A 71,753-nucleotide genomic window follows, 5' to 3' on the forward strand; every position below is an offset into this window, starting at 1 on the left:
TTATGGATCAACATGACTGACCCATCTCGTTTTGCCTTCTATGATGATATATGATAAGTAGTGATGTTGATTGTTGGTTGGATATTGATATGATATTTTAAGTTGAATGATTTTATGTAATTGAGAAACAAATTTAGTATAGACATATTACCTTAGTTAAATTTCCTCATTAATTTTGAAACTAAAAGTTATCTATTGTATTTTGTAAAAGAGATAAAAAAAACTAGTTAAAACTATTAAATCAAATTAATATATATGTCAAATTTTTTGAAATTATTAGTTTTAAATGAAAATATTAATTAAATATTCCACAACCACATGCTTCGTCACCATCATTTGTCTAAATGATTATGTATTTTTAAAAGAAAATTTCACACCATTCAATTCATTTAATTTTTTATTTAGTTTTCTTCTCTTAGTTTAAATAATTTTACTTGTTATTCTATTTATATTATATTCATTTCTTCACTTCTTAATCTAAACAAAGACTAAACATGAAATATTCCCTTAACTCTATCTGAATTTGTAGATGAAAACTTAGGTATAAATTCGTTATAAATGAAACACAAAATTTAAAACAAAAACATCAGCCTATTATACAACTTAAAAAAATATAAAAGTCATACATCACACGAATAAATAAACACAACCCAGGATTAACTGCTACCATTCGGAAGATATCTTCTCCTCTATGGCACCAAGCACTACGTCCACCTGTTCATAATTTAAAACATGCAAACAATGAGACTTAAAGTCTTACTATAAGTTCTCTAAAGACTCTAGGCTCATTCTACTAAAATATTATATATATAATTTTTAAAGAAGATGATGGGAACACATTTAAAGTACGAGGAACCTTCATTTCAACTTATATTTTGGATTCCTCTATTTTAAACAAATATCTGACTCTCTTTCTTAACAATACCTCAATCAAGTGACTTTAATATTTTTAAAACATTCCATTTTAATGATAATTTTAATAGAATACTAATTCCTTTTAATTTTTTCTCCTACTATATTGTATTAACTTTTACTTTTGAAAAAAAAAAAAAAAAGAGTATACAATCAATGAAAGAGTGATATTATTCAAAAAGTTGTCGTTAGCTCAAGATATATTTGTTGTGTCATTAAATAGTTTAAAAAACTTTAACCCACAATCATTAGTTTCCAAAAAATAACACAAACAACCCAATTATTGCAAAATGTGACAAAGTTATGAAAAGAAGAACTGCCCCTACCACAACGATGATAATAAATAATTTAGTTTAATATTAAAGATTCAATGTTTTTAATATTACATTTCAAAATGTGTATAGTAAAAAAAGAATACCTTCATATAATTGTATAAATAGTATATATTATACTAGGTAAAACATGTGGACGTGTGTTCATTTTTATCTTATGACTATCAAAAATAAAAATTAATTATTTTAATTATTAAAAATGTTTTAGAACTTATAAAAAGTATATTCTTAAAATATAATTATAGAAAATAAATACAAATAAAAAATAATATAGTTAATAAAATAATTTATATTAATAGTAAAATTGGTTTAAAGGGTACACTAACAAAGCAGTTACCAAAAGTAGTTTTAGGTATAGATTTATCTTTGAATTAAGTTTTCTAATTTTGCCTGGCTTTCATAAAATACAAAAATACATATTTTAATTATTTACAGTTACGCTCACTAGCATGGTTCCTATTGAAAATAAAAATATTTTTGAAATAATAACTTGAATTTTTAATAGCTGGTAAAAGTTGAAGTTTCCATAGATTAAGTCTTTAAATATAATTATTTTTTAATATTTGAATATAAAGAAAGTTATATTTAGATATTAGAATAATCATGGTCATTTAAATCAGTTTTATATTTCATTTTTATTTTTATTTTCATTTTCAATTCACTTAAATTATTTTATTTTATATTATAGCTATTATTATTTATTATTTAGTTAGAATTTAAAATAAAAATTATATAAAATCTTGTAAAAGAACAATTGGCATTTTCCATTTTCCAACTAGCTTGGAAATTTCTTCATTTTTTTCCACTAACTAGATGATCAAAGCTTTCTGGATCACATTTATTAACTTTCAAGTCATTGTTATCGAACATCAACCAATTAGTAAATATTATTTTCTGCTGCTATTATATATATATATATATATATATATATATATATCACCAATTTTTATTTCACAAATTTTTATCAATTTATATAATATAAATATTTAAAATAATATTAATGTTTTTTTGTTAATTATATCGTAAATATTAATTAATTTACATTTTATATATTTATTATGGAGTAGAAATAAAAAATAAAAGGAGAATGTCATTTATTAGAAGTATGACAGACAAAATTATAACCTCATAAGTGTCTTTTATATATAGAAACATCAAAAGTGAGAGATAAAAAATGGAAAAGTGTATTTTCTTTTTTCATGAATAAACAAAGGACGCAATTGAAAGCTTCCCAGAAAAAATAGTACAAGGTATCCCTCTCCTATGGCCAGATCCAGACTCCACTGGCCATGGCATTCATTGCAGTGAGATATCACATTCTCTACAAAATCATTTTTTATTGTTTGATCAGGCCACTCAGAATATACAAAAATCTCCTTCAATAATTCAACTTATTTGAACCTACACTGTGCAATTTTACCATTTAAAATAATCTCATGTTTTCATTTTACCAAAAACAAAACATATAGGTGGTGACAATTTTTTAATTTTTACAAATTTGTAAACTTCAGTTCTTCATAAATCAATATATGGTATTTATCTTTCAGCAAAAATTAATTATTAAATATTTGGGACTTATGATAGGGATTCCTCGTCTAACAAATTATATTATGGGCAAATTTACGAGTTTGAATCTTCTTAAAAATCATGTACTTATAGAAAAGTGGTATTACAAATAACATCCTAAGAAGGCTGAGAAAGACAAGAAGCCAAATAAAAAAGTTGTTCGTTATATAGTGCTTTATCGTGTAAAGAAAACATAGACAGAGCGACCAAAGACGTAAAAGGAAGACTGAGTAGAAGCTATATAACTACTGTGTTCGAGAGTGCATTTCAACTTTGTAAGAACAGTGTTCAAAACTAGTTATATAACAAGATATGTTATTTCACTCAAGAACATTGCTAAACGAATAGCGTGCCATATCGTTTTGTTCATTTCTTTTGATTATGATATATGTAAATTAATTTTCCAACCCCTCAACTTTTTAATTCTAATCTCATACATTTTTCTCATAAAAAAATAACATCTTTTATTCTCATAAAATTCTTTTAATCTAGATTTCTCCAAAATAAAATAAAATCTTATAAGAATTATGTAAGAAACAAGCAAATAGCATTCTCAGACCTAAATAATTAAAAAAGAAAGTTAACAAATATTCCACAAGTATTTAAAAGGGTAGTTGTCAAATCTATTTGTCCAAAGATGCTTTTGGAAATTAAAGATATATACCTTCCTCGTCCAACAACTTATAGTTTTGCTACTGGAGAATCGAAAAAATTAAACTCTACGTGAAAAGTTCGAATAAGAAAAAAAGATTAATAGAGTGTGTTTAAATAATTAAAATTGATTTTCAGTTATGATACAGTTAGTTTATTGACTGAAAAGACTGATCGACTTTAGAAGTAGAAATTAGTTTAGGAATAATTATATATATATGTAAGAGTATGGAAAGAAATATTCTTCAAGAATATATAGAACAATTCTTGTTTATATAATTAAAGATTATGATATATTTTCAATATATATATATATATATATATATATATTTATATATATTACTATATAGTATTGTGATAATGAAAAAAAAATTGTATATGTTTTACTTATGGAAATAAAATTGTCAATAAATTCAAATTTATTAACGAATTTTATCGATAAATCTCATAATTTCAATTAACGATGGATATTTTTGTTCCTAACAAATTTATTAATAAAATTCATCAATAAATTAAGTTTTGTATGATCTATGGGTATTTTCGTAATATGGTCAATTCAATTGGTAATTTGTAATTTCTACTAATGGAATGCTTTTTGTATATTAGGAAGTGAATGAAAATAAGAAGAGAAGAAAAGGAGAAATAAGGGGAAGAGGAGGAAGAGATGGAGAATAATGAGAAAGAGTAAAAGGAAGAGGAAGTGTGGGAGAAGGAAGCACAATAGTAGAGTTGGCACAGTGGTGGCACAGTTTGGAGGTGGCGAGATAGTGTAGTGACAACTTGTTGAAAATGGAAACCAGAGTTGGAGAAGGAAGAGGAAGAGGAGGAGAAAGAAGAAGAAGAATAGAAGAAGGTTATGGAGGTTGGAACCTTGGGAAACAAAATGCTTCATTATTAAGGATGTTACATCCGATGAGATTCAAATGGCTATGGTGTGCACACAAAGCTAGTGTTAAGGTGGAGTCTTATGATTTTGGATTAAATTATTAAAGGGGTTTGATATTGAAGCATCACACATGACGAGAATTATTCGTTTACTTCTCACTTAAGAAGTTAAGAGGTCCATATTCAATCTCTAGCTATTAGCAAAAGTGTGATAAGGAGACGAGGACGGTTAGATCAACACAAAGGTTTGAGTATGTTAATCTTATTTGTTATACGGGTATTGCAGTTGAAGAGATAAAAGATTCATAACGTAGAATCTTCAAAGAGGAAATAAAAGGCATAGAATGTTAATAATGGTGGTATGTCATGGAATAGGAGATTGAATCTTTCAAGGGAAAACGCACATATATGCTTATGGATCTACTTAGAGATCAGAAGGTGGTCAGATATGATGGGGACATTCAAAAAGAAAGAATGAATACCAAATGTGGAAAAAGAAATATTCAAAGCTAAACTAGTGGCGAAAAGGCTTATGCAAGTAGAGATGATACATTATACACTAAAGTAGGCAAGATATAAAGTAAGGGTTGTTTTCAACAATTGAAACCGAATTTCCAACCGAGGTATATTAAGATAAGGTAAAAAAAAAGGTAAAAAAAAAAGGTTTTTGGTCTTAGTTATGAACTGAATTAAAAAGGTCCACATTTTGCTTCGGTTAAAAAAACCCAAAGCACTAAACTAAAAATAAAAATAAAAAAATATAAAAATGAGTTTTTGGCAACGGTTCTAAAAATAATCGAAGTCATAGACTCGTCTAATTTAAAATAATTGGATTTTTGCAACAGTTCTGAAAATAACCGAGGCCATAAACCCCTTTGATTTAAAATAATTGGGTTTGTGGCAATGATTATGAAAATAACCAATGTCAAAAGTTTTTTTTTTAAAATATTTTTTTTCTTCTGAAATGATATTTAGCTTCAACAATAGCATAAATGGAAGCCAAATATCCTTTTATGTTTCAGTTTCAACTATAACCAAAGCCTGTTGGTGTTTTCTTTTATATATTTTTCTTATTTTTGTTTCATCCTACATTTACAACCTATATATAAAATCCAGCACAAAAGTATAAATAGAATATGATTTCTAATGGAGAAGAATGAGCAACAAATATTAATAATGGAGAAATATGGACACCACGTGTTGGAAATAATAATAAGAAATTGAGAGCATGAAAGGTGAGCAACATTGGAGAAAGATGGACGCCATGTTTGAAGAAATATTAACAATTCCACCACAATGCTACAATACTTGGACATAAATATTGACAACATATTAATTTGAGGAACAAACACAAGAACAAAAATACAAAAAAGAAAAACGACGACAATCGTGCTAACCTCGACGACAAAAACGAACGAAGAGTGACATCGACGAACGAGCAACGAACGCAACATGACAGCAATAGCAAGGTTCAGAGTAGTGATGGCGACCTAACAATAATAGTGGCCTTCGAGTTCAGAGACAAACTGAGTAAAGCAGTGGACGGTGACATTGGTTCGCAAAGGTAGGAAGAAAAAAATTGTGAAGTGGTATCCTATGTTTCTTTCGCTAATGCAGACATATGACAACGATGCCTAAAGGTTTTTAATAAAATGCAAAATTATAATTATAAATTTTACCGTCAATTTTGAAATTTTCATCAACATTTTGGCCTCGAATGCCCAAAAATTAAAGCAGAAAGCCTATGGCCTCAGTTATTTTAACAACCGATGTCATATGGCCTTTTCAAAAAAAACAAAAGAAAAAACAAGTGGTAATTTTAAAATTTTGATCTACCTTTTTACCTTGGTTGTTCAAGGAATTGTTGTAGAAAGTGAATATGATATTGGTTATTTGAACAACTATTGTCACAAGTCCTATTAAAAAAACAAATAGTGGGAATTTTGAAAATTTTAAACTTTTGGTGCACCATTTGGCAACGATTATTTTTAACAACCACTGCCATATGTCCTGTTCAGAAAAAACAAATAAAAAATAATAAGAATTTTGAAAAAAATTTAAAATTTTCATGCACCTATTGACAACGATTATTTGAACAACTGTCGTCATATGTCTTGTTTAGAAAAAAAAAATTTGGTAGCATTTATTTGAATAATCGTTGCGATAGGTCCTGTTAAAAAAATAGCAAGAATTTTGAAAAAAATTAGCGCACCTTTATGTCTCGATCCTTGATTAACTGATTTTGAAAGTGGTATATGCTTCGGTTATTTTGCAATCAAGGCCTACAAGTTCACGAAATTTTCAAAAATGTCACAACGCCATTATATGTTTCGGTTTTTTCAAAATCGAGGCATATTACGAGAGTTAATACACCAAATAGGTACTAGTGATGATCAAATCTTCTCAATTGTTGAAAAATACTCTTTAAACAATATAATTTGGTGTTGATAAAGTCCAAGATTGTAGTAAAAGATATTTTATCATTTCCTGAGGTATATAGAGTCAGGTTACTAATTATGACAATTGTGTTTACATCTTAAAAAGAGAATGAATGAGTATGTTCTTATTGTTGTTATATGTTGAAGATATCCTTATAGCAAGTTAGTATAAAAAAGAGATCAAAGATCTCAAAGAAGAATTAAGCTTAGAGTTTGAAATAAGAGATCATGATTTCATGAGAAAAATACTTAGGATAAATATACAAAGGAATTAAATTGTCAAGGTGTTTCATCTCTCATTAAATATATTTGAAGAATGTTGTTGAGAGGTTTAAGATGCATGTATCTATGTATACACTTTTAGATCACCACAGAAAGCTCTTGGTTACCCAGGTTCCTAATTTTGAGGAAGATGAAAACTATTCCATAATGTTAATGGAGTAGGGAGCATCATATATGGAATGGTATGTAGCACATCAGAATTTGTGCATGTTAGCAAGTTCATGGAAGATCCTATATGTGCTCAATGGGAGGCTTTGAATGAAATAATATTGTTTGGAATAGAGCATAAATGTTCACTACAATTAAACTATTAATTAGTGGAGGTAATCTTTTTTTTTTTTTTTGTAATTTGTGGAGGTTTTTACCAATTTCCAAAGGTTTTCCAAATTTCTACACTTAGAGAATCAATTTTTGAAAGTTTTTTATGACCCCTGGTATCAAAATTATATTGTAGAGATTTTTTGTAGAGGGTGTTAACCTCTTTTATTAGTGACTATTATTTTGTGAAGATTTGAAACCTCCTTTATTTATAATAACCCACCTACATTCATAATTTCTTAATTTAATGAAATCTGCTTTTTATAATAAGAATTAACTAAAATATAAAATTACAAAATACACAAAAGTTAATTTTATTGATGATTTAAGATTAAGTACATTCATTAACCATTACAATATAAATATAACAAAAGTACATAATGTTTAAGAAAAATTAATGTTTACATTCACTGTAGCACTTGGTAAAATCTCCTTTCTAAAACTTTCATGCTTGGTACTTCTTGATTTGGTGTTCCAAGTGGTTTCTTTACTTCCTTCTACTCTTGTAGTAACAAGTCTTTTAATCTACTTAGTATCGAATCCTCTGTTAGACCCATAAATTCTAGAACCAAATAGTCTTATGCTAGATTTGTTTCCATAAATCTTGATAAAATCGTATAATGTTTCATCTTCTCTACATTTGGCTAAGCTATGTATGCATCTGGGTACTTGCAATAAGGAAAAAATAGAAGACTATGTCCTCATCTGAATTCAATAAATGTTGAGTTATCAAACACTACTTATACAGTGAGCAGGTAGTTACATAGTTAAACAACAAAAAAATATACATGTATAAATAAATTATATGATGAAAAGTCTCTCCAAAAAATTAACATAGCATGGTAAATTATTAACTATAATATGTTAAATCTACGATGACAAATAACTAGAAAGAAATATAAATAAATTCAAGAAAATTAATAAAGTGCTCAAATAAAAAAGAAAAGTGGGGTTGGATAGAAAGAATCATTTGATTCATAAGTTAAAGAGTATAGAATTTGCTACAACATAAACATCAAGGCAGAACAAGTTCTCCAGATAAACCAATAAAAGGTCATTAAAATTAAGCAAACTACAACATGTATTTTTTTAATCAAACAGAAGAAAAATGACAGCATATACCATAAAAATCTTACTTGCCACTAGCCAAGCCCTCACACTATGAATTACAATAAGAAAATGCATGAAGAGAGAAAATATAATCAATCTTGACTAACTATATCAATATTGACTCTACTCATTTAGTAGCTTACAATTCAAAAACATCAAAAGCTCCTTATTCTATCATAAACATGTTTTCACAAAAATTAGGAAACATCTAAAATGAGTCCTGCATAATTCAAGAAGTGATCATGCTCATTTAGAAACAACTTATAGATATTGAAGCAAATGCAGAAGGATAGGTCATGAAAGTACATCCACAAATTATATTAAGTTTTTCTTTAACTGAATGAATGAGCTATGCCTGCAATCTTGGATTGCTTCCCCAAGAGTAGGACACAAACTAACCAAATAACAATTATAAAAAAAAATATCAGAGTGCATCAAAGAAATTGCAAATATAAGTTTCGGAAACAATAATGAAGTGCACCAAAAGATTATATGCTTTAGAGACATTTCCACAATTAATGCATGCTTCAATTTCCAGAATTTGTATTTGCCTACAAAATTTTGGACATATATTAGTCTGTCTTTGTCATAAACACAACATTACTACACTTTCTCATTCCCAAATAAAGAAAGTATAGGTCAATTACAAAAGATTAAACTTGTATTAATACTTCATTGAAGCATAGTCAAATGAATGAAATCTACAGAGGAACGAGAATCCATATCAAGTTGTAACCTATAAATTGTCAAGATCCATGAATTATAAAGAAAATACAAGGAAAGAGAAGATATTAAAATTATGGATCAAAACTAGTATTTGTAACTTGTAAGTTTATATTCCAGGATAACAAATTCAATCCGGATTAGATCAATGAATTGGTAACAAAGGGATGTTTCTCACATAACATCCTTAGAGGAAGAAACTTACCTTGCCTCCTGTATAGGTATTACATTGGCTAAGACAACTTCAGAAACTGCATTAGGACCTGGTTTAGCAAACTCACTACCATTAACCTTAAGGATCACATCTCCAGCAAACAACCTAATCACACAAATTTCTTCTAATTTTAGTTCACTCCATAAATGAATAGTCCAAAAAAATTTGGCTTAACAAATTAGAAAATGATAAAATTAAACAATAAAACAAAATTTCAACAAATTAACCTAACCAAAAGCATAATCATAAATTATGTAGATGAAAAAGATACTAACCTTTGTTCAGAACCACAATTGTGGAGATGAATGGAGCAACACGTTTGAGAAAATAAAGCAACTTGTACTAGGGCAACCCATGACCGAGAGAAGGTGTGAGAGATGAAGAATACTAAACAATCAAAATTGCTAAAATGAGAAAGATGACCAATGAACTTACTAAAGTTCAACCCAACGATGGGGAAAGGTCAAATTGTAGCCACGGTGGAATTGAGGATATAAATAGCAAGGAGAAGGTGGAAATGGAAGAAACAAGAAAGGAACACAATGAAATATTTGAGAAACACAGTGACAAATGAAAGGAGGAAGAAAAACCAGAGTCTTCGAACTCACAATGCAGTGACGAGATTGGAAAATTTGGGAGGGATGAAGGGAGGGAGAAATTGGTGTGATGAATGGAGGAAGGAAGAAAATGGATAATATACAAACCCCAAATACACAGATTATGAGGATTTTTATAACTTCCACAAAATAACCTCCACTATATAACAATATTTTTTAGTGACTCAAAGTGGATAAACTACAAAAGACTTTATAGATCGAGACTATGCAAGTAATGTTGATACTAGAATGTCAATTTTTGGGTATGCCTTCTCACTATACAACAATTGGTAGAAAACTTAGTTTGCAAGTAGTGATGACTTTTCTACTATCCAAAACGCTCACAAAATGGGTGAAAAAGGCTATGTTGTTGAAGGAAATGATAATATAATATTTTGTATACTGTGTAATTATCCCTTGTGATAGTCAAAGTATTTAGCTGATCAAATTTATCAAAGAAAACTAAACACGTTGATGATAAATTGCACTTTGTAAGAGACATTGTTAAATCTAAGAAGATCAAAACTACTAAAGATGACTTCAAACTGTGTCTAAAGTCTTTGTCAATATCAATATTCAAATATTGTTTGGAATGAATTAAGTTTATCTTTAATAATAAAATAAGATTATGTGGAACTCTTTTATTATTTAGAGTTAAAAGAAAGAATTATAATATATTGATTCTAATGATGGTCCTCTTGTTAAAAATACAAACATCTAAGTTTATTTGAACAAGTTTACATCTAATATATATTATTAGATGTACTTTATCTTTAACTATTTTAGTAGTCTTTTATTATTATATTTATTAGTTATATGTAGAAAGAAAATTTTATGAATATTTAATGCGTACTTTATATACAGAGCGTATAACTATTTTATTATTATTATTATTCTTGTATTTTTTTATTGCTATTAATGAATGAGTCCGACAACATCTAAGTTTTTCTTTAATGCATATGCATCCCTTCAACTAATTTATTGAAACAGAAAATCGTTTATAAGGGCATACGTTTTATTAATGCATATGCATTCTTTAGAGTGACATTAGAAGTTTCCTTATCCAACCATCAAGATACTTTCAATTTCATTTCACCATTCAAACAATTTAAAGAGGCGGAACAAAGAAATAATAAAACACAACGTGGACCTGAAAGCAAGGGTAGACACAAGGATGCAATGTTGGTAGTGGTGGTTGTTTATATAAATTTATTTCTTACAAACTTGTTTAATTCTCATCATTGCTCCTAATTTGTAATACTAATTTTAGGTTTCAACCATGTCATATAATGATGTTGATAATTAAAATAAGGTAACTAACTATGTTTATAATAACATATAATTTTACATCTTGTTATTTCGGAACTAAGCAATAATGCGAGAAAAGCATTCAATTCGGCTTTTAATGATTTGAACTTAATTTTTTACTCATAATTGTTGACAAGTTAATTGTTACATTTTGAAAAAATAAACCTATGTTAATATCATCATTCAATCATTGCCAACTTTTTTACTTTGTGTCCAGATGAAAGGAGCAACAATTTTCCACACTCTTCAAGCAATTTTTATATTATATTTATATATTCTAATTACAAAAATAATTATTCAACAAACCTTCGTATCTATCAATCTTTGACAGAATACAGTACACACGATAGATTATTGAAAATAAAAAGGGTCCCAGAATTAAAATACTGTCGGCTCTTTAGAATTATTGAACTCAAACTCGTCCACCACTACTAAAATAAAATTTGATATTCATGTTGCCTACCTAATTATACCTTAATCCAAAACACATATTTTACATTTGTCATGTTTCCTAAATAAAATATTATTTGCTCTTATAAAATGTCAACGTATATACTTTACCGAAATTTAATATTGGTGTTGCTACATAGTCATATCTTAGTCTAAAACAAAATCTATTACATTAGTTATGTTTCTTAAAAATTAGTAAAGCAAGATTGAATTATTTTCTCAAAAAAATAATTACACACATATACTTTATGACTTGAAGGTCTATGATCAAGACAAGGAAAAAAAGAAAGTAGATAGGAATGAAACTCTTATTTATTTTTGTGTCACCTAATTTAATATTGAGTTATTATTTAAGTTTTCTAACATTATTTGCACTTATAATTTCATTTTATTACTTTTATCGTTGTAATCGTATCACTTAGGTTCTATTTGTTTAAAAGTAATTTACTGTTGAAAAGAATTAACGAAAACAGATTGACAATTCAAAGTATTTGCAAGTAAAAGAAGGCAACAATTTAAAGTGATTTGCGAGACATCTATTTTTTTGAATCCCGGATGGTATGCAAATATTTGAACTGATTTTAATTAAATCTCATTTTTACTTTTTCACAATTTTAATAATTTCAACTTTCATACATAAAACATTATAATAAGTATATAGTGGAATTCAGTTTTAGTTTCGTTAATAATAATAATAATAATATTGGAATAAAAATAATCATAGATAATAAAATAATAATTTTGAATTTTTGACATTTCAGTTTTTGATTTTAATTGTTTATATTTTGATATTTTGTATGTTTCAAACACTACAAAAAATATTAATATTACCGACGGATCAATATCCGTCGATATATCTTAATTTCCGACGAAATTATCGACGGTGTTTTTTATGTTTTTTTACCGACGGTCAAAACCCTTCGGTAAGTGACATGCACATTATCGACGAATTTACCGAAGGCATTCGGCCGTCAGTAAGTGACATGCACATTACCGACGGATTTACCGAAGGCTTTGGGCCATCGGTAAAAAGAGCGGGATTTTTCCCGCTCATTATTTCGCGGACGACATTACCGACGGATTTACCGAAGGCTTTTGGCCGTCGGTAAAAAGAGCGGGAATTTTCCCGCCCATTATTTCGTTGGACGACATTACCGACTGATTTACCGAAGGCCTCTGACCGTCGGTAAAAAAGCAGAATTTTTCGAGACCAGCTTCGCATCCAGTGCCAATATATGTGGCAAACACTCATTTCTCCTCTCATTTCTCTCTATCTCAGTTTAATACTTCTTCCTATCGTTGCTCTCCACCGTCACTGCTCTCCACCGCCGCTGCCCTCTACCACCGTTGCCCTCCACCACCGCTGCTCTCCACCACCGCTGCTCTCCACCACCGCTGCTTTCCACCGCTGTTCTCCATCGCCGTTGCTCTCCACCGCCGCTGCCCTCCCGCCGCTGCCCTCCACCACCGCTGCCCTCCACCACCGCTGTCCTCTACCACCGTTCTCTCCACCACCGCTACCCTCTACCACCGTTCTCTCCATCACATTTTTACGATTAGGAACATTTCTCTTACAAATCTGAGAATTGTAGAAAAACTCTCCATGATTCCCTATAATTTTAACTATTAAAAATAAATTGGTTGTTTGATACTTTGGAAACTAGTTTGTTACTCGCGTGATGCCGTTTTGGTGGTGGAGTTAGTGTAAATGAAAAAAAAAATTGACACAACGACGAAGGAAGAGGAAGAAGATGAACCAGGTTGCGACATTTACCGACGGATTTACCGAAGGCCTAGATCCTTCGGTAATTACCGAAGGCTTTACCGACGGCCAGAAGCCTTCGGTAATTACCGACGGACGAAAAATCTGTCGGTAAAATTTACCGACAACGTTTTTACCGACGGTATGTTGGCCGTCGGTAAATGCTAATTACCGACGAATTTTATACATTACCGACGACTTATGACCGTCGGTAATTTCAATCATTCTTGTAGTGAACAATATCTAAGGAAATATTTTTTTATTAGATATGAATTATGTTTAAAAAGATATAATTTAAACATTATTATTTGATTTTACTTAAATATAAATTTATTTTATTTTCAAAATTAATTTAAATTTTTTTCTTCTTTATAATATTTTTTACAAAATAAATATATTATTAATAAATATCACTTATATTACTTTTATTACTAAGAGTATTTTGATAATGTTTATTCCAGTTCACTCTTAATCAGTTCCAAATCCTTTAAAAAAACAACATTAAATTTGCTCTCAAATCCACATGCTTTCTCCCCCTCGTATCCATCTCTTAAACACTGTCAGGCCTCAGAAAACGTGCGTCCATGTGGCGGCAGGAGAGCGCGCCACATCAGCAGCGCATGTGGAGGCTGCAGCGTCTGACGCCTCACTGACGGACGCCAGACTGTCGCACGTGGAGGAGGAGTCAGCAGCGTTAGTGGAAAGCCGGCTGTCAGCCTGTGAACGTGCGCCCGGCGGAAGTGAAATACACGTGGCGATCGTAGAGTGGACGTCCGGTAGTGGAGAGCAGCGTGTTGGCCAGACTGAACGTGCGTTCAGCGGTAGTGGAAGACGCGTGGCAACTGCAGAGTGGTCGACCGTCTGGTATGGGCTGTCAGAAGCGGAAGTGGAGTGCGCTGGCGGAGTGGGGACGTGCACTGGCAGAGTGGAAAGCAGAATCTGAGAACTTCTGAAATATTCTCCACCCTCTACACGCACCACCATTTTCCATTTCTGAGAATTCTTTCTCCTTACTCTCCCTCTCTGCATTCTCTCCTCCCTCTCTCTTCACTCTCCGAACCTTCTCTCTAAGAGCCACCGTCCATCTCCTCCGTTCAGCATTCCAACACCGTTGAAGGACGCTCGACGTCAAGGTCTTCCAGAGAAGAACGTTCGGTTCGTGAAAACTGAGCCGGTAAGTCCTTCCCTTCATTTCTGACGTTCGTTCCCCGTGCATGCAAACTCAGTTTTGAGTTGTGCGTTCGTTATTTTCTTAGAGTGGGATAATTCTGACTTTGGTGTTGGGGTTCGTTCGTATAGTTGGAGTGACGAGCGTTGACAGTAGGAAAACCAGTGTTTGAGAGGTCGTGTCTCTGCGTTTGTGGACGTTCGGTCATTCCAGGTAAGGGAAGCTTATTTAATTTAACTGTTTTTGAAGCATGTTGTGTTTGAACGTTCGTTATTTTACTGTATGGAAATAATGCATGATGGATGATGTGAATGAATGGTATGAACGTTCGTTTTTTTTAAGTGTATGATGTTGCTATGATTTATGTGGACGTCCGTTCTTTATTGAATGGAAATGAAACATGATTAAGTTATTTATGATGCATGAGATATTGGATGAAATGAGATATATGAATGAGATGGTTTTGGGTATGAATGAATGAAGATATGAAAGTATGTAATGAGAAATAAACTGGAATTGAAAATGAACTCCTCATGAAATTGTACGTTCGTACTGAACGGTCATTGACCGTTCGGTTTTACTTAAGTAACCTGGTTGAAATGTTAATTCTTTCATTTGAATAAAACTCGGGTTGAGGACGAGCGTCCTCGGCTAAAATACTTTGCCTGTGCGTTCGTTACTAAACGGTCCTTGACCGTTCGGTTTTCTTGATGAAAATAGTTGAAGTGGGATTCCTTCATTTGGTTAGATCCCTTGTTGAGGACGAGCGTCCTCGTCATTAAAATGCTATGCTTGAGCGTTCGGCCAAGCACTGTTTGTATCTGAGTATTCTTTGATAAATTTCTATTCTTTTAAATCCCATAATATTATACGCTCGTTACTGAAACGGTCACTGACCGTTCGGTTTTCTTGGTGAACAAAATGGAAATGGGATTCTATCATCCGGATGGAATCCTAGTCGAGGACGAGCGTCCCCCTGTTAAAATACTTCGCTTGAGCGTTCGGCCAAGAACTGTGCATCTGGTATTTTTGATACACACCTAACGTTCGTACTTTTTGACGTTCGGTCTCCAATCTAACGTTTGTCCAGAATAGCGTTCGGTCTCACACCAGCGCTTGTCCAAAAGGATGTTCGGTTTATACTGAACGCTCGTCCTTAATGGTGCTCGGTCATATATTGATCGCTCGCTTTAAATGATGTTCGGTCTTATACTGAGCGCTCGTCCTAAATGGTACTCTGTAAGATTCTGAGTGCTCGTACTCTTATCACAAATTAGCGTACGTCCAACTTCATATTTGCTACGTTCGGTCATTGACTGGAAGTGGATTCCAGATTGAGAAGTCTTATAAACGTTCCCTTGAAGTCTTGAAACGTTCGCGTTTGATGTATTCGGCCTAGGGTCTCTACACTTAAATTATTGCTGGAATATTCACGAGCGTCACTTCCTTAAACTGATTCTCAAGGTAAATAACATTCGTCCAATGAACAGTACCATACTTGGCCATTCCCGAAACGTAACTGTAACTCTGCCGTTCGTACTCTGATTCGAACGAGCGTCTTTTGGTCTCACTTGCAGCGTTCGTCCTCGGTCTTTGGGGACAGAACGATTTGTTTTGGTGATTTTCTTATGAATGATGAAAATGATTATGGAATGATATATGGTGAATGATGAACAGTATATGAGATGAAATGAAAGTATGAATGTATGATGAATAGTGAATGATGAACAGTATATGAGATGAAATGAAAGTATGAATATATGATGAATAGTGAATGATGAACAGTATATGAGATGAAATGAAAGTATGAATGTATGATGAATAGTGAATGATGAACAGTATATGAGATGAAATGAAAGTATGAATGTTGAACGAGTGTTCCGGGGAGGAACGACTCTTATGATTATGAGAAATTGTAAAGTATGACCGTGGCCAGACTTAGCAGGCGATTCGATCCTGATGTTCCGTGAGTACTTATCCTCACATAGAGAGGGTACGTCATGCGTGGGAACGGCAGGAGGTCCTAGTCCATAAGTGTAACTTGGACGTAACGAATTAACCTCGAGTGGCAGCTGATGAAAATTCCAGCTACTCCACCTGGGTGCACGAACGTCGTAGCTACACGGAATTCATACAGTCCGGACAGTCAGTCGTGTGTTGAGTCTATTTAGTATGTACGTTAAAGTGTGTTGATATGTGATGAATGCGTGCGTTGATATGTATGTGTGCAACGAACTGTTTACTTGAATTTGTATGTTGATGTATGAGTTAAATTACATAAGCTTACCCTGCGTTTTCCTTGTGTTGTCTCGTTTTTGTACGTTCGTCTTGTCATTGCAATGATCATCCGTGTGGATGTGAGCAGAGGGAGACGAGCGTTTGGAAGAGGCGCTGAATGAAGAGAACTTGGTTGAAGTCGAAGTGAAGACCGAGCAGTGAGACGCTCGGCCAGTAGTGTAGTTTGTGTTAGAGTGGTCGTTCGACCATCTCCTCCTCTTATTTTAGTCTGTTATGACCGTTCGGTAATTGTCTTGTGTAAACCGTTCGGTCAGATTTTCTTGTACGTTTGGTTTTGAATTGTAACTTTTGTATGGACGTGCGGCTTTGCGCGTTCGCCCTTTGAAATTGTAAGACAGTGCTCAAGGATGTTCGTCCTTGAGCGTTCGTTCGTTCGTTCTGGAAATTTTTTTTTTTAGTGTAAAAAACTGTTTGAATTATTATTAAATGTGATTTTTCTAAAATTATAGTTATGACTGTATTTTTGGGATGTCACAAACACCCTTAATGATATTTGTGTTGTCTTAAACATGCTTTTTTTTTATATAAATTTAAAACCAACAATTAAAATATATTTAAAAGTTAACTTTATTATTGAAGTGTGTTTTAGTAATAAATTTACTAAATTATTAATTTCAACACTAAACTAGCATTTATCTTATTAAATTCAATCGCTAATTTAATTTTATTAGTTAACTTTATAAATTTATTTATAAGTAGTTATTCTAATAATCATTTAGGTTGATAATACTTATTCTAACTATTATATGTTAATAAATTAATTTTCAAATATTACATTTAAATTTATTGTTCATTTTATTTAAATAATTAATAATCTACTAATATTACAAAAAAAACTAAAACTCTTTCTAATAAAATAAATCAAATTTCAATTCATTCAAAAAAAACAAGTCAATATAATTAATTTTTAAACAATAATATACATACATACATCTTGATTTCACGTATATTTATTACACGTTATTTTTTTTTTCTTCTTATCACATCAGATATATATATCTCTATTATATTTATAAAGTATATCAGCCTTTTTATATACACATAAATATATTTTTATAACTTTTCAGACAACTTTCAAAAAGAAAAGAAAAAAGAAGAAGTACATACTTCGATTATTGGATAACCAACTTTTAAGGCTTTTTTGGGTCCTGTAGCTAAAAGGCAAAAGATTTTGTTTCTGGAATTCTTTTTCGAATGGATTATTGAGGGAAAAATTAATAAAATAAAAATATTTTAAAATTAATGATAGAATTACTCATTTGACTTTTAAAACATTGTAATTATTTCTAAAAAAAACGTTTTATAGGACAAGAAAAATAGAATTGGAATTTGATAGGAATAGAAAAAGAATTGCAACGTTACAAATTCATGTCCCTTCTCATAAAATTCTGGCACCACTTTGGTTTGGAATCTTTTATTAGGTTTTATTTGGATAGTATTTTATCTCTGTTTATATTTACGTTAAAAATTGTCAGTGAATATTCTTAAAAACGTGGGAAGAAATTTATATTTAGGGCTAAATTGTGGGTTCATTTTGTCGCATGGTGATTTTGAAGTTATATTTTCCAATTTCTTTTGTCCGTTTCCTTCTTCTCCCCTCTTCCGCAGTGACGAGGGAGGGTGATACTATCAACTAAAAGGTAAGATGTGTTTTAATGGCCCCAACCTCTCTTTATAAACCTTCCCACAACGCTCACTTCTCTCTATGGGAGATCATATCACCATGGGGGACAACGACCGCCAGACACAACCACTTCTCACGCCGCTACCAGACACAGCAGTCTTTACGGCGGAATCCGATGACATCGCTCCGATCGCCGGCGCCTCCGACTTCGCCAGAGAGTTCCTCGTCGAATCCAAAAAGCTCTGGTACCTCGGCGCCCCCGCCATCTTCACCTCCGTCTGCCAGTACTCCCTCGGCGCCATCACACAAGTTTTCTCCGGCCACGTCAGCACCATCGCCCTCGCCGCCGTCTCCGTCGAAAACTCAGTCATCGCCGGCTTCTCCCTAGGCATCACGGTACCTAACAAAAACAGAAAATCTCACCGTCTCATTTACATACTGATTTGCTCCTAAAGTTACCACTCAGTATTCATCTTCTTTTTTATTTTATGGATACAACTTTTATATTAATTTCTTTACCATCTTTTCACTTCTTTCAATTTTTATGTAAACACTAAAATAGATTAAGAACACTGAAGATCCTTTACCCTAAATGATGTTGAATCCAATCTTTGTACTTTCCACTGCGAAAATGGAAAAAAAAAATTAGTAATAGATTCATCAACAGTATAAGATCATGGTTTTACATACGTATACAACAAAAACAATTCTTTTATAATAATATGAAAAATAAACTATCTATATCTGTATAATTAATCTTTTAGTTTCAATTTTTATTAACTTTCTATATTTTGTAATAATATTTTACTGAATTTATTTTTAAATGATTAATAGAATTAAATCATATAAACTAATTTTATTTATAATCTAATAGGAAAAGAGTACAAATATAATTAGCATATTATTGATTGATTGATCGATTAATTAATGATGGAGTTTGGCACAGTTTGGAATGGGAAGCGCGTTGGAAACGCTGTGCGGGCAAGCATACGGGGCGGGGCAAGTGCACATGCTGGGGGTGTACATGCAGCGCTCGTGGGTGATTCTGAACGCCACGGCCATTCTGCTGACTCTGCTCTACGTCTTCGCGGCGCCGCTGCTGAGAGCGATAGGTCAGACGGCGGCGATTTCGGCGGCCGCAGGGGAGTTCGCGGTGTGGATGATTCCGCAGCTGTTCGCCTACGCCATGAACTACCCCATGCAGAAATTTCTGCAGGCGCAGAGCAGGATCATGGTGATGGCGTGGATCGCCGCGGCGGCGCTGGTGCTGCACATCGTGTTCAGCTGGCTTCTCATGCTGAAGCTCGGGTGGGGCATGGTGGGCGCCGCCGTGGTGCTGAACGCCTCGTGGTGGTTCATCGACGTAGGTCAGTTGGCGTACATACTGAGTGGGACCTGCGGGGAAGCGTGGTCTGGCTTCTCCCTTAAAGCCTTTCACAACCTTTGGGGTTTCGTTCGCCTCTCTCTTGCTTCTGCTGTCATGCTCTGGTTTCTCCTTCTCCTTTTTTTTTTTCTTTTTCAGTAACATATTAACCTAACAGATATAAAAATACTCTTTTTTTAAAAGCAATTCCAAGTTATATTTATTTTTTATTAAAAAACTGCTCAATCATTCAAATATATATATATATATATATATATATATATATATATATATATATATATAACTGTGGTTGAAAAGTTACATAATTAAGGGGTTATCACAGTTACACTGTTTTATTTAAAATTTTAAAATTTAAAGCAATTAATATTTTTAGTGGAGAACTTTTTAATATTTCCATTTTCCTGACAGATGTTGTAAGAAAATAAATTGAAGGGAGTGCTGTAAATATCAACTTTACAGCTTGTTAAGGGTTGGTGAAGTTGTAATTACCAAATGAGTGCCATCAAAAAGAAAACAAAAGTTAAAATATATATTATTAAAACACTAGTATATAAGTAATATTTTGAGATACACAATTTTTTTTACATTCATTCAATATTATTGCTTTTTTATTTTATTTTTAAAAAAAATATAAAAAATTACTTTTTTATTACTGTTATCCTTTCGTGTATTAAGTAAATATAAATGTATTTTCTCTCTTTCTTTACGAAACAGATATTTTGTTGAAGAATTTTTTTGATCCGATCCAAATGACCGCTGTTTTTTTATTTGTGTCTGTAATATTCTGCATGAAAAACTTATCATTCATGTTCCTTATCATGTTATTGTGGTCTCCTTCACACCTCAACCAGCCATCCTAGATTGTCTTCCTCGTTTTCTACGTCGACAATAGCGTCTTTGGATTTTCTGTTTCTCTGTCGTACTTGTTCTCAGTTTTTGATTTTTCTATTTACAAAAATTTAAAATTAGATTGAATAAAAATAAAAAATGAAAACATGTGGATCTCGCCTATATTAAATAAACTTAATTTTTTAACTCCCGTCTGTTGTTTTCCTTTCGGCTTTTTCATTTGTACTAGATAGCAGTGAGTGTGTGGAAGAATCAATTAACGAAAATAATTTGCATAAAAATAAATTAATTTTGTAGAAAATAAGTGTTTAATTAAATAACGTGAAGTAATTAAAAGGACATATTAATGTTTTATTAAATCATAAATAGGTGTTAAATAAACTATTTTTGGTTTTTAATAAGTTAATTTGGTTGAATGTGCAGCCTGGAAGTGTGGTACTTTATGGCCCTGATTCTCTTCGCCGGATATCTGAAAAATGCGGAAGTTTCGGTTGATGCGCTGTCCATCTGGTGAGTAATTCACGAATGATGCTGCTTGTGAAATTTAAAATGGAGAAAAATATTAGCTTTTTTAAGAAAAACATGCAAGTGTATTTTAGCAGTGGTAATAATTATTTATTAATATAATATATTTGTTTAGCATATATTGGATGAAAACCAATCTGAACAGCAATACCATATATGTTGTCATTAATAACATGGTGCTATTAATTAGCGGAATGTGTACAGGCTGTGCATCTTGTGTCCAGTAAATATATGGGAAAGTTTTCTTTTTCATCGAGATGTGTAGATAGCTGGATCACACGAATATGAATCCACATAAAAGAAATGGCAGCCGGCGGCGCTGTTCAAAATGATGACTTCCACTGATGATATTTTTTTATTTAATAATTAAAAGTTGAAGTTGCATGGAATTTAAAAATGAATGTGCAGTGGATCTGAATCCAATCCATATGCACATTCATCGAGTGCCACTTTCACAAGTTTAATTTGACTTGTACTCCTCCTTAAATGGTTTGTCTTACTCCTGTTTCGGACAAAGGATTAGTTGTACGTGCTTTTCCCTCATGTTTGTGGAAATAATTTATTAGATTTTTATGGTAGGTACACCAAAAATATTAACATAAAACTGCTTAATTTAATTTTGTATTTAGTAAATCGTTATTGACATCTGTAAGTAGGTGTGTATATTCAGAAGATGTGTTAATAACTTTTATCCGACCGCTGTGTCACTGTCATCTTCAATTAAGACTTTGGAAAGCCATCTTTGAAAACGTATTAAGTTTGTCTTCTGCTTCAGTTTCATGGAATATTGACGTGGCGTTTACTGAATTTGCAGCATGAACATATTGGGATGGACCATCATGGTGTCCTTTGGATTGAACGCAGCTGTAAGGTTTGTTGCTTCCCTTTTCCTACCTACCTAACCATTTTCACCACTGCAATTTAATGATATTTATTTATTTTATGTATTTATAACTAATTAATTTATTCAAAAACTAAAAGAATAAGGTAGTATTGTTGGAATGACACCTCCTTTACAAACAGTCAAACCTTGGAATATAAAAAAAATAAAAGCATCAAATTCAAAACAAAGTCATTAACTTAATGACAACTTAACTAAATTCCTAATCAGTAAATGGATTATAAAAGTACATGATTTTAGTTTAAAAAATATATAACTAGAGTAAGAGAGAGAAAGTTTGGAAAAAGTGCGAAACTTTGGGGTAACTGGTTGACATAAACTTGCAGTGTGAGAGTGTCAAATGAATTAGGTGCATCTCACCCTCGAACAGCAAAGTTTTCACTTCTTGTGGCTGTGATTACTTCGACTCTGATCGGTGTGACGCTGTCGCTGGTTCTGATAATATTCCGGAATGAGTATCCATTTTTGTTCTCGAACGATTCGGCAGTGAGAGAGATGGTGGTGGAGCTGACACCCATGTTGGCCATTTGCATTGTGATCAACAACGTGCAGCCAGTTCTCTCAGGGGTTGCTGTCGGTGCAGGATGGCAGGCTGCGGTTGCGTACGTAAATATAGCTTGTTACTACCTCTTCGGCATTCCTCTAGGTCTTCTTTTGGGCTACAAGCTTGAAATGGGTGTCACCGTGAGCCTTCTTCTTCACCTTCCCTTTATTATTTACTTTTTCTTTTCATCTTTTTTCATGCAGTAATGGATTTCTTTATGGGTTGTTTCAGGGGATTTGGTCTGGAATGCTCTCGGGGACAATCTTACAAACTTCTGTTCTATTCTTCATGGTCTATAGAACTGATTGGAATAAAGAGGTAATACATGTTTTTCGTTGTGTTTGTTGCAAATGAAAACCAATTTGGTGATGCTTATGATTGAGATTATCGGTGTCAATTATGGCAGGCATCCCTTGCAGAAGATAGGATAAAGCAGTGGGGTGGGGATGAAGATTCAAGAAGGAAGAAAGATCAAGAAACATGAATTTTTGCAAATTCTTGAACCAGATTGTATCTGATTTATTTCAACAAACATTGTTTTCTTTCTGTAGGGTCAGTGGATGTCAATCATCCATTTATTTTTGTTCTCAATAAAGGGTGATGTCATTTATTAATGACATAATAAATAGGAGGGTTTTTTGTGAAGAGGACATGATTTAGAACTATTTTTATAGACTCAATTTAAAAACTACCAGGATTTATATGAATGGATTTAGCTTCGCCACAAAGAGGGAATTCCCATTCGTGGGGTGAAATGCATTGTTTATGTATTTTCTTTTCCAAAAGCTTGTTAGACATCAATTTTGCTGAGGCCAATTAACTTTTTAATCATTATTATTACATACGTTATTCTTTTTTATGTCACAAGATTACTATAAAAAGTAAGTTGTACGTGATTATTAAACGAATTAACTTACATCGTAAAATTAGCTTTTTATGGGTATAGTATAGGTTTAATCATTTTGGAGGTTCCTATTTTTACAGAATCGTTTCAAATAGGTTATCGTATTTTATTTGATCTCAATTAGGTTCTTGTTTTTGTAAAATTGACTCAATTAGAACCTTGTCATTAATTGGACTGAAAAGGGTTAAAATTTTTCTGATGGCTTACTGACTGCACAATTTTTAATGATATGATACAGTGTGGTCACCTTAAAATTGACTCAACGTTTATTTATTGTTTGAAATGAAAATAAAATGTATTAGGGATAACTTAGGGATTTTGTGTTTTGATTCTTGAGTGTGTGCGAAATTAGGGAAAATTGAGAAAATTAGGATTTTACGTGGCTTGGTTGTTCTAGTTCAAAATTGGGGAAAAATAGGGTTATAGTTAGAAATTATGTAATGATCTAATGATCATCAGAATGTTGAAAGCTCAACTCAAGAACAATGAAAATAGAACAATCGATGACTATAATGGAGTTTGAAAGGAGGTAGTAGAAGAGGAGACATATATCCCTAACGCAAGAAATCTCAAATCAAAGTCCAAAATTTTTCAAATGAAACTATGCAATCTCAACAGGGTACTTATGAAAGCAATCTTCCCAGGGACTCTTGGATGAGGGATTCACATGTCTGAGAGCTTCCCACACCGCACTCTTACACTTGAATCCACTCCTAAGCGCAATCTTCCACACTTAGTTCCCCTTTCTCATCCGCCCCTTCGCCTCCGTGTAAGCCAACTCGTACCAAATTGAACTCAACGAAGTGTTCCCAAATTTGTTCAGCGTCATCCTCGAAGCCTTCACGTGCAGGCAGAAGCTGCAAATTCTTCTCCAATTCATTTATAATAGCCCTCTCACCAACATGAATGCAGAAATGGTCAAATGCAAGCTTGAAATCAGGGATGTAAGACTTCATCTTGGCATTGAAAACGTTGAGTTTTGATTAAATTTAACTTATTTAAAACTTAAAATAAAATAAATTCCACCTAAGGCAATCATACTGTGTCATGTCATTAAAAATTGCGCAGTCAGCAAGCCAACACACAAAATTTTTAACATCGTCCAGTTTAATTAACACAAGGTTCTAATTGAATCAATTTTACAAAAACAAGAACCTAATTGAGATCAAATAAAATACGATGACCTATTTAAGATGATTCTACAAAATAGGACTTCTGAAATTATTAAACGTATAATATTGTAATTAATTTAATTTCAATAAAAAATAACTTTAAAAAGATAACTTTTATAGTTAGATATACGACTTAAACGAATATCTGTTACGTTTTTGTGAAATATATAATTGCTTACTTTATGTTATGCATGTGAAGTCACACCTAATAATAAGGTTAAACCCCTTTAGGTATCCCTATTTATGTGGGTTTTTCTCATTTTAATCCCCGTTTTATTAGAATTCCCAATTGAGTCCTAAAAATTGTTAATTTGAATCAATTGGGCCCCTACCGTTAAATTAGCTTAACGAAGTTAAATTTTTTATGACCTGGAAGTTGACATGACTAATTTGTTAAACGTGTCATTCATGTAGCTTTATACGTGAAATTTTCACAACATTTAACATTTAACCTAACTCCTCAAACAAATCTCCTACCTTGCCAAGAAGGCTTCCATCCCAGGACCTTCCTTCATCATGCCCTTCCTAGGAAACGCAATCTCATTGGTTCGCAATCCAACCAACTTCTAGGACCTTCAGTCCTCTTTGGCAAAGTCCACCACTTCGGCAACTTCATCGTTTTCATCAAAGACATTGAACTCTCCCACAAGGTCTTCGCTAATGCCAGGCCCAATGCTTTCCACCTAGTGGGCCACCCCTTCGGCAAGAAGTTATTCGACGAACACAACCTCATCTACATGATGGGTCAAGAACACAAGAATCTCCGCCGTCGCATCGCCCCCAACTTCACCCCAAAGCCCTCTTCACCTACACCGCGCTCCAGCAGTTTATCATCCTCGATCACCTCAAGTCCTAGGTTGCCAAAGAAATTAAACCATTATAAAATACATATTATTAAATAATAGCAAAGTTGTTCTTTGTTATTGAATATCGACATAGTTAACGAGATATAGAAGAGACCGAAACCGAGAATGTGAATGACTTTGACTAAAAATACAAGACGTGATAAATACGATTACAAGGGAAAATGAAATTTATTGGTCACGAAATTAAGGAAATGTTGAAGGGAAAACTCAAAGGAGTCTGAAATGGGAACAGGTAGCATTGTGGAGTAAAAGGGAGGAGCTAAAACCAAATCTTGAGGAAGCAAGATCAAACTCTAAAAGATTTTCCTCCATCTGATACCCACCGATAACAACAGAAATTGTTATGGGACTTCCAGGCTCCAAACCTGCATCCACAAACCCAAGGCATTGCATCGTTTTGTTAACCTTCACCATAGAATTTGCCCCATGGATTCTCCACTCAACCCCACCTCCAAGGACCATATCTATTGCTGACACATTCCCAACCGTTCTCGAACTGAAGCACGCCCCAAATGGCGCCACCGAGGTCATTCTCTTCATTTTCCAAAGCGTTGCTTTCTTCACGAAACCATCCACCAGAGGCCGATAGATTGAACTGTGCAACCTGCTGTAAGGAATAACGGTGCTCAATTTTGTGCCCATGTTTCCCAGTTTGTCAATAGACAATAGAGAGCTGTTAACGTTGATAGTTTTCCCGTCAAGCCCAAATTTGTTCATCTGTGGACCGGCTCATCAAAACGCTGGCCACCTACACTGAGATGAGCAAAACCAGGATGCAGAAAAGGGAAGATCCTTCGTGTCTGATTGACTGCTGGATGCAGGAAACACTCAAGGAAATCGAGGAGGCCAAGCTCACCGGAGAGCCGGTGACACCGTTCTCCGCCGACTCCGAGATTGGTGGTTACCTCTTTGTGGCGCAGGATGAGTCCACGTCGTCGCTGCTGTGGGTGGTGGTCCGTGAGGTAGTGAGGTTTCGGTCGCCGGCGACGCTGGTGCCGCATATCGCGGCGGAGAGGTTCGCCCTGACGGAGTCGTACACGATACCAAAGGGGACGATCGTGTTCCCGTCGACGTTTGAGTCGGCGTTTCAATGGTTCCACCAGGAGCGGTTCTCGAAGAAGAGACAGGAGGACCAAGTATTTGAAAACGTTACTATTTTTAAAATGTTAAATACTGTAAAATTTCCACGTATAAAACTACATGAATGACACGTTTGAAAAATTGTCCAGTCAACCTCGCACCTCATAAAAAAACTTAACCCTGTTAAGCTAATTTAACAGCAGGGGTTCAATTGGTTCAAATTAGCACTTTTTAGGACTCAATTGAGGATTCTAATAAAACGGGTATAAAAACCCACCTAAATAGGGACAACTAAATGGGTTTAACCTAATAATAATGCAGAAACCACATCATATCCAAGGGTTGGTTTTGAAAAAAAAAAATTTAGAGTTGAGGATGATTTTTGGCAAAAACATTCGGTACCAATAATAAATTCCTAATGTTTATTTATTCATTGACACCTTTTACTAAAGTTGCGTTAGTGTGTTTTTCACATAGGCCTTGCGTTTGGTCTTATAGAAAGGCCGACGGTCCCAAATTTGAATAATGAAAATAAGGTTATTTCTTCTTGTATCTTCATAATTTCTAAGTGTATGTTAAAATGATATTTTATTCTTTATAAAAGTAACTTTTGTTATCATTTATTTTAAAAATTTATGAAACTAGTTTTTTATATTTTTCAAAATAAGATTTATGAAACAAGTTTTCTGGAATACATAAAATACATTTTGGAACGAGCTTTATAAAATAGAATTTTCAGAACAAATTTTTCGAGACTTACATGATGTTTTCTAAAATTAGATTTTCGGAACATAAATTATAAATGACTCTTTCCTTCCTCTCAGAGTGCAATGGACAACGGAGGTGCAAAGGTGATGACGCAGCAGCAGGAATGACAGAAGAGGCTACAGTAGCAACAACGACAGCTCCAGCAACATAATGACATGGTGCAATGAGGGAGGATATTTTAGTCTTTTTATTATTACAATGGGATGCAGTTAGTAACAAAGGGGGTACATAAAGAAAAAGTTTGAAAATAAAACTAAAGTTGTATTTTAAAGGCACAGGGTTTAATAAGAACTTCTGCCTTGTGCTCAAGGATGATATTGTAAGATTCATACGGGAGTTCCATTTTAACGAAATTTTACCAATGAGGATACAATTTTTAATTTATTGCTTTGATAAAAAAGGTGAAGAAACTTTGGGTTAGATGTATGTATAAAATGATTTAAAAATCGTTATTACTATATCTAATAATCTCACGAGTTTAAATATTTTTTTCTTTCTCTCCAGTCGAAACGTTTACTTAAGAGGGAGAAACATGTTACACAGTGCCTTGGCGATAAATGAAGCACGTAAACATGTTACATTGTGTATGAAATCCATTATAGTTTTTTTTTTTTTCAATATAATTTTTCTTTTATTTTTATGTTCGTTCTCACCTATTTCTTTGTAGCCAAACCCCTTATTTTTGGATTCTGTCTCTTATATGTTTCTTCTTTCGTTTTCTCTTTTTTCAGCTCTATTATTTCTTATCCATCATTAGTGTGACAGGTTGGATATAAATTGTTCTTTGTATCTCTTCTGACATTTAATGGCATACCAAGGTTTCTCACAAAACTGAAGACAATCATGGACACTAAAATAATGTTTTTATTAAAAAAAAAACTCATTCATAGGATGTCCACTAAAATAATATTTTATTAATGTCATGTTGTATGAACTTGACATGTTAAGGATGTTGCTTTCAACTTGACTATTGAATTTTGAATTCTCCCTAGGTGAATGCTAAAGTAGAAGTAAATGCACTAAAAAGTGATTGGATGACACGTATGAAAGAAGATAGAAGGTTTCAGAAAATTGAGTTGAGTAGTGAATTGATTACAGGTAAATGTTTATTTATTGGGCCTATTAGATGATGCAGAGGTTCTCTTACAACACTTCCCCAAAATAGGTCTGCTATGTCTTCGCTGTGTGGTCCACCACACTACTAAACTATCTACATTTCTACTTCAGGCCATGACCCTCTAACTCCACCAAACCAATTTTGGATGCTACATAGAGCTTTTTGTAGTTATATTTCATGTACTTTTTATGGATCTATTTATATTTACCATTTTTTTTATAAATATAAAGGTTTATTTTCTAATAATTATATATGAGTAACTCTTGTTTATGATATTTTGATGTTGAAATGTTTTAATACCGGAGAACAAAGTGTTTTTTTTTTAAGAAAATTATTTGATAGATTTAATTTGTTAATTAGTTTAAGGTGAATTATACAATTTAGAGTTGTCTTGATTTGAATATATGTGTCAAAATTTTTAAAAGACAATAGAAATAAATATGTTTATAGTTTTTCTGTTTTTTTGGGTGTACACTTTTCTTTATCCTAGTTTATTAGAGTTATTTATGTTTTGAAGCAGGGTCTAAAGAATGATTTTCCGCTATTTTGGTTGGAGAATAATTCTATTTTGATATGTCAAGATTTTATGAACTAACGAGTAGTATCTTGAATTCTTAGACTTATTTTTTTTTAAATGATTATTTGAGCGTGAGTAAGTAGTTGAATTTGGGGGAGATTAAATAATAAAGTGCTGTTGTTCCTTTTAAGGAATTTGAAAGTGATTTTGATGGCTAAAGTTCATTTAATTGGTGTGACCGATAAAATTATCTTTCAATGAATTAATAGGTAAAATTATAAATGAATATAAAATAAAATATATTTAGCTAAAATTAATGAAGAATAAAATGTAAATGATTAATTTTAAATTAAAAAAAATTAATTAATATAATAAATTGTAAATAAAATTAATATGTGATTGTTTGAAAATGATTTTAGTTAAATATTATATTGTAATAAAACAAAAATTATTATACATTAATTATTATTGTAATTAATGTTTTTGTTGTGGATATAAGTTAGAAGAGTATGAATAATATTTTGATCATTCTTAAAGAAAATGAAATTAATTATGAAAAGGAATCTCTGCATACAAAACAGTGGGAAAAATTAAATTAAAGCAAGGATAAAAAATAATTGCATATGTTAACAAGGAGTTTTTTGTCCAAAATTTTCTATGTTGAGAGGAATAGTATTCACAACTCTTCTCATTTTCTTTTTTCTTCAAATTGTTGCAAATCAACAAAAAGGAACAATGAATATATTTTTATACATAGATAAGAGTATAAGTGATTTGGTTTCATGCCACCATATTTTTTTTAGAGTTTTTTATAATATGTATAATTTGTTTATGTTTGATTGCATGTGTAAGGACCTATTTTTTTTATTTTAAAATGAGATAAGGGAAAAGCAATTAGTGCTGGGAAGCACCAATTGTCATAGAAAGAGGAGGATTTTGTTTTATTTGGAAGATGGGGAGCAACACGTCCGGGTTTTGCTCTCATTTTTGGCACCATTCAGCAAACACAATGCGTAGAAGATAAAAAGGGGTAATGGGTTCTGCACGGGGAGAGGGAAATCCTTGCTGCAAGTTTGTGAGAGAGGTGAAGTTCAGAGTTGCTGGAGTTGCAAAGAGGCCTTGGATTTCAAGTCTTGGAGGAGATTGATTCAAGAGGGGTGTTCGGTGCTGCATCTAGAGGAGTGTAAGGTTGCTGCAAATTCTGGGAGAGTTGAAGTGGAGAGCTTTTGGAGTTGGAAGGAGATCCAGACACTACATTTCTAAGATCAAAGGAAGTCTTCTAGAGGTAAGGGGAGTTAGATTTTTTGTTTGATTGTTGAAATATGTTGTATTTGATGTAAATCTGGGAAGAAGGGGATAAAAATTGTGAGTTTTTGGGTTTCTGGAAATCTGAGTTCGATTCTGCAGAATTCTGCAGAATCGCGCGTTCGTTCCAAATGGCTCGACCAATTAGTGGTCGGCCAAATAGTATGAGCGTTCGGTTTTGGTGTTCTAATTTAACGAGCGTTCGCGTTCGTCCTTAGGTAAAGCTAGTATTATATTGAGCGTTCGTCCAAAATGTATATAGTGAATAAGTTATTTTAGGCGTTCGTCCTTAATTAAGAATTCAATCTCGAGTGTTCGTTCTTAACTTGATATTCTGAAGTTTAGCTCTTGCGCGTTCGGCCTTAGTTTCATTCGGAATGTGAGCGTTCGGCTTTAAGTTAGCATCTTAGATTTCCATCTTGAACGTTCGGCCTTTGTTTAATTGTAATTGTGAGCGTTCATCCTCAATTTGGTATTTCAGGTTTCAATCTCGAGCGTTCGGTTTTGAGGTAATAGTGGTTGTAGACATCCGTCCTTAAATTGATATTTACAGTGATCTTTAGCGTTCGGTCTTGGTTTTGTATTAATAATTGTAAGCGTTCGAATTCGATGAGGTAGTCTCAGGTTTAGCTTGTAGCGTTCGGTTTTGATGATGCATTCTCAGGTTGAACTTGTGAGCGTTCGGACTTAATTATGATTCTTAGGTTCGGATCTTAACCGTTCGTTATTGGTGTATAAGTGATTGCGTGCGTTCGGTATTAATTTGGATTTTTAGGTTGAAATCTTGAACATCCGATTTTGGAGTATTAGTAAGCGTTCGGTCTTAATTTGATAGTCTTAAGTTTGAATCTTGCGCGTTCGGTATTATTATGTGATTAGTGATTTATAGCGTTCGATCTGGATTAGGTATTCTGAGGTTTAGATTGTATGCGTTCTACCTTGGGATACCAGTGATTGTTAACGTTCGATCTTGATCAGATAGTATCAGGCTTCAATCTAAAGTGTTCAGTCATATTATGAATTAGTAAACGTTCGGTCTTGAGAAGGTTCATACTGTTAGTGATTGTTCATAGAGAACGTTCGTCCTCTATGATGTTTTCCCGAAGGTAGTGCTCGTCAAAACTTAGCGTTCGATCTTAATGAGGTTCAATCTTCGCGTTCGTTCAAATAGTGTTCGGCCAAATAATTTTGGTTTAATAAGGTGTGGTGCTTTAATGTCGAGCCTAAGAGTTTGATATTAGCGTTTGTTCTTTTGGTGTTTAGTGTCAAGCCTAAGTGCTCAATTTTAACGTTCGTCCTCGCAGTATCCAATTTGAGTGAGGTATTCAGTTTTAGCGTTCGGCCGAATAGTGTTCCATCTGGAGCTTGATTTTAGCGTTCGGCAGTATAACTATATACAGACAGCGTTCGTCCAGATCGTTTAGATGACGTTCGTCCAAATAGTGTTCGGCCTGGTGTTTGGAAAATGACGTTCGTCCAAATAGGGTTCGGCCTGGTGTTTGGAAAATGGCGTTCGTCTAGTAGCGTTTGTTCCACAGTGTTCGGTGAATAGTACTTGTTTAAATAGTATTCTACAAATATGTTGGATTCTAAGTTCCTTTGCTCTTGGGTTGGATTAAGTGTGCAAATATTTGAAATGTATAAATGTGATGTGATGTATGTGGAATGAGAATGTATGAAATATGATACAATTGTAAATGTAAATGAGGTATGTGAGTATGAAGTAGGCATCTCACGGAGAGATGACTATAAGTGGTTATGTGGCGTTGTGGTTGTTCGGTATAACTGTAGTGAACCTAGGATCGGTCTGTCTATCCCTACACTGAAAGTATTGTTATGCTCATATAGAGAAGAACAGTGTCAGTGGTGAGAGTAGAGGGAGGTCCTCGTCTATAGCCTTTAATGGTAGATATAGGCAGGTTGGGGATTTACCTTGCATAGTGTTGGGAAGTGCCAGCAGAACTATGCAAGTGCAAAGACGACTGTTGGTTCGACAGTTATACAAATTCGGATGAGTCGTGTGTGTGGATTTACCTTGTATAGTGTTGGGGAGTGCCAGCAGACTATGCGAGTGTAAGGATGAGTCGTGTGTGGATTTACCTTGCATAGTGTTGGGGAGTGCCAGCAGACTATGCGAGTGTAAAGATGTGTGGGTTGTGGTTTAACAAACATGTTTTAATTGTTCCTTTATATGTATCTATGTATGATGACATGAATTAACTGTGATATATGTATAACATGCTTTTTATATCTAGCTCACCCTTGCATTGTTTTTGTTATGTGCTGTTTGGGTATGTTTCTTTGGCGATGATCATCCACTTGGATGGGAGCAGATGTTGTCGCGGAGATTCCCTTGGGGCAAGAGTTGGAGATTACTGATGTTGCGGAGTAGTCTTCTTAGGAATTTCTTGATTGAACACTTTTAGTGTTTAATCCTTTCAACTGTTCAAGTTTAAATTTTCAGTTTCTTTTATTTCTGGATAACTGTAATTTCATATTTAATTACACGTCATACTCCGACTGTTCTCTTTATTGGTATGTTGACGTCTATATTATATAATATTCGTTATTATATAATCGAGATGTTACAGCATGTGTTTAGTGTGGTTTCCTATATTTTTTGTAATATTTTTTTTAGTTTATTGACGACAAATAATAGAAATATTTTTGAGTGTCATTGAAGTTGAAATATCAAAGTTTATAATAATTTTTAATATGAATTTATTTGGATTTTCTAATATGATTAAATATGTTTTCAATCTCTAAATTTGGACATAAAATTAAAATTTGTTAATATTCTAAATTTTGATAAAATTAATCTTAAACTTTAAAAAATGAACGAGTATAATATTTTCAATCTAATCCCGTTCAATTGTTTAGATGTGTTAAATATAATTCGTGTTAGTGATTAAACTTTATATTGTTTGACATTTTTCAATTCAAATATCAATTTAAAACACCATCTAATAAATTCAAAAAATTTCGTGTTATTAGGTTAAAAAAAAATTTATCAAAAAATTTAAAATAATTCCAAATTTCAAGTCCACGTAAAAGAGACTAAAAAAACATGTTTAACCAATTATAATAATCAAAATACCTTTAAAAAAACCCTTTATAATAACCACATTACCTTTAAAAGTGAATTTTAAAGTGATAGGTGAAGTGTCCAAAGATTATTTTTCTTTATTGTATTATTTCTTTTAGGTTAAATTTTGAATATGACACTATGTTTAATTTAAGTAATAATCGACAGTAAAATGTAGGAAGCAAGTTGAAAATAACTAGTATTTGTCATAGGACTAAAAACAGCAGTATCCTTTTAATATTAACATATGGCACTTATTTTTTGTTTATTCCTTATATTTTAGTATAATCTCGTTTCAAATTGAATATATTATAATCACTTTGTACAGCTGGATAGTAAGTTTCTCATATGATAAATAATTTAAAAAGAATTGAATAATTAAAATATAATTTTAATATTTTGTTTTTTACCTTTCACGAGGAATTCTTAGAATTTATGTAGCCAAAGTTGTCCTTGTCTACTAGTCGAAACCTCTAACCCTGTCCAATGAACATGTTAATCAATTATCCAAAAGTCTTCAACTTGCTCTTATACTACTTTTTTCCCGACCACCTTGTTGCTGCTTGTGTTATCATTATGAAGAAAAATAATTATGGAGGGAGCTTTTCTAAATAATAATAATAATAATAATAATAATAATAATAATAATAATAATAATAATAATAATAATAATTGATAGCATCAAAGTATTCTTTTTTTCTTGTTATACTTAAAGAATTTAATTAAAATATAAAATTTTACATCGTTATCCAATTTCAAATTATTATGGATGATAAAATCATTATTTTAAAAATCATGTTTAAAGTAATTTTAATTAGTTGAAAGAATAATTTTTTTACAGCTATACTACTATAAAATTATGCTTTTTAAATTTGTGCATACAGTTAATAACAAGATGTTATATTTAAGTGGGTCCTTAGATTTCAAAAATTATTTCAATTTAGTCGATTACAACAAATATAAATAGTGAGTATAGGAGTATATATTAAAAAAATATTTCAAGTTATTGATGTTTAAATTGAATTATTATCGTGAAATTGTGCATTACTAAGGGCGACGTTAATGATGTTGGAGTAGTTCACATTTCACATCAGAACTTTCATTTTTATATTTTATAATAAAAATGACATATCTTTAATGATGTGTTCACTTGGGGTTATTTTACTGTTAACGTTGATTTGGGAGCGATGAAACGAAGTGAAAGTCGTGTTCGTTTGATAAGAACCGTGCGGAAGGAATGGGAGGCAATTGCGGGATGGGGACCTTTTCCGTCACCCGCGGGAAAGCGGCGATTTGGAGGGATCCTAGACGAAATGTCTCATATGCCCCTCAAACATTTCCAAATTCCATGCATTGAAACCGAAAATTTGGCTACTATGCATCTGAGTTATTCAAAGCTGTAAATGGCAGAGATTCCTGAGGTTTAGCTTATTACAGGTCTTCAACAGTGAAGATTCTCTTGAACAGTGAAGATTCACTTCAACAGTGACGATTCTCGCATGCATTAGTCACACAATACACAGTTGCACTAGCTTTTGACCGTAGATGGTACTCATGTTCGTGTGAGAGTACCAAGAACAGATGCTCCGAGATTTCGTGGAAGAAAAGATTGGCCAACTCAAAATGTGTTTGCCGCATGTGACTTTGATATGAAATTCACATACGTTCTAGCCGGGTGGGAAGGAACAACATCTGATTCTAGAATCTTAAAAAATGCTCTTGATCGAGATGATCCGTTGGTTATCCCCCAAGGTAAGTGTCTTCATTGGGATGTTATGATTGGTTGTTTATTAGTTAGTAAATGCTGATGTTATGCATTATTGTAGGTAAGTACTATCTTGGCGACGCTGGATTTATGCTTAAAAGTACGATAATGACACCATATAGAGGCGTGCGATATCACCTTAAAGAATTCACACGCAAAGGACCACAAAATGCACGCGAGCTCTTTAACCATAGACATTCATCATTGAGAAATGTTATAGAAAGAACATTTGGTGTGTTGAAGAAAAGGTTTCCTATCATTGCAAGTGGCACTGAACCACATTATGGATTGGAGACAATGACAAACATTATTTTAACTTGTTGTATCCTACACAACTTTATCCGTGAAGTTGATAACGATGACCCATTGCTTAATGAGGTTGATAATGACTTAAATGAAAGGGAAGAGCATAATGTGTCATCTTCTCAAGTTCGAGAAGATGATTATAGGGTTGGTAGTACTATTAGGGATGCCATAGCTGATGAAATGTGGCGAGATTATCAAAATTCATAGTTATTGTAAATGATATTTTATTATGACTCTGTTGTTTGAACATGACATCAACTTGGTTTTATGATTAACTGAACTTCACTTGTAACCATTTTCTTTATGAAATAGGAATAATATGGACAGGGGTAAGGGAGCAACCATTGAGTCATCTGCCGGTACACGAGAGTTCATTAAATGGACTAAGGACATGGATGCTAGGCTTTTGCATTCTATGATCGAGGAGACTCGTTTGGGTAATAGGATTGATGGCAGCTGGACCACCCAAACGTATAATAACATGGTTCAATACCTTCATAGTTGTGGTTATGTTAATGTTAGTAAAAATAATGTCAAAAATCGTCAAAAGGTATTGAAAGACAGATGGCGTGAGGTTCATGACCTCTTTGGTGGATTGAGCGGTTTTGGTTGGAACGCCGTAACTATGAGATTTGAAGCTGAGGACGAAGTGTGGGCTGACCTCATTCAGGTATTTGTTAAATATTCAGAGACGACAGATTTTTCAAATACATAAGTTCAAACTATATCTGTTTCATGTATGTTTTTTCAGTCGAGGCCAAATGCAACAAATTGGAGAGTGAATAGCATCAGACACTACGATTTAATGGTCGAGTTATGGGCTGCGGATCGAGCAACTGGGAGTGGTGTAAGGACCGCTCGACAAGCGCGTCGTCAGCGGGTTGCGCCTCGTGTACAGGTTGATTTGAATCAGAATGTGGAGTACATTCCTGAAGAGCCTACCTATCAGGAGTATAGAGACCCAACTCCACCATCACCTCCTTCATCCGTTGATGAGTATAGTCCAGGGCAGACTCAATCTGTGCCATCCGTTCCATCTGGAGGAACATCATCCTCACGAGGTTCAAAAAGGAAGGCACCTATGGTCGATGTGATAGATGCCCAATTTGATAAGTTGACCACTAGCCTCGATGGTTTCACAAATGTACTTGACTCTACAAATGTTCACTTCGGTGTAATTTCTGGTGCTGTCGTGCGTCAAGTCTCAGCTATGGAAGATAGAAATCAAATACTCCGTCGCAACTCCACATACACATACACAGAGGGTGACATTTATGAAATGTTGAGTGCTATGAATATTGCTGATGAAAACTTGCTCGATCAATGTTATGATTTCTTATGTTCAAACCCCACATGTACAAAGAGGTTAATGGGACTTCCACCGCACAAGAGGTGGAACAAGTTATGTAAAATGATCTCTGGTGGTGAATGTTAGAATGTTTTGCTTACTTTGTAGTTATATTTTGCATTTATACTATTACATGTTGGCCTTCATCCATGTTCAATATTGAAGTTAAGGTTATGGTTATGTACTAATAATTTGTCTTTAATTTTTGTTATTATTAATATTCTTTAATTTGTTATCACTTAACTTTGTGCATGTTTTTATGTATGGTTTTGTTGAAGAAATTGTTAAATGGCCTCATCATCAAGCAAAAGGCCTAGAAAAAATCATAAGGGAAAAGAATCTGTGACTCAGCCAGAAGATGTAGTCGATGTCAGACCATCTATTGCAGAACAATTAGATCAGCGTCGTTTCTTCAGTCATAGCTAGGGATGACAACGGGTCGGGTCGGGCACGGATAGTGCCTACCCGCAACCCGACCCGACAAAAAAAAATCCACCCGCTACCCGCATGGATACCCGCTTAAAAAATATCCGCGGGTATTTTAAAACCCGCGGATACCCGTGGATATCCGCGGATACCCGCAAATATTTTAAAAAAATATATTTTAATAAATTATTAAAATAATTTAAATAGAATTACAAAAAATATAAAATATAATATAAATTAAATTAAATATAAATTTAAATTCAATTTTAATTAAATTTAATCTTGTAAAATATAAATTAATATTAATTTTAACTAAATTTAACTTAATAAAATATAAATTAAATTTTTATTTTTATTTTTTGCGGGTAGCGGGTATCCGCGAGTACGGATAGTATAATACCCGCACTCGACCCGTTTATAAGCGGGTATTAAAATATCCGCTACCCACGGGTTGCGGGTAGTAAATATCCGCGGGTATTAACTATCGGTCGTAGATTTTATCGGCGGATATCCGTGGGCGCGAATTTTTTTGCCATCCCTAGTCATAGCCATCAGATGGAAAACTACACAGCTGATTTCTACACAAGGAATATTGTTGTGCCAAAAATAATGAATTTCGAATCATTTGCCGGTTCCAACTTATTCTTTACTCAGCATCTGCTGTTTCAAGGAGTGGTTGAATTTGTGACGTTGCAAGCACCCTTTTATCCGGATTTGATCAAAGCTTTTTATTCAAATCTGAAGATTTCTGGTAATGGATATTTGGTCACTGAGGTCAACAAGACAAGAATTAGATTGAAACCTGCTGATTGGTTGAATGTTGCTAATCTGAAGTATCAGGGCCAAAAATTGTGTTATTCAACTATCCCATACGACTTTCCCTATGATCGGGATATGTCATTGGCTACTATGGTTAGACCAGAAATGTAGGGTGAACGTGTTAAAACAGTTGGATCTTTGAATATTGATGATAGACTTCTACATTATGTTATTGTGCACATGTTGACTCCATGACCTGCAAATTTTGCAAGGGTATTGCAGGAGGATATCTTTATGATATGGGTGCTTAAAAATAATATAGCTATCAATTGGCCTCATCACATCATGCAGCATATGCTTAAATGCAAGGCCGGTGACACACCCCTTCCGTACGGTGTCCTTATCACCCAAATCATGCAATATTGTGGAGTGAATGTTGATGCCGATGCCAGCACTCATATTGGGACCAGACATCATTTTTCAATTAATTCTTTGAAGAGGTTGAATATTGTTAATGTCAACGGTGTTTGGCAACACGATGTCGGCGATGATGAAGAAGAAGAGCAACCACACCATCATTCCAACCCTGTGGAACCTCCTCCACATCTTTCAAATCCTAATATGATGACTCAAATGTGGAGGGGGTACAAGACTTGCAACACAGAATGCAGGGTATGGAACAAATGCAGGTGCGGGTTCAACATATTGAAGATAACTTGACAAACCTATCTCTCGACATGAACCGACAATTTGCTCACCTGAATCAAAATGTTAACTCAATTCTTCACCATTTAAATGATTAAGTTGCTTACTCTTCGGTCAGTGTATTACATGACCTTATTCTTGTACTTGACTTATGTGCTTGATTGCTTACAAACCTCACTGAAGCAATTTCATCACGATCTATTCTAAATATATTTCTATGTTATTATGTTCGTTGTTTTTATATTATGTTATGTAAAAGTATAACTGTTTTTAATTATCGCCTTCATTTAAAATTAATAAATCTCACTTCATTACAAATAAATTCATACTACTTGGAACTAAATTATATTCAAAACAAATACTACATTTTAATAATAATTCATTTTACTAAATTATAATTGAATTATTTTTTATAAATTATTTTTAATAATTATTTATAATCTTTTTCTCTTAATAAACATTTTTACAAATAAATATAACATAAACAAATATCATTTTATATCACCTAAATACTTAGGGGTATTTTGGCAATCTTAAATTTCTACCAATTAAACAAATTTTTTAAAACTGTCACATCAATCAAATCCTACACTAATTCTCACAAACTTTACCCCTAAATTAACTGAATATCACCTTCAAATCCACTCAAATAAACACAAAAAAAATTACCCTCAAATCCCCTCAAATCCATTCAATCACTCTCCCCCAAATCATCTCCCCCAATCAACCCCAAGTGAACCCACCCTAAGGAACAAAGGCCAGGAAACTCATGGCTTAATAACAACCGTTGTTAATTTAGCGCTTTCATGACTTTTTGAAAATTACAATTTAAATGTGTGTCCAAAATTAAAATATTTATAATTTATTTTTTTTTAATAAAAAGGAGAGGGAGAGAAAGAGAAGAAGAAGAAATATCAAGGAAAAAAAAGTGAAAGAAAAATTAAAGGTGGTAAGTGTTCATAAAAAGAAACAATTATTACTAATATTTTATATTATTAATAACTTGAAGTCATTCTTCCTTTTCTTCTAGGAAGCAAGATAATTTTACTAATTGTAAAATAAAAAACTTAAATACTTTATTTGAATTTATTGATATCTTTTGCATAGAGAAGAAAAGAAGGTATAAAAAGAGTATTATTCTTTTTCAATACTTCAATGTGTTAGATTCTTTGTAAAGAGGAGTTTGAGATTTATGTAGAAAACCTTTATGAGATCCTCGTATTAAATACCTCTCCATAACATTGACCTTTGTAAGAATTAAAAAGCCATGTTGAGGAAACGCAAATCTAGCCATAAACAAAATCCTTGTTCTTTTAAGCGGATTTGAGGAGATTTGAGAAGATTTGAAGATAAATTTTTTTGTCGTTTATTTAAGTGAATTTGAAGGTAAATGAGAGTGAATTTGGAAATAAATCTTTTTAATTTGTCACTAAGTTTTAAAGAAATTAATTTTATTAAAATAATTTCAATCTCATAAGTCAAATTAAAAAAAATAAAAATACATAAAATTAACTTCTAAACAATTCTTTAATACTTAATATTTTTCTGATTAAAAAATTTACTAAAGTAAAACTTGTTAACAATCGTTAACAAGTAATGGTAGACATGGGTTAGATATTATGATATTTGTCTTCGTTAATGTCAATAAATGGATTTTATCCTCAAATATTCACATGTACAATTTTTTTTATCATTACCCAATCATCCACCTAATGCTTTTTTTATTATTTATTTTAAACATGATTTCTTAAGAAATCTCAACTAAATTGTTCTAGCCAACCAAGATATGTTGGAGCATTTTGTGTGTTTTTTTTCAGGTCTCACAAGTCTTTTTCACAGCTAAGCTTCTTAATTGGGCTCATTATACTAAAATTAAGGACCACATCTCTGATTTTTTTTACTTCACATGATCATTTATTCCTGTAAATGATGATTATTGGATCTTATTTACTTGTATTAGAATTTGCTTCATTATTAAGCATATTGGTTCCAAAGTATGTATTTATTCTAGTTAGATATATTTTAATTTTTTATTCTTAAACACCCTTCAAGCAAGTTAGACTGTATTGAGGAGATTAAGATCAAACCTATCACTACATAATCTTCAATTCTCAAGTAGTTAGAATCAAATCCATGACCACATAATTCCTTAATTATCAAGAGAGTTAGATTATAGTAGTAGTTTGCAATAAACAATAAAAGACGCTTGTAAATATTTATAAATATTCATAAATAGAATAAAAATTCATAGATATTATGTTACAAATAATATAACACATATGTATTTTTTTTAGGATGGGATAAATAGAAAAAGGTTGGGGGACCTTTTCCCATCCCAATTAATTAAAAAAAGCTGAGAAATAGACGAAGTTAAAGCAAATGGTTACCTGAAAAAGAAGCTCGAAAAGGTTGGATGAAGGAAATGGCCCGAAAGACAGTTTCCTTCTTACTGATATTTTCAATGACATAATTATATTAAAAATTGTAATTAGAAAAAGGTAATAGGAAGAGTAAAGCTGGAAGCAATAAAAGGCGTGAGTTGCTTTGAAGCAGACGCAATTACAAAAAGTTAGGAGTTTGTGGCACAGGGAATTGCCACATCGTTAGGCAACCTGGAATAGGAGAATGAAAAGAACCTTAATTTGAATAATGGAGTGATAATTTAGGGGACGTATAAGTGGAATGACAGGGCAAAGAAAAGGGTAAAAAGGAAAGATAGAGGAATGAGAGTTGCATGTTCCGTGGGAGTGTGTGTTGCATCACTGTCAATGATGTCTGATCTGCTTATTTGGAAACCTTGTCGCTTTCCCTGAGGTGACGTCTTCTCTTCCCCACCTCCACCTACCTTCCCTCATCCATCTACACACACACTCGCATCAACCACTGATCATTATTTTAATTAACCAAATTCCATTCACCAAACTCCACTGATCCCATCGCTTTCCCCTTCCAAAACCACAATTTTGCATCCCTAATTAAAAACAAAAAATAAAAAAAATCCTTTCTTCTTCTTTAAAGTACCTTCCTCCTGTCATCCCATTTACAGCGTCAAGTGACTCATTCAGTTCTTCAGTGGGTGCTAGTGGTGGTGGCGGCGGTGGCATACACTCGAAACTACTGGCATTATTGCTGTATGTCAGTGGAATATTACACTGGAATTTACTACGCTGAGCTCGCTAACCCTCTCCAATGGCCACAGCTCAGGAACAAACGACGCCATGTTGCGCCACCGGAACGAACAAACCGTCTTCTTCTGCGTCGCTCCAACCACAAAAACAACCATCACAACAGCAAGAACAACGGCCCTCCGTTGCCACCTTCATTCCCGCCATCGATTCTCCTCCCAAAACCGCTTCTGCCAAAGGTCTTTTTTTTTTTTTTTAATTCAATTTCGTTTTTTTTTCAGGCTTTTATTTGTTTAGAACTTGATATTATTATTATTTTTTACTTGATCTCGTCTCCTTGGTTGCTGATAGAATGATAGAATAAACTAGTGTTGCAAAGTGGTCTTCATTATGGGTCAATTTATTTCTTTGACTACAAGTTTTAAAGTACATTTTACTCGCTCCTTTTCTTGCTCGCATATGCATGATTGATCATGCTCTCTTTCTCGGTAGTATTATATTGATTTCGTTTTTCTTCCTCTGTTATAATTATCGAATTCAAAATTTCATTTCATTTTGACAGTCATTTTCTCCTTATACTCTCATTTTCGAAACAGAATAACATGCATACTCCTTTCTTACTGCTTTCACTTACGCAAATGGTAGTAAACACTGCGCCTTCTCTTGTACTAGTTCTTCCTGTTTTCTCCTTTTTCTTTTTGCATCAATTTCATTCTCGGTGGAAGAATTGCTGGAAGTTTCAACTTGTCATGCATGAGAACTTGAATGAAGTGTCATGTTTCTTTTAATTGTATAAAGAAAGAGAACCTTATCTTTTTTCTCTCTAAATATCAAAATGTATTCTTAATTTGGAGAGTGATGGACGAGTTCTTCTGTGGCGATCTGTAGTTTATGCAGTCCTTAATGTGCCTCGTTGGTTAGGAATACTCCTAGCCTAAGTCCTATCTTTAATGTGTTTTCTAAGGTCAAAATTTAGATATTGTTCTTAGTTGTTTAAGGTTCTATTCTTCTATCAGAAATAGTTCATTTCGCTTACCTGCTTAATAAAAGTTTGCATTAAATAAGTTATTGAAGTGAGATCTCTAATTTTGATTCCAGAATAGTACTAAAAGTACTTAAGAAATTACGTCTAAGTTTTGTCCCTTTTTAAATTACCTCAATTCCAATAAGGATAGAGTTACGCTTTTGGCTTCTCTGTGGTCCATTGCTCATGGATGCATCAACTTTGTTGCTCTCTCAGATTTTCAGGGAGATTAGGAGCCTTATGTATTGGGTCTTATGCTCAGCTTTTCCATTTCTGTTGCTCTTGGTCTTTTGTGTTTTTCTTTGTCGTCTCCCTAGTTTATCTCCTCATCTATGATGAAATTTCTTCTTATGTCCAAAGTTGAAGAACTGTTCTTTTTGACGTAGGTATCACAGTCATGGTGAAAGCTCAGACCAGCCATCCTCTGGATCCACTATCTGCTGCTGAAATATCAGTAGCTGTAGCAACCGTTCGAGCAGCTGGGGCAACACCTGAGGTACATAACTTCTTCCCTCCTTGGTATACATTTTGCGTGGTTTACTACCGAGCAACGGAACAACTGTGCTTGCCATAACGCTATAACCACTTTATGCTACTAATGGAACAACTGTGCTTGCCCGTAAAGCTATAACCACTTTATGCTACTGTCTCTGCATGTTGATGAAGTTATTTGATTATCTCGTTAGGTGAGGGATGGCATGCGCTTTATTGAAGTAGACCTGGTAGAACCAGAAAAGCAAGTTGTTGCATTAGCAGATGCATATTTCTTCCCTCCTTTTCAACCATCACTGCTCCCCAGGACAAAAGGTGGACCTGTGATTCCAACTAAACTTCCTCCAAGGAAAGCAAGACTAGTTGTTTACAATAAAAAGTCAAATGAGACAAGCATATGGATTGTTGAGCTTAGAGAAGTTCATGCAGCAACTCGAGGTGGACACCATAGGGGCAAAGTTGTTTCATCTACAGTTGTTCCAGATGTTCAGCCTCCAATGGTGAATACAAACTTACTCCAAATTTTGTTCTTCCTTAAAACGGTGATGCTTATTAGGTTTTTAGAGTCCTCCTTGTGCCCATGCTAATTAATTATTAAACTATTTACCTTTTCTTTTCCAATTTTTCTATGTGGAAGTTTATAACTTCTTTTCCGATTTTCCTAACTCGTCAATAAAAATCCTATATACCAAATTATTATAATTGCTGCAACTGTTACTAATAGGAATGAGAAGAGATGGAGAGTATACGAAAGAAGAAAGAAGACTAATTAGCTTTAATGACCTAACTGTTATAAACAGTTAGGGAAGGGCGGGAAAAGTTGTTGTATAAATAGTTGTTTGTATAGTTGGAGGGGGACTTTTGGAATGTTGTTAGTTAACAGGCCTTAGACTTATGAAGGGGTTTATGCCTCTGTATCTTGATTGTACAGACTATTCTTCTGTGAATAATACCAGATTCTTTTCATTATGCTTGGTGTCTTTGTTGTGAGAGGTTGAGAGGGAGTTCTTGATTAGGTTTCGAGTTCAGAAACCTATCAATTTGGTCCGACCTGCCGGATCTCATTTGGAGAAGGGAAAATTGCGCGTGATGGAGCGTAGAGTGGTGGCGGTAGAAGGTCAGTTGGAGGCTGTAGAAATTGCGATAGCGGAGACGAAGGCGGACACGGTGGCTCTGCGACAGGAAACAGGGGCTTTGAGACAGGATACGACAGCGATGTGCCAGGATATTCAAGCGATTTTGAGAATGCTGGAAGATCGTAATCACCACCAGAACAACCGACACTAGGATGGAAGTCAATCGTCGGTGAATGAGAACGAGGGTAGACGCGACAAAGAGAGGGAAAGAGGAGGAGAAGGGAATCAAGAAGGACAGTCTAACTAGAGGAAACGGGTGGAGTTACCCGTGTTTGAAGGAGGCGATCCATTGAATTGGATCAGTAGGGCGGAAATTTTTTTCGAAGTTCAGAGAGTGGCCGAAGAAGAAAAATTGCAGTTGGTTTTGGAGAGAGAAAACTAAGAAAAATTCTTGGGAAGGCTTGAAGAGAGCGATGGTGATAAGGTTCGTAGGGGGAACTCGAGGATCGGTTTATGAGAGGATAGCGACCATTAAACAGGTGGGGCCGGTGGACGATTACATTCGGGATTTTGAAGTTTTGGTGGGACAGACGACCAAGATTCCCGAAGAACAACTTCTGGGTTACTTCATGGCGGGTCTCCAGGAAGAGGTGTGCAACCACATGAGGCCGCATGATCCGCAAGACTTGATGACAGCCATGCGAGTCGCGCGAGACGTGGAGAAGCTGTGTACCCACTCGAAGATCGGAGGCGGACTGACGACCAAGAATCAGAGTTCTTGGGGGAGGACGACAGGGGTAGTAGCGTGAGTCGAACCCAGTCGCGATTCGCAGGGCCGAGGAGGGGTAGCGGAGAGCGTCAGGTCAGTAAAGAGGGAGGCGACCCAAGGAAACGGAACAGCGAGGCCCAATGGCGACGGGAGGGGGAGAAATATCCGAAACTTACCTTACTCGAAGTTCGTGAAGAGAAGAGAGAAGGGAAGATGTTTCCGGTGTGGTGGGCCATTTAGTCCTGGCCATCAATGCCCAGAGAGGGGATTACGAATGCTGATATTGGCCGAAGAAGAGGAGGAGGAAGGGGGCGAGACGGAAACTGAGCTGAATCACACCCAGATGGAGCTGTCGGCGTTTTTCGCCGGAGGCTTATCATCACCAAAAACAATGAAGTTGCGGGGGTGTATATGGGACCGTGAAGTGCTGATCCTCATCGATAGTGGCGGTAGCCACAATTTCATCAGTCAAGGATTGGTGGAGGAAATGGGATTGGCCGTGATGGATACCCCATCGTACCTAGTAAGTTTGGGAGATGACCAGAAGAAGAAGACCAGGGGTTGCTGTGAGCGAGTGATGATAGAGATAGGGGAGACAGAAGTTGCTGAAAGATTCTACTTGTTCGAACTAGGGGGAGTGGATGTGATCCTAGGAGTGGAGTGGTTGGAGAAATTGGGGGAAGTAACGCTAGACTGGGGCAAACTAACTATGGTGTATCATCAAGGGGGAAGGAAGATAATGGTAAAAGGAGACCCAACGTTGGAAAGAAAGATGGTGGAACCAAGGGCTTTATTAAAAATGAACGAAGTAGAGGCATGGCTGCTGGTATGGGAGTTGGGTTCGCTAGAGAAGAAGGAGGAAATTAAAGACTGCCAGGGGTTAACGGAGGAACAAAGTTGGGAGATGGAGAAATTATTGAGCCAGTACAGAGGGGTATTCACTGAACCAGCTGGGCTACCTCCTGACCGTGGTATGGTGCACCACATACCTCTCAAGGAGGGGATTGATCCCATCAATGTTCGACCTTACCGGTACCTGCACGTGATGAAGGGAGAAATAGAGCAGCAAGTAGTTGAAATGCTCCGAACAGGGGTTATCCGACCCTGCCATAGGCCTTACTCGAGTCCCGTTATTCTAGTGAAGAAAAAAGATGGCAGCTGGCGATTCTACATCGACTATAGAGCGTTGAATCGTGCCACAGTGCCGGATAAGTTTCCGATACCAGTAATTGAGGAGTTGTTGGATGAGTTGAGGGGGGCTTGCTACTTCTCTAAGATTGACTTGAAGGCGGGTTACCATCAGATCCGCATGGGGGAGAAAGACATAGAGAAGACCGCTTTTAGAACTCATCAGGGTCACTACGAGTTCATGGTGATGCCATTTGGCCTCACCAACGCCCCTGCCACGTTCCAAAGTGCCATGAACTGCCTCTTCTAGCCCTACTTAAGGAAGTTTGTTTTGGTATTTTTTGATGATATATTGGTTTATAGTCAATCATGGATGGAACATCTCAAGCATGTTAGGAGTGTCCTCTCAACGTTGGAGCAAAATCAATGGGTGGCAAATAGGAGGAAATGCGAGTTTGGATAGACTCAGATTAAGTATTTCGGGCATGCTATATCCAACCAAGGGGTAGAGATGGACCCCGAGAAGGTGAAAGTTGTTCTAGACTGGGAAAGGCCAAAAACAGTCAAAGGATTAAGGGGTTTCGTAGGGTTGACTGGTTACTATAGGAGATTTATCAAGAACTATGGGAAGATTGCCAAGCCCTTGACAGAGCTATTGAAGAAAGGAGGGTTCTCTTGGAATGAGAAAGCAGAGTCTTACAGAAATTGAAGAGAGCCATTACAACAACTCTAGTGCTGTCTTTACCAGATTTCCAACAACCCTTTCACATAGAGTGTGATGCTTTTGGCAGTGGAATGGGAGCAATACTGACTCAGGGGAAGAAACCGATTGCCTTCTTTAGTAAGGCTCTGTCTGGAGGAACGCTGAACAAGTCCATCTATGAGAAAGAATTGATGGCCTTGGTGTTGGCCAGACAACATTGGAGGCCTTACTTATTGGGGCAGAGATTCGTAGTTCATACCGATCAAAGGATCCTCCGGTACTTGTTAGAACAACGTATAACTACTCAAAATCAACAAAATTGGATTGCAAAGTTGTTGGGGGTATGATTTTGAGATAGTTTACAAAGCAGGGGTTACAAATAAAGCAGCAGACGCACTGTCTAGGAGGAATGAGGGGGATATTGAGGAAGAGAAAGAATTGCGTGTGGTGGCCAGGCCCTACTGGCAAGATTTTGGGGAAATTATGAAGTGGAGGAGGATGAGGCTTTGAAAAGGGTGATGGAGGATATTAGACGTGACCCGAATACCCATCCAGCCTATACCTTGGAGCAGGAGAGATTGCACTACAAGGGCAGGCTGGTGCTGTCAGCTCAATCTCCCTGGATTCACAAGCTGATAGCAGAATTTCATGTGACGTAGATGGGTGGACATTCAGGGGTGTACAGGACGTACAGGAGGGTAGCCCAATCATTGTATTGGATCAACATAAAGAAAGATGTGACCGAATTTGTTGCCAGCTGTCTTGTATGCCAGCAACACAAATATTTGTCCTCATGTCCTCAAGGACTGTTGCAACTGCTGCCAATTCCAAACGCTGTTTGGGAAGAGTTAAGCATGGATTTTATAGTTAGGCTACTCAAATTGTAGGGGTATGATGCTATTTTGGTTGTAGTAGATTGCCTTAGTAAATATGGCCATTTCCTGCCACTTAAGCACCCCTATTCGGCCAGAACTGTTGCAGAAATATTTGTCAAGGAAATTGTCAGGCTGCATGGAATTCCTCAGTCCATTGTGAGTGACAGGGACCCTTTATTTCTAAGTATTTTCTGGAAGGAGTTGTTCAAGGGGCAAGGTAGTCAATTGAAGATGAGCACCGCATATCATCCGGAATCCGATGGGCAAACAGAGGTATTAAATCGAGTGTCGGAAGGATATCTTAGATGTTTCTGTTCTGAACAACCGAGAGGATGGATGACAGTTTTACCTTGGGCTGAGTATTGGTACAATACCAGCTATCAAGGAGCCATAAGGTGTACTCCTTTTGAGACTGTTTATGGGAGACCACCTCTTTCAATGCATAGATTTATACCTGGAGAATCATTAGTAGAAGCGGTGAGCCAAGAGCTCCAAACCAGGGAATAGGCGTTGAGACAGTTGAAGTTTCATTTGGAGCGGGCTCAGGAGTTGATGGTGAAATAGGCAAACAAGAGAAGGAAACCCACAAATGTGAAGGTTGAGGATTGGGTCTACTTGAAGATAAGGCCACACAGGCAATCTTCAATGACCACCAGGCTTCACCCGAAGTTGGCAGTTAGATACTTTGGACCATTCCAGATTATTCAGAAAGTGGGAGAGGTAGCCTACAAGCTTCAGTTGCCGGAGACAACACGCATACATCAAGTCTTTCATGTATCGCAACTGAAGAAGGCGATAGGAGAGCAGAGGGTGGAGAAGGAGTTGCCACAAGACCTGCAGGCCGAGGGGCCTTCAATCTGGCCAGTTCGAATTCTGGGAAGACGGCAAACCCAAAAAGGAGAAGAAATGGTGCCACAGTTGTTAATAGAATGGCAGGAAGGAGGGCAGGATGGAGGGCAGGATGGGGCAACATGGGAGGATGAAGTTACTATCAGGGAACAATACCCTGATTTCAACCTTGGACACAAGGTTGAGCTTCAGGCGGAGGGTAATGATAGGAATGAGAAGAGATGGAGAGTATACGAAAGAAGAAAGAAGACTAATTAGCTTTAATGACTTAACTATTTATAAGAGTTAGGGAAGGGCGGGAAAAGTAGTTGTATAAATAGTTGTTTGTATAGTTGGAGGGGGACTTTTGGAACGTTGTTTGTTAATAGGCCTTAGACCTGTGAAGGGGATTATGCCCCTGTATCTTGATTGTACAGACTATTCTTCTGTGAATAATACCAGATTCTTTTCATTCTGCTTGGTGTCTTTGTTGTGAGAGGTTGAGAGGGAGTTCTTGATCAGGTTTCGAGTTCAGAAACCTATCAGTTACATTGAGATTCGAGTTGTAAATTTCAATTATTTTCGAATAAAAAATTGTTTGTGTTGTTCTCTCTGCCCCATAGGATGCTGTGGAGTATGCTGAGTGTGAAGCTATTGTGAAGGACTTTCCACCATTTCGTGAAGCAATGAAGAAGAGAGGCATTGAAGATATGGATCTCGTGATGGTGGATCCCTGGTTAGTAACTGCTTTATGATGATTTGATAGACTATTATGATAGTTTATTTAATCTATATCTTGTTCTGTCTAATTCTTGTGCTGTTGAAACTTTTAGGTGTGCTGGATACCACAGCGAAGCTGATGCTCCTAGCCGAAGACTTGCTAAACCACTAATCTTTTGTAGAACTGAAAGCGACTGCCCCATGGAGAATGGCTATGCCCGTCCAGTAGAGGGAATTCATGTACTTGTTGACATGCAAAATATGGTTGTTCTTGAATTTGAAGACCGTAAACTTGTTCCCCTTCCACCTGCTGATCCACTAAGAAATTATACTTCTGGTGAAACCCGGGGAGGAGTTGACAGAAGTGATGTAAAACCCTTACAGATTATTCAGCCTGAAGGTCCAAGTTTTCGTGTTAATGGACACTTCATTGAATGGCAGAAGGTGGTTGTCTGTCTCAAGCATATTTTCCAAAACCACATTATCATACATATTGAGAATTGCTAAACCTGATGGACCATTTTTGCAGTGGAATTTTCGTATTGGATTCACTCCTAGGGAAGGGTTGGTTATTCATTCAGTAGCCTATATTGATGGAAGTCGAGGACGAAGACCAGTGGCCCACAGATTGAGCTTTGTTGAGATGGTGGTCCCGTATGGAGATCCTAATGATCCTCACTATAGGAAAAATGCTTTTGATGCTGGGGAAGATGGCCTGGGGAAAAATGCTCATTCTCTCAAGAAGGTCAGGACATTTGCTTATATTCCAATCAATTTTTTTCTTCATTTTATCTTCCTTTCTCAATGTACATGAAATTAAACTGGTTGTGCATAATATCATCATTTCAGGGCTGTGATTGTTTAGGCTATATCAAATACTTTGATGCACACTTCACTAACTTCTATGGAGGTGTTGAAACTATCGAGAACTGTGTATGCTTGCATGAGGAAGATCATGGTATTTTATGGAAGCATCAAGATTGGAGAACAGGTTTGGCTGAAGTTCGAAGGTCTAGAAGGCTGACAGTGTCTTTTATATGCACCGTGGCTAACTATGAGTATGGATTTTTCTGGCACTTTTATCAGGCAAGTTAAATTTCTACCTTGCATATATACCTGTGAGTCTGTCGAATGATATCGGTGGAACCATCTATGATTTTGGAGGCCTACTGATATATAGTTACACACCTTTAATACATACAAGTATCTGAGGTTGTAAGTTTGTGTATAGATAGTCCTGTCAGGGATTCAAGAGGAAGGTCATGTTATGTTACCCAAAATCAGAACGGATTTAGATCAGTAGCATTACTTTCATCGTTATATAATATATTATATTGCAGAGAGATATTCCCTTTACTGTTTTATATTGCATGTATATTAATTCTATGTCTTTTTCTTACCTGACATTCCAAATTGCATTCCTTATTTATGGATTTCTGCTGGATTTACATGTCTAAGCTTCAAGCACTCTAGTTTGCTGTCTCTGTAATTGTTTATTTTCTTGCAGGATGGAAAAATAGAAGCAGAGGTCAAGCTCACAGGAATTCTCAGCTTAGGAGCATTACAACCAGGTGAAACACGAAAATATGGCACAACTATTGCACCTGGACTGTATGCGCCTGTCCACCAACATTTTTTTGTTGCCCGTATGGACATGGCAGTAGATTGCAAACCTGGCGAAGCATTTAATCAGGTTAGCATGCAATTTGATTTTTAAGTAGGAAAGGTCTTTAGTGCAAAACGTAAAATTTTCTCTTTCCCCACCTGGCCTAAATCTTAATTCGTAATAGTAAAAATATCAAATAGAATGCTATACATTCAGGTGTCTTCGCTTTCTATAGCAGGACAATGAGCTGTTTAGACTATTCATGGATGAAAAGAATACCACATATGAACAGTGCAGTGCTCAGTAGTTTCTATTTTCATTAGGTCCTTTTTATTGCAAACTACTGATCTAAATCTTTAACATTGTTTCTCCTTTGCACCAACTTCCCTTCGTTTAAAAAATAGAAATCTTTTAGCATTGCTACCGTGGCTTATGAGGTTTCTGTTCTTTTATCTGTGATATTTCATGTTGAACTCCTGATTTTATGACTCAGTAGTTCATTCTACAGTTCCTTGCTGGTATTTACGTTTTTTCTCTTCCATCATAAAGCTTGATTTCATTAAGTATAAGCTTATATCTACCCCTCTGCCCAGGTTGTTGAGATGAATGTCAAAGTTGAAGAGCCAGGGGACAATAATATTCATAACAATGCATTTTATGCTCAGGAAAAACTGCTTAAATCAGAATTGGAAGCAATGCGTGACTGTGATCCTTTATCCGCCCGTCACTGGATTGTAAGTTCTTTCTTATTTTTAAACTCCCTCCTCCAGGAAAAAAAATATTCGGATATTAAATCTTTCCCTGGGTGAATATTTCTGCTGTCACTGTCCACTTTAGATGTTGTAGCAGGGACAATCTATAATTTTCAAATCTGGCTGCTGTTTTAAGCTGCTTCTGCTCTGTAAGTTGTGAAGGATATTTCACAGTATTATTTATGCCTACATATATGTTAAATTTATTCACATCAATTGAAAAGATTGTTATGTTATAGTTATTGTGTGTATGTGTGAGAGAGCGATAGAGAGAAATTGCATGATTCAGGTCGTCATTGATTTAAGATTGCCCCGCTATTAGTATCGTGGTCCCCGTATTGAGAAACTATAAATTTTACAAATTGTTTTTACAGATTCCAGGATGCTTATAGTTTTTGAAAATGGTGAAACGCAGGAATGCGTTTGTTAATTTTTTTTCTCCCTACTTTTTCTGTATTCCAAATTTCCTAGGGCATATATTTCCTACAAGCATATTCACTGTGGCAGTAGTTATATTTCAAAATGTTGGGATTATTTGCTAGTTTGAACAAGCTCTATATCTTACGCAATAGTGCACATTTTAGGTTAGGAACACAAGGACTGTAAACCGAACTGGGCATCTAACTGGTTACAAGCTAGTACCTGGCTCAAATTGTTTACCTTTAGCTGGCTCAGAGGCCAAGTTTTTGAGAAGAGCAGCTTTCTTGAAACACAACCTTTGGGTTACTCCTTATGCACGAGATGAAATGCATCCTGGCGGAGAGTTCCCTAATCAAAATCCACGCGTTGGAGAGGGTTTGGCTACTTGGGTTAAGCAAAACCGATCACTGGAGGAAGCTGATATAGTTCTTTGGTTAGTTCACCATTCTTCTAGCTCGATCATAACTGCTACTTGCACAGTTTAATATTAAAATTTACAAATTTTATCAATTTGGGGTTAGTTTGTTTAACTATATTTCAATTTTTTTTACCAAGATGAAATTGTACTAAGAACTACTAACCAAAATCAAAACATTTTTAAATTGACAAAAAAATTATTCGTTTGACTTTAATATGTTAGTTTGATATGGTAAAAAATATAGTGTGTACTGTTGTATTAATATACTTGCTATGATGCTACTCCTCGAAAACCCTTTTCCATTGCAAACTTGAATAGGCAGCCGTGCTTATAATCATGGTTATCAAACTCTCAAGTTAACTCGTAAACTCCTACGAGTTTACGTTCTCAGACATGGCTTTTGAGTTAACTCAGAAGTAAACTCGTTTTCTACGTAAACTCGGTAGAATTAACTGTGAAATCGGTAGGATTGTGTAGAATGGTGAGTTTGGGGCGATTCTGCGAGCTTGAAAGGGGAAAAATTAAGAAAAACGAGGTCGTTTGGGGTTTAGGGTTTCATGACCTGATTGTCACTATATCTCACGCCCCTCTGTCTCTCCATAGCACTGCTACAATTCTTTTTTTATTATATATTTAATGAAATGCATCAAAATTAATGACAATAATCCAAGTATTTATATTTTACAATATTTATTTTTATGAACAATATATCTATAAATTTTATTTATTTAAAGTTATATAATTTTGTAGACTTATTTGAATTAAGATATTATTTATATAATTTTTTTTCATCTGGCGTAAACTCTTACGAGTTTATAAGTTGAGTTTACTCGACTCTCACGAGTTTACTCGACTTTTACGAGTTTATGTAAACCCTCGAAGTTGATAACCTTGCTTATAATTAGTAGCTGAGGTGCCATGAATGATGGATAATTGTTGTCCTATACTTGAAGCTCTGATGTCATGGTTATTTATTTTTTGCGCATGTCAACTTATTTGGCGGAATGTTTCAGGTACGTATTTGGAGTGACACACATTCCTCGATTGGAAGACTGGCCTGTTATGCCCGTGGAACGCATTGGTTTCATGCTTATGGTATGCTATTCATCCTTTGTGAATTTAAATGAGATTCATCCTGAAATGAAACACTTTTCACTTTACAAGAAGAGAAAAATATAAGCAACGATACCTCTCTATTATGGGTTAAATTCATTAAAAATGGGTCGCATTTTTCATTCAACGAGTCTCTCATGGTACTATACTTTTTAATAAATTTTAACCAATAGAAAAATGTGGTTAGAAAGAATGTTGGTAGTACTTCTTTGTTCCACCAAATGTTGAAACACATTTTTACATGAAATCATTAGTACTAGTTTTGTGATCGTACGTGCATTTTATGATGCAGCCGCATGGTTTTTTCAATTGCTCGCCAGCAATAGATGTTCCACCAAACCCAGGTGATTTGGATGATAAGGAGAACAATGGCTTGCCTGCCAAGCCTATTCAAAATGGGCTAATTGCCAAGCTTTGAAAGGATTGAAAATCTAGACAATCCGGCTCTCCCTCTGTACGTTATGTTCAAATAAGTCAATGTTAAATACAACAGTTTGTAATGGTGTGGTGTTCAACCTGGCTGGATATTTAAGAAACGGCTATTATTGTATGTATAATTAAAATGTATCTTTGTTGTTGCATGGTAGATGCAAGGCTGGATATTTAAGAAACGGTTATTATTGTATGTATAATTAAAATGTATTTTTGTTGTTGCATGGTAGATGCAAGGTAACTTTATGTCATTTGATTTTATGACGAATCTATGGGTGAAGGTGAGTAATTGTGCTAAGTAATAAATGAAATTGGATAATAGTATCGGAAAATGTTTTCATACATGTCTAAAATAGTGATCTACACTTCACACACATATCCAGACAGGAGATAATATAAGTTTATTGGAGATATGATCTAATAACAGGATAGATAGTAAGAAACTTGTGGGGGTATGGTTCACAAAAAACACAATAATAATGAATGAAAGTAATTGTATTATAATATCCAATATCTCAATGATATAATGTATATAGCATGTAGTTTACTCGAAAGAGTAAATAGGTTTATATAAATGCAACCTAGGGATAATAGAAAACTATTAAGATAGTTAGGACTATACATCGTTTAATATATGTGGTAAATGGTCTAATTAGACTTAAATGATGTTATCTGGTAAATGATCTTTTGTGTTTTCCGTCATAGATAAAATAATCTTAAGAGTTAATATATCATAATTTTTCACCTTGGCTCCAAACCCCAATTATGGAAGAGACATAAATTTTTTCTTCTTATAAGTCAGACGCAAATTTATGTTTGATAGGTATGTAATAAATGTAAATTTACGTCTAATCTACAAGGATTATACGTAAAAATTCTCTTTTACGTTTGTTCTTTACAAGTCAAATGGAAATGGGTTTAAAAAAAAGACATGCAATGTCTATTTCTTACTCATTTTTCTATCTGTGTGAAACTCTCCTCTAAACTTCTACTATGCTTTTTTTCATGTTATGATTTTCATTGGTTACTAAAACTTATGCTTTTGGCATTTGTGTGTGGTTAATTGGGAAACATCTTTTTTTTTTCAATTATTTTTTTGAATTTAGGTTAGTTTACTATACTTCTCAGTAGTTTATGGCCAAACTATTTTTAAGGGAACTCAGACATAACTATGTATGAATGTCTCCCTAATTTAAATAGGAGTTTTATGATTTTAGGTTTAGATTTGGTTAAACTAGATTTTATATGCATATAGTTTAGGTATAAAAAATCATATAAAATATTATGAAATTATTTTTTGTTTATTATGTTTTGTTAGTTATTTAAATTATAATTTTAGATGTAGACATTGAGTGAACCTTTCACGTTTGAAATTTAGTGAAATGATTAAACTTTAATAATTTGTATTAAATCTTGAATTTTTCAATTGGATAATTGAAAAAATTATTTTTCATAATTTGTTAATTTGTACATTTTAAGTCTCTGCATAAATTTGATAAAAAATTTGGTTAAGACTATTCACTAGTAAAAAATAGCGTATAATGTCACACATTCAATGTCCAATCACTGAATAACCAACGTTAAAAATGACTGGTGACATTTTTGTAAATAAATGTAATATCCTAGACGTCCATACCAGAATAAATGAATACGAAATACTCCTTTGCTTCCCCATAATTTCCCTTTAAATAAAGTATCAAATCCTTCGAAAACCCTACACCTCCATTCACCAAAATTTTCTTTCCTACAGAGATTTCGTAACCAACAATCATTTTGTTAACTTTTTTTCTTTGGACTTCTATTAACTCCTTCAAGTTCACAAAAGCAAGACATTTCTTTGTAGTTGATTCATCTTCATTATGAAAAGTTTTTGTGAAAATTGAAGGTATGATAAAAATTCAGAGAAAAAAGTTAACAAATATGTATTTCAAAAACCTTCTCCATTTACACATAACCTATGGTTCTTTTGGTGGTTTGATTTTCATTTTTTTTGTCTATGTTTTGTTATAATGTATTTTTGTTGGTTTTGTTTTTATTTTTGACCCTATGTTTTGAAAAACTGGATTTCTTTTTGAAATCCTCTTAGGTATATGGCGTCACCCTATGCCAACATTCAATATCATAGTTGATGAATTAATATTTTCTTAACTTCACTTAGCTTATTGTACTATATTTAATTAGAGAATTGTGCTTGAATGTCCATTATTTCCCAGGTTTTGCTAATTGTGCTTAACTTGACCAGTAATTTTTATTTTAATTAATTTGAATTATCTGAGGCTAATTATTGTCATTATTAATTGGAGGGAAATTTTTGGATTATTATTTTGGGACATTAAAGGATTGCCACATCATTCTCCACTCACCACATCAGCATTTTAATTTAATTTAAAATGTAATTTCATTTTTAGGGCATTTTTGGACAGATTTAGCACATTGGATCGGTTTTGGCCATTTTTGGGAGAGGCCCAATTGTGGATTCTGACCTAGTTATGTGTGTCAAAGGGGGGACCCTAAACACCCTTTTTGCATTTTCACGTTTCTAGGTTCTAAGGAGAGCTCTCATGGACGTTCATTTTCATTTTCTCTTCTCTTTTGTTATGAACTCGTTTTTGGATTGATGAAATTCGTTTCTGCACTTGTGATTCTTCATTTTCGTTTTCCTCTCTTTGCTTGCTATTACATTTTCGTGTTGGGTTCCTCTTAGAATTTCGTTTTTCTTATTTGAATTGCGGGTTTCCAACACTCTTTGTGTTTTCTAACACTGTTTGCGTTTTCCAACACTGTTTGAAGCCCAATTATGTTTTCTGTTCTTGTTTTTCTGCTAGGGTTGTGTTTTCAGTTTCGTATTATCTCTTTGCATCCATTTTCAGTTTCATATTTGCAATTGTTTCCGCTGTGATTATTAGAATTCATTTTTACAGTGTTGAACTCATTTTAATGATAGCTTAAATCTGTTTGGGTTGGTAATTAGTGAGGTTGCAATGATTCCATGAGGTTTCTGAGTTGTTGATGTAATTGCCTTGCTTTGCATCATGCTTAATCAGTTTTGCACTTGGAATTAGAACACAGTGGTCTAATTGGGTTTAATTCTTGCTTAGTTAATTAATCATGTGCAATTCATTTGCTTAATTCGTTTTTAGGAAAACCCAATTAATCTTTGCTTAGTTAGTTGACTGGTGTTGGAATAGGGTGAGAGCAATGTTTAATTTATTACTAATCAATGATTGTAAGCATTATAATTGAGCTAAACACCAACCTGTCTCATTAATTAATGTTTTAATCAGTGTTTTAATTAGAGAATTTAGTTAGTAAAACTATCCACATAACCTCCTATTACGTGTTTGACATATTGCCTGAATCACATTTGATCCTTGAGAGAAGAATCTAGGGGTCATTCTCCTAGTATATTACATTTTAATTGCACATTAATTTGATGCATTTTAATTGCACATTAATTTGATTCGTGTACGCTCGATCAATAACAGTTATCTCTGTTTTCTCTTTCAAGTTTTTGTTTGCTTCATTTTTCAATTCTTTGTGGTTTGTGATTGTAATTAATTATGTGTATTTTTGGTGGATCGACTTGGAATTTTGATTTCATTACAAAGTAAATCTCTAATGATATCTTTTACGTTATTATACTTTTTCAAACTTAGCTTCAGTACATTGCAAAATCTTAGCACAATACTTAGCTTCAAGTAATTAGAGTTCTTCTGTTGATTTTGGGAATTGAATAAATGTGGCAAAATACTTTTTATTGATTTTGGGAATTGAATCAACAGTCCTGAGTATGGCCTTTATGATTGCCGTGGTGATGTGGTTGGATACTTTTGTCAATTATGTGTCTCTACTACTACCAAGGAAGCCCTTCAACACTGCCCCTAACAAGGTCTCTGCTCTGGTTTGGTATGATTTTTGCGTTCTAAGGTACTCCAATGAGAGCGTTTATGCGACTGTTTTAACAAACATATCATGGCATGTTCTTAGAGAAAAAAATATATCCCACATGAAAGATATTCAGAAAGGTGATGATTTTGTGAGAGGGTTGATCAAAAAAGCAACAAGGGAAACTAACAAATTGTTTTATATGGATGTCTTCAATTTGAGTTCCATAAAGAGAAGATATGGCTTGATGCAATGTTCTAGAGATCTCACAAATGAAGGGTGCAGACAGTGTTTGGAGAACATATTAGCCAAAGTGGCCAAATGTCGTGAACAGATAGGATGGGTGATTTGAACTGGAGGTTGTGCGATAAAGTATCATGATCATATGTTCTAACAAACATCTTCAATTGCTGAGCCTAATCCGAAATTAGGTGATTAATTGATCTTACAGTCACTTTTTTCATTTGTTGTATTGTAATTTGGAATAGTAGTGACTTTCTGTGACACAGGTAATACTTGTTTGTTTATTTATTATAAGAACCAGGAATTATTTAAACCAGAAACATATTACTACATTATGTTTCATTCTTTTTAAGAAAAAAAGTAAAGGTAAAAGAGTTATCTAATGGCTTGGTTCTGTATAGCCAAAAGCATTCAGAAAACATATATAAGAGAAAGAATATGAAAGCTTCAGTCTGCACCGATAAGAAGACCAATTCCGTGACTTCAAAGTTGCTTTCACGCATTTTGATGTACCAGATTCCGTTTACCACTTGTGAACATGCATTCAGAAATCAATCACTTTAAAATGAGAGAAGAGAACCACTATTTCCAGCTTAATGCAAAATCACACACATAAAAAATAACACTTCAACATTATGAATATGGGTTCCTTTGTGAATTGGTTTCGTTGCTACTTTCTGATCTTGTTTTTCACACATACGTATTAATATATTACTCTGTTTTGAAATCTTAGGTGCACATTCAGGTTTTGTTGTCTTGTTGTAATATCCTTATAATAGAGCATCCTAGTTCAGAAAGTAATTTGAAAAATTATTTATTCTTCTTTTATACTATTACAGATAAGCAAGGGGCAATAATAAGTCAAAAATCTTGATTATTAGTTTCATTCGTCTATCATCATATCCTAATATTCAAACTGAGGACACACTGAATCCAGACCTTCCTACTATCCCATTAATCACAATTCTACAAAGTACTGGTGGAGGGAGCGACTCCATTGAGGGAGTCATTCGGCGGGGAAGACGTATTTGATGAGGGAGAGGCGATCGACAACAGCGATGGCGGATGCAAGGGTGCTAGTGTGGGAGAGGAGGGAGAAGAGGGTTGGGGCGAGGTCGTAGGAATGCTGGTGGTGGATCCAGGCATTGGCGGAAGCGGGGTCGTTAAAGCCGAAGAACTTGGAGATTAAGGTTGGGAAGGCGGGATTGGTCGGGTGAGTGAGAGTGTAGGAAGGAGTCATTAGAGGTGTAGACAGATGCTATTTGGGGAGGGTTGTTGGAGGATTGGATGGCGGAGGATAATTCCTACGATTTGGAGGGGGAACCGAAGGTTGAGGAGGAGTGAGGGTGCATGACGCGATTTAGGGTTTTGGTTGCAGATGAATGAATGGGGTTTTGAAGAGGTGTGTGTGTTTATGGTTAAAGGTAGTGTGATGGAAAAGTTTTAAAAGAGAGATAAGCAAAGGAAAATGATGCCCTTTTAACAGAAGAGAGAGGGAGAGAAAGGAAGTTGAACGCGGAAAGTTGGAGGCCTTGAAATGGAATATAAGGGAGTGCAATAGCAGGAATCCCTTCGGCCCCTCCAACACTATTCCAGCGCCACTGCTAGATCGACCATTTGCCTAATCCACGTACAGGCTCCACTCAAAACATGAGGTCGTTGGTGGTAGTTTTGCCGTAAAATCTACTAAGTGTTGGCCTTTGACCGACCTTCTTGGTTCATATTGTGGGCCAAACTCTGATAGTTCTACCGCCCAAGATCTTGGAGATTGGGTGGTCCATTTGGACCACTACTGGTGACCTTGAAAATATGGTCAAAGTCTTCTGGTCGCGTTGAGCAATGCTAGCGCGACCTTTTCCACCTGTGTGTAGCAGGTTTCAGCGTCCTAGAGGGTTTGACTCACGAAGTATATGAGCCTTGGTTTTGGTTTTTCTTGTAACAAGGTGACGCTGATGGCTCTGTCCGATACCCCCAAATAGACTTGTAAATCCTCACCCGGACGGGCCAATTCATGATTGGGGGGCAAGTCAACACCGCCTTCACGCCTTCAAACGCCTTTTCTTAGTCAACGTCCTACTTTTCTTCCGACTCCTTCTTCATTTTTCTCAGGACCGGTCGAATACGATCGGCCAGCTTGGGGATGAACCTAGATAGAGCTGCCAGTCTGCCGACTAGTCTCTGGACCTCCTTCAAGGTCGTAGGGCTTTTCATTTCTAGGATGGTGGCGCATTTGTTCGGATTAACTTCTATCCCTCTAGCCGTTAGCATAAAACCCAAAAACTTCCCAGCCCCCACCCCAAATGTGCACTTGGCCGGGTTCAGCCTCATCCCAAATCGCAGGACACGACTGAAGACCTCCTCCAGGTCTCTTATGTGCTGGGCTCTAGATTCTGATAAGAGCACCATGTCATCGACGTACACATTCATACACCGTCTAATTTGATTCGCAAAAATCTTGTCCATCAACCATTGATAAGTCGTCCCATCATTCTTCAAGCTGAAAGGCATAACCTCATAACAATAGTTGGCCTTCTCCGTGATGAAGGCAGTCTTTGCCCAGTTCGAAGCGTACATAGGGATCTGATTGTAGCCCGAGTAGGCATCCAAGAAACTCTGCATTTTATGGCCGAATGCCCCGTCAATTAGATCGTCGATGCTAGGCAAGGGGTGGGTGTCCTTCTGGCAGGCCTTATTCAGGTCAGTGTTACTTCACTCACGAAACCTGCTTCCCTCAGCTTGGCGACCTCCTCCTCGACCGCCTTCTTTTTCTCGTTCCCCATCCTCCTCTTCTTTTGGGCGATTGGTTGTGTCTCCTTGAAAAGTGCTAGTTTGTGGGACATAATAGAAGGGTGAATCCTTGGCATATCGACGACCATCCAAGCGAAGAGATCGAAGTTACGCTAGAGAATCGTCTACAGGTCCCGCTCGGTCTGCTTCTCCAAACCTTTAGCTGATGAACACATTTTTAATCCCCGAAAACGGAGTCAAAAACTTGTTAAGACCTCAGCAAGTGTAACCCAATCGTATCAAGTAATAAACCTGGTAAGACCAAGTATCGTTTTTCCAAAGGACTCACGGTCTAGACAGTTGTGTGGTTTGTTGATTAGCTAAGATTTGTAAAATCGATTGATTAAGATTTAAATGCAAATACTCAAAAGTAAATATGAATGCATGGATTGATCAATGGTAAGAATAGACAAAACACGTGAATTGAAATATATGAATGAATATGTTGTTGGGGTTTATCAATTTCATCCTATCCATTCTCATGTATTCAGGAATTCATCTTTCTTCATTAATTGTTAATGCCATTTCTAAATTACCTTAAACCCGATGTCTCAGCGAAGAAAGCCTAATCATAATCACTAGTTTACAATATCTTGTCTCCCTAGCAATTAATCATGCATTATAGTGAACAGAAGCTTAAAGACAACCAACCATCATACTCCTATGTTTAGGTTTATACTACTATTGGGAGAGATTCCCCAGATCTAGATTTTCCCGTATGTGTCCATATCGACAAAATCAATGATCATGACATCGAATGAGTTAAACAATGCATGCTTTGAGCAAAGAGAAAAAATCCTAACAATTACTGAAAGAAAGCATGTATCTTAAAGAAGATTTTGAAGAATAAATTCCATACATGAGAGTTTCAAAAGGATTACATTGATTCCCCAACAACAGTAAATGTTTAGTTCACCATATTCATGGTGAAACTAGATGAAATACAATGAAAGAATGAAAGATAGAACCCTAGAAAGTTGAGAAAGGAGCCTTAGCATCCAAAATCCTCCTCCAAGGGGTGAAAAAGTGTGTTTCTGCTTCGTCCCAGCCAAAGATACTTTACCTAGGTTAGCTAAAACCTTATATACTATTCTAAAAATTACAGAAAAATGAGCCCAAGCCCATCAGAATGCCGCTCAGCGGTAAATACCACTCATCGGTAAGTGCGTGACATCTATTCTGCCCCTCAGCTGCAGTTTTGCCCCTCAACGGTGACTACGGGTCTTCAAAGTGTCGCTCAGCGGTAAATGACGCTGAGCGGTACTTGCGGCTTCTTCCTTTTTTGAACTTTTTCTTCCTTTTCTGAATCCAACTCTTAGCTCCTTCATTTTTTTCACTCAATTCATCTCAAAAACATGCAAAAACAAGGAAATCAAGCATAAAATCTGTCCAACTCTCTTATTTCCAAAAACATAAGCAAAAGCATGATTCCAAGCTAGTTTATAAGTCATGAAGGTTGTTTTTTATATCAATTTTAAGTATAAAAATAACAGTTTTTCAACTGTTATCACTAGCCATTGTAGTGACTTGGGAATCGTCATTCTCCACCCTGACTGGTTGTAAGTCTCCTAGAGGCTCCATTCGGTCATCTGTGTTCGTCCGAGGGTCAAGGTCCGCCCTTGCCACCTTTGACTTAGTTCCCTTTCTTCTGGGCGAGTGGGGATACAACTTCAAACCTACGGCATAACAGTTCACCTCTCCGACGGGTACTTCATGGTGATGTAGGGGGTTAAAACTATGGCTCCAAAAGCATTGAGGAAGGGTCGGCCAAGGAGGACGTTGCACGAGTTATTGGCCTCGACCATCAAATATCAGACTCTTTTCTCCTCGCTATCCCGCCCGATCTCGAGACGAGTCCGGAAGTCCATGTAACCTCGAGTGTCCACCCATTCTCCAGCAAAACTAACTATCTGTTCGTTGTACGGGGCGATCAAGTCTTCCGAGAAGTCCATGAGCTGGAAAGTTTTCCAGTATAGGATGTTGACGGAGCTCCCTTGATCTAAAAATACTTCGCTCACTCCGTACCGAGCTATTTCGGTCGTGATGACCATGGGGTCGTCCTATCCCGGGTCGAGAGCGTGTATGCAGTGGCTGCCATATGCATTCCTACTTGCTTCCTTGTCTCTCCTTTGCTTGGCAAACCTTCTAAGATGTATATTAATGGATTCTCACCTTTATTGGTAACCTACAAAACAAGGTAAAGATATTTAGTTAAAGAAGAACATGCTAAGACTTTAGAAAGAAAAGATTAAGTCCTTTATTCAACTTCCCTTTCTTGGTCTTAGAGTGAAGTTGATACTTCTTTGGATGGAAAGTCCCTAAAGGGATTGCCATCAATGCCCCTCCGACGAAATCTTTGGAGATCGTGTTGATGTGACCGCGTAAGGGTCGGTCATTGCTCCTGCTACAGCTTCGACTCCGCCTTTGTTCTAATCGGGGGAGATCGCCCCTCCATAACACGGGCGAGCTCTTGTTATGACCTCGACAACTATACCGAATCGTATCAAGTAATAATAAATGGTAAGACCAAGTATCGTATCCCAGAAGACTCACGATACTAAACAATCTTGTAATTACTTAACTAATTAAGACTGAAAAACTATTTTGTTTGTGTTTAAATGCAAATGCAACAAAAGTAAATATGAATGCAAATTGATCAATTGAGGCTTGACACAAGAATGAATAGTGTTGATAATATGAGATGATTTTGTTGTTGGGGTTTAGATTTCACCTTCCTTACTTTCATGTATATAAAAATTCATTTTCTTCATTAATTTGTTAACGTCACTTTCTAAATTACTTAGAACCCGATGCCTCGACGTAAAAAGCCTATCCTTAATTATTAGACCACAACCCCTTGCATCCCTAATAATCAATTCTACATTACAAACAAAAGGTTAAGACAACCAAACATCCTATCTCTATCCCTAGGCAATATTTCTTTTGGGGGAAATTCTCCAGATCAAGGTTTCTAGGTATTTCTCAATAACAAAGAAATCCAAACATCATGCTGTGAGTGATCAAAACATAACAAGCATTGAGTAAAGGAGAAAATCACTAACAATTAATGAAAGAAGCATAAAATAATTGAAAACATATTCAAATACATGAAAGTTTAGAGGTTACATCTTCCCCAACAACAAATGATTTTAGTTCTCCATCGTCATGGAGAACCTTGGCTTACAATGGAAGAATGAGATACAAACCCTAGAAAGAGAAGAGGAAAGCTCCCGCATCCCCAATCTGCCTCCAAAGGGGCGAAAAGTATGTTTCTATGCTTCAGCCATCAAAAGATACCAACCCTAGGGCATGCAAGTCTTTAAATAGATCAAAAATTGGCCCATAAACCCAAGTCGCTGGCGCCCTAACTAAGGGCAAGCAGGCGACACTGCAAGAGAATTGGCACTCAACGCCCCTCAAAGGGCAAGCAGGCGCTCAATGATGCAAAGAAATTTGCGCTCAGCGCCCCTAATAGGGCAAGCACGCGAGACTGCGTATATAGCTGGAGCTCAGCGCCCCTAGAAGGGCGCTCAGGTGTGCTGCGGTGCAAAGTGGCACGAGGGCCCTAGAAAGGGAAACCAGGCGCCCTGCGCTGGCGATGAGGGCCCTAGAAAAGGGCAACCAAGCGCCCTGCGCCTTCTTCAGCCTTCTTCTCTGATGTTTTTGCTGTCCCTCTTGAGTTTCGACTCCTTGATACTTTTGCTTCCCTTCCAAAACATACACATAACCTACAAAATTAAGGAAATTTAGTGATAACATCATAAAGTATAACCGCGATTCACTTATTCACAAAACTAAACGAAAAACAAGAGTTCAAGCAAGCTTCTAAGTCAAAAAGAGTTGATTTAGTATCAAAATTGCATCACAGATAACGGTAAATTCAACCGTTATCACCTCTATATTTTCGGCGCTCTAGACTTTTCCTCCGTAGACTGTGCTGAGACCGTTGCGCCTGTTCGACGGGCCGCTCGACCTTTATGTACTTCTTGAGCTGACCGGCCCAAATTAGCTCCTCGATCTTGTTCTTTAGGGTCACACACTCCTCGGTAGTGTGGCCCATGTTCTTGTGATATAGGCAGTACTTGTTGCCATCTACCCCGAGCGGCGTGGGGCGTCACTTTGACGCCGGAATCAAGTTAGCACTCAGTGCCTCTTGTACAATCTTGGCCCAAGAGGCGTTCAACGGGGTGTACTGTTGAAAACGGGCCCCCCTCGGTGCCTCTCTTTGTTTGAACCCTCTTGGCTTCCTGGACTGGCTCTTGTGTTTCTTGTCGTCCGTCCTTCATCCCTTCGCTTCCTAAGTTTCCTTCTTGTAGGACTGCTTCATCTCCTCCACCCTTATTTCATTGGTTGCCCGTTCTCTCAATTCCTTCACCGTCTTTGGGGTTCGCCTATAGACACTATCTTAGAAGGGCCCTGGTTTGAGGGCTGGTAACACGTATTGAAGGGCGAGGTCAGGTTGAGGCCCTTTACCCGTCGCAAAATCTTCTGGTAGCAGTCCACGAACGCTCTCGATGGTTCCTCCTTCCCCTGCTTGAGGTTTACTAACTCAAAAATGGTCAAGTCTTGAGTGTGACTACTCGCGAACTGACGCCCGAACATGGCTTTGAGCTTCTCAATAGAGTTGAGAGGTAATGAGTTGAACCACTCCAATGCCTCTCCTTCTAGTGACAGGGAGAAGGCTCTACAAAAAATGACATCGTTCCTTGTGTGGAATGCCATTCGATTGGTAAATGTCTTGATATGATCCTTGAGGTCGGTAGTCCCATCGTATATCTTGAACTAGGGCGGGACAAATTGCTCTAATATGTGGACGTCCATGATAGCTTGGACGAATGGCAACATGCTAGACGTGTTCTCAGCCTTCACCACTGTTAAGATATCGGCAAGTGTACCGAATCGTATCAAGTAATATAAAATGGTAAGACCAAGTATCGTATTCCAGAGGACTCACGACACTAAAAAGTTGTGTAGTTGCTTAACTAATCAAGACTTAAGAACAATTTTTAGGGTTCTGAATGCAAATGCAATAAAGTAAATATGAATGCAAATTGATCAATTGAGGCTAAACACTAGAATGAATGGATGAAGTTGAAAATATGAGATGAGTATGTTGTTGGGGTTTAGATTTCACTTAATTTACTCTCATGCATAAATGAATTCATCTTCTTCATTAATGTTAATATCACTTTCTAAATTACTTAAAACCCAATATCTCGGCGAAGAAAGCCTATCCTTAATTACTAGATGAACAATGGAATGGAAAAGATAGAAAAACCCTAGAAACTGAAGAGGAGAGCTCCCAAATCCCCAAATTTTCCTCCAAGGGGCGAAAAATGTGTTTTTGTGCTCCAGTCATCAAGAGATACCAACCCTAGGTCGTGCAAGTCCTTAAATAGGGATGAATTGGATCATGCCCCAACGTCGCTGGCGCTCAACGCCCTAAGTGGGGGCAAACGGGGGAAACTACGACAAAACTGGCGCTCAACGCCCCTCAAAGGGTGCCCAGGTGGTATATGGCAGAAAAGCTGGCGCTCAACGCCCATAATGGGGCGCCCAGGCGCCCTGCTTGACCATATGTGCTCCTTTTCTGATGCTTTTATTGTCCCTCTTGAATTCCAACACCTTGATAATTTTGCTCTTCTTCCAAATCATATCAATAACCTATAGAATCAAGGGAATTTAGTGATAAAATCATCAAGTATAGCCTCTACTCACTTATTCACAAAGCTATACTAAAAACATGAGTTCAAGCAAGCTTCTAAGTCAAAAAGGGTTGATTTAATATCAAAATTGAATCATAGATAACAATATATTCAACCGTTATCACAACCCCAAACTTGAAACTTTGCTTGTCCTCAAGTAAATTGTAACTTGGCTTAAATAAAATAATCATACTACAATGGTCTAGCACACCAAAACCCATTTTCCTCTAGGACAAGTAAATCACTCATGTCTGCTCATCATAGAAAGATTAGTCAAGATATAATGATGTTTTAGCCAATCAAGCTTCAACTGTGGTGCTCACATAATCAAGACATACACAACAGATGCAACAACCTTATGAGTGATCACCAAGTAGACAAAATGTTACCCTATGTGCATGGAACTACTCCTCACCAAAGACGGTGTTTCACTCAAGCACTCAAAAGTGTTTCACTCAAACTCAAAGGTGTATAGTGAGGTGACACTCTTACACTCTACCATCACAGTATCACATGAATCAACTTTGCCTTTCATTTAACCACATATCAAACACACTCACAAGCAAGTTATCATCACAAGCACTTTTCAAGGCTTGTAACATGGCCGGGCTAAGAAGAAAATTGGTTTTTCTAGACAACAAAATCCTTGAGTTAAGAGAATGCATAATTCATTTATTCACATTAACAATAATCTCTCTTTCTTCTTTTATGTGAGAAACCAATAATCAACTCATTCCTAACTTTCCTTTCATTTGGGCTTAACCTTTTCTTTTCTTTTCTTTTGCTTTTTGCTTTTGCTCAATGCTATTTAATGAATTTCAAAAAGTTCTTTCCTGGTTTCTCACAACCCCAAACTTGAACCATTCTCCATTACCACATAAACATACTCTACTTAACTCAAGGTAAGGATTTCAAACAAGGGTTCTTTTCAAATTTCACATTTAGGCTCAAGTTTCAAAGGTTAGAGAAAAACATTGTTCTTTGTAAGGTTCACCTATTGACATTGGCTTTAAGGGAGAAGAAAACATGGCCTTGATCATGTGTAACAAGCAAGCAAGAGGTTTAATCATAGAAAATTAGGCAAAATCAATCATGCTTCCAAAGCAACAACATTAATCAATGACTCTAGAGTCCAACCTCTCACAAGATAAATCAAGTTCCACAATTTGATAAACATCCTACCCAACATATTAATCACAATTGAAATCATGCATCACAACTATGAGCAACCACGATTTGTGCACCAATCATTAACTCAACATGCATCATAGAACAATAGAGCAAACACAAGAATATTACTCATCCCAAACAATAGTTTATCACATCATACCAAACCATTGCATTACAATTCATTAAACCAAGTACATAAGCAAGCTAAAATAAAAACAAAACAAATAAAATTCAAATAAGCATATAAAAATCCTGATCCAGCAGCAAACATCAGTAGATGTTTTCATCTGAATCTTTCAACATCCATTAGTAGATGCGAATCCTTCTCATCAGCATCCATCAGTAGATGCTGATCTTTCTCATCTTCATCGGCATCCATCAGTAGATGTTTTCATCTGAATCTTTCAACATCCATTAGTAGATGTGAATCCTTCTCATCAGCATCCATCAGTAGATGTTGATCTTTCTCATCTTCATCAGCATCCATCAGTAGTTGCCGTTAGTAGCATCCATCAATAGACGCTTAATCACATGTCATCCATTAGTAGATGCTTAATCTAGTAGCATCCATCAGTAGATGCTCTCATCTAAATCATTCTAGCATCCATCAGTAGATGTTATCATCTGAGTCCTCCTATCATCCCTCAATAGATGTTGTCTAGCATCCATCAATAGATATTGTCATTCCTGCAAGGTCAAATCAAATCCAAACCACACAAATAATCAATTAAAAAGAAAAAGTCAAAAATTGGGTTGCCTCCCAATAAGCGTTTACTTAATGTCACGAGCTTGACACTATTAAGCTCAATCTATATCTTTCTTGTTGGCATTCTTCTTTCTTTAATGACACCAACAAAATCTCAGCAGATTCCTAGTCACCAACTTTACTTTCCTAGAATAAGGAGCCTCAATCTCAAAAACTCCCTTTGCTTTAATATCCTTGATAACCCATAACATGTTCTTGAATTTCACTGGTTGAATTTCATTACTTTCCAGCACAGAGTCTTGGTGAACTAGTCCTTCTTTATATCTATCCTCTTCCTTCAGTTTTGGAGAGAAATAATTATGATTCCTCTTGACCAACTTTGCAGCTTGATCAGGTAGACTAGTTACTGAGCAAACTTCATCTGGTGCTTTAGGTCTAGCCTGTTTTGCTTGAATTGGCTGCATATGATGAACAAATCTTCGATCCCCGAAAATGGAGTCAAAAACTTGTTAACCCTCGGCCAGTGTAACCGAATCGTAAGTAATAAACCTGGTAAGACCAAATATCGTTCTCCCAAAGGACTCACAGCTTAGACAATTATGTGATTTATTGATTAATTAAGACTTATGAACAAATTGTTGTAAGTTTCAAATGCAATAGACTGAAAAGTAAATATGTATGCATGTGATGATCAATGGGCAAGAAGAAACAAAACACGTGAATTGAAATATATGGATGAATATGTTGTTGGGGTTTATCAATTTCATCCTATCCACTCTCTTGTATTTAGGAATTCATCATTCTTTTTATTAATGTTAATGCCACTTTCTAAATTACTTAAAACCCGATGTCTCGATGAAGAAAGCCTAATCATAATCACTAGTTTACAATGTCTTGTCTCCCTAGCAATTAATCATGCATTATAGTGAACAGAAGCTTAAAGGCAACCAACTATCAGACTCCTATGTCTAGGTTTGTAATATACTGATAGGAGAGATTCCCTAGATCTAGATTTCCCCGTATGTGTCCATATCGACAAAACCAATAATCATGACATCGAATGAGTTAAACAATGCATGCTTTTAGCAAAGAGGAAAAACCCTAACTATTGAAAAAAGAAAGCATGTATCATAAAGATGATCTTGAAGAACAAATTCCATACAAGAGAGTTTCTAAGGATTTACATTGATTCCCCAACAACAAAATAAGTTTAGTTCACCATATTCATGGTGAAACTAGATGAAATACAATGGAAAAGTGAAGGATAGAACCCTAGAAAGTTGAGAAAGGAGCCCTAGCATCCAAAATCCTCCTCCAAAGGGTGAAAGAGTGCGTTTTTGCTTCGTTCCAGCCAAAGATACAAACCCTAGGACGTGCTAAAGCTTATATACTATTCTAAAAAATACAGAAAAGTAGGCCCAAGCCCAGAAAAGTGCCGCTCAGCGGTAGTAGCGCGTGTCAATTCTTCCCCTCAGCGGTGCCAACGAGTACTGAAAAGTGTCGCTGAGCGGTGATAACAGTTGAAAAACTGTTATTTTCATGCTTAATATTGATACTAAAAGCAACCTTTAGACTTAAAAACTAGCTTGAAATCATGCAGTTTATCTATATTTTCATAAATAAGAGAGCTGGACAGGTTTATGCTTGATTTAAGTGTTTTTGTGCAGGTTTTGAGGTGAATTTAGTGAAAAGAGTGAAGAAGGAGAGAGATGACATTAGAAAAGACAAGAAAGAGTGCAAAAAGAGAAGTCGAAGGCACCGCTCAGCGGCATTTTACCGCTGAGCGGCACTCAGGAGGTTGCGGGAGTCACGCTGAGGGGCAAAATGGCCGCTGAGGGGAAGAAACGAGTCACGCAACCACCGCTGAGCGGTAAATAGCGCTGAGCGGCACTTTTTGGGCTTGGGCTTTTGTAATCTTTTGTAACTCTAGAATAGTATATAAGGACTTGCACGTCCTAGGGTTAGACATCTTTGGCAAAAACGAGGCAAACACTCTCTCTTCCACCCCTTTGAAGGAGGATCTTGGATGCTCAGGCTACCTCTTCACCTTTTTAGGGTTTATTCTTTCATTCTTTCATTGTTCATCTAGGTTCACCATGAATATGGTGAACTAAACCTTGTATGTTTGTTGGGGAATCAATGTAATCTCTTGAAGCTCTCATATATGGAATTTATGCTTGCATCTTAATCTAAGACTTATGCTTTCTTTCATCATTAGTTAGGGTTTTTCCTCTTTGCTTAATGCTTGCATTGTTTAACTCATTCTATTGCATGATTATTGGTTTTGTCGATACGGACACGTACGGGGAAGTCTAGATCCGGGGAATTTCTCCCAATATTATACTGACAATATTATATTGGTTGTCGTTAAGCTCCTGCACTTATGAACTAATCATTAGGAATGCTAGGAATTGTATGAACTATTTGATTAGGGAGAAGCCATCTAGAATGGTACTTTAGAGAGTGGCATTAACAATGATGATTTGAATGTTGAATTCCTAAAATGTATGAGAGTGGATGAGATGAAATTGACCCCCAACAACATATTCATTCATATAATCCATTGAAAGTGTTTATCTTTAGTCTTTGTCATTGATCAATTCATGCATACATGTTTAGTTTTCGTCGTGCATAATATAATCCAATTATTTCATTTGTAAGTCTTAGCTAATCAACAAACCACACAACTAAACTAGGCCGTGAGTCCTTTGGGAAGAACGATACTTGGTCTTACCAAGTTTATTACTTGAACGATTCGGTCATACTTGCCGATTGTGAAACAAGTTTGTGACATCATATTTTGGTGCTTACAA

At 35.5% G+C, this 71,753-nt stretch overlaps 7 protein-coding genes across 8 annotated transcripts; all 7 read left to right on the plus strand.

Annotated features, from left to right (window-relative positions):
• The first annotated feature begins 18,549 nt into the window (after positions 1–18,549).
• LOC108331702 (protein DETOXIFICATION 29) lies at positions 18,550–23,568 on the plus strand. The gene is made up of 7 exons (XM_052867744.1): positions 18,550–19,033; positions 19,584–20,125; positions 21,294–21,380; positions 22,210–22,266; positions 22,623–22,980; positions 23,072–23,158; positions 23,247–23,568. Exons 1-7 carry the CDS (start codon positions 18,719–18,721, stop codon positions 23,322–23,324), a joined length of 1,524 nt encoding a protein of 507 aa, XP_052723704.1. The 5' UTR covers positions 18,550–18,718; the 3' UTR covers positions 23,325–23,568.
• A 2,557-nt stretch (positions 23,569–26,125) lies between these two features.
• On the plus strand, positions 26,126–27,737 carry LOC128194792 (cytochrome P450 710A11-like). The gene is made up of 3 exons (XM_052870958.1): positions 26,126–26,308; positions 26,472–26,930; positions 27,687–27,737. The coding sequence occupies exons 1-3, from the start codon at positions 26,126–26,128 to the stop codon at positions 27,735–27,737; spliced, it is 693 nt and encodes a 230-aa protein (XP_052726918.1).
• A 7,104-nt stretch (positions 27,738–34,841) lies between these two features.
• Positions 34,842–35,932, plus strand: LOC128194802 (uncharacterized). The gene is made up of 3 exons (XM_052870996.1): positions 34,842–35,040; positions 35,200–35,406; positions 35,481–35,932. The coding sequence occupies exons 1-3, from the start codon at positions 34,842–34,844 to the stop codon at positions 35,930–35,932; spliced, it is 858 nt and encodes a 285-aa protein (XP_052726956.1).
• Positions 35,933–36,044: 112 nt separating this feature from the next.
• On the plus strand, positions 36,045–37,160 carry LOC108327537 (uncharacterized). The gene is made up of 2 exons (XM_017561231.1): positions 36,045–36,395; positions 36,477–37,160. The coding sequence occupies exons 1-2, from the start codon at positions 36,045–36,047 to the stop codon at positions 37,158–37,160; spliced, it is 1,035 nt and encodes a 344-aa protein (XP_017416720.1).
• A 4,700-nt stretch (positions 37,161–41,860) lies between these two features.
• On the plus strand, positions 41,861–54,668 carry LOC108343133 (amine oxidase [copper-containing] zeta, peroxisomal). Of its 2 annotated transcripts, none has more exons than XM_052876966.1 (12): positions 41,861–42,327; positions 43,508–43,608; positions 43,799–44,104; positions 49,607–49,719; positions 49,817–50,147; positions 50,233–50,448; positions 50,553–50,789; positions 51,211–51,396; positions 51,903–52,043; positions 52,646–52,914; positions 53,913–53,994; positions 54,305–54,668. In XM_052876966.1, exons 1-12 carry the CDS (start codon positions 42,153–42,155, stop codon positions 54,428–54,430), a joined length of 2,283 nt encoding a protein of 760 aa, XP_052732926.1. In that variant the 5' UTR covers positions 41,861–42,152; the 3' UTR covers positions 54,431–54,668. The 2 variants fall into 2 exon arrangements, with proteins under 2 accessions (XP_052732926.1, XP_017436715.1); XM_017581226.2 differs by having other exon boundaries at positions 41,863–42,327; positions 43,499–43,608.
• Positions 44,111–49,459, plus strand: LOC108343145 (uncharacterized). Its single transcript, XM_017581240.2, has one exon. The coding sequence runs from the start codon at positions 45,724–45,726 to the stop codon at positions 46,885–46,887; it is 1,164 nt and encodes a 387-aa protein (XP_017436729.1). The 5' UTR covers positions 44,111–45,723; the 3' UTR covers positions 46,888–49,459.
• Positions 54,669–58,234: 3,566 nt separating the features above from the next.
• On the plus strand, positions 58,235–58,681 carry LOC108327528 (cysteine-rich repeat secretory protein 38). The gene has a single exon (XM_017561223.1). The coding sequence runs from the start codon at positions 58,235–58,237 to the stop codon at positions 58,679–58,681; it is 447 nt and encodes a 148-aa protein (XP_017416712.1).
• The last annotated feature ends 13,072 nt before the right edge of the window (positions 58,682–71,753 follow it).

Source organism: Vigna angularis, chromosome 1, assembly GCF_016808095.1.
Source record: "Vigna angularis cultivar LongXiaoDou No.4 chromosome 1, ASM1680809v1, whole genome shotgun sequence".
Lineage (NCBI taxonomy): Eukaryota > Viridiplantae > Streptophyta > Magnoliopsida > Fabales > Fabaceae > Vigna > Vigna angularis.

Coding starts and splice junctions, on each gene's coding strand:
- LOC108331702 (XM_052867744.1), top strand. CDS start 18,719: ATGGGAGATCATATCACCATGGGGGACAACGACCGCCAGACACAACCA. Junction 20,126..21,293: donor GCTTCTGCTGTCATGCTCTG/GTTTCTCCTTCT, acceptor TTGAATGTGCAG/CCTGGAAGTGTGGTACTTTA. Junction 21,381..22,209: donor GTTGATGCGCTGTCCATCTG/GTGAGTAATTCA, acceptor CTGAATTTGCAG/CATGAACATATTGGGATGGA.
- LOC128194792 (XM_052870958.1), top strand. CDS start 26,126: ATGGGACTTCCAGGCTCCAAACCTGCATCCACAAACCCAAGGCATTGC. Junction 26,309..26,471: donor CCCCAAATGGCGCCACCGAG/GTCATTCTCTTC, acceptor TAACGTTGATAG/TTTTCCCGTCAAGCCCAAAT. Junction 26,931..27,686: donor AGGACCAAGTATTTGAAAAC/GTTACTATTTTT, acceptor CCTTCCTCTCAG/AGTGCAATGGACAACGGAGG.
- LOC128194802 (XM_052870996.1), top strand. CDS start 34,842: ATGAAACGAAGTGAAAGTCGTGTTCGTTTGATAAGAACCGTGCGGAAG. Junction 35,041..35,199: donor TTTGGCTACTATGCATCTGA/GTTATTCAAAGC, acceptor TTTTGACCGTAG/ATGGTACTCATGTTCGTGTG. Junction 35,407..35,480: donor TCCGTTGGTTATCCCCCAAG/GTAAGTGTCTTC, acceptor GCATTATTGTAG/GTAAGTACTATCTTGGCGAC.
- LOC108327537 (XM_017561231.1), top strand. CDS start 36,045: ATGGACAGGGGTAAGGGAGCAACCATTGAGTCATCTGCCGGTACACGA. Junction 36,396..36,476: donor TGTGGGCTGACCTCATTCAG/GTATTTGTTAAA, acceptor ATGTTTTTTCAG/TCGAGGCCAAATGCAACAAA.
- LOC108343133 (XM_017581226.2), top strand. CDS start 42,153: ATGGCCACAGCTCAGGAACAAACGACGCCATGTTGCGCCACCGGAACG. Junction 44,105..49,606: donor CAGATGTTCAGCCTCCAATG/GTGAATACAAAC, acceptor TCTGCCCCATAG/GATGCTGTGGAGTATGCTGA. Junction 50,148..50,232: donor ACTTCATTGAATGGCAGAAG/GTGGTTGTCTGT, acceptor CCATTTTTGCAG/TGGAATTTTCGTATTGGATT.
- LOC108343145 (XM_017581240.2), top strand. CDS start 45,724: ATGCTGATATTGGCCGAAGAAGAGGAGGAGGAAGGGGGCGAGACGGAA.
- LOC108327528 (XM_017561223.1), top strand. CDS start 58,235: ATGGCCTTTATGATTGCCGTGGTGATGTGGTTGGATACTTTTGTCAAT.